Raw genomic sequence first — 72,089 nt, forward strand, 5'->3', positions numbered from 1 at the left:
GCCATTACAATTGTAATGGGGTCCTATATTATTACTACTTATCGCAATTACTATTCGCGATTATATTTCCGTACTTTACTAATGCAACAAAACGACTTTAATTGAATATGAACACGGTTATATAGCGAAAATTTGAATACATTGAGGAAAAAAACAATCAAAATAGGTAGCGCGGTTTTCTTCCCACCCGAAATTGCGACCTTTTTAAAAATATCAAATTAGAATATAACAAATTAATTCGACTGAATCTTAATCTTTTAAATACTGAAAATGGGTCATTAACATACTTGTAAATTGACTTTATAAATATACTAAAAATTTAAAACAAATACGCTATGCCTCGCTTGGGATCCGGTGTCTGATTAGCTGTTGTTTTCATTCCCACAATTAAGTCTTTCTCCAAGCTCTCAATTAGAGATTTATGGTTTTCAATGCCAGCATTGAAGCTTATGGAGCCTGTGTATATGTCGTGTCTAGGGGACAATGTCACAGCAGCCACTTACGTTGTTCAAAGTCTCGAGTGGCCCTTTGAAAACCCTAACCGTGCCAAAGCTTGCGCGTTGCGGAGCTGAACTTCTAGCTCGGCTTATAGCTGAAATCTGTAAATTGAACGTATTCAAACGGAAATTCTACTGCTGGTGCGAGTCAACTGTGGTACTTTCTTGGATCCGGGAGGATCCCTCAAGATTCAACGTGTTTGTAGCAAGCCGAGTGACTGCAATTCAGGAGTTGACTGGTACAATGAAATGGCGCTACATTCCCACTGCTTTAAATCCGGCAGATATTCTTTCGCGAGGAGCTCTTCCTAGCGAGCTTAACGAGTCCCCTTTGTGGGCCCATGGACCGCTCTTTCTGAGTAGCCCCATAACTGATTGGCCACAAAACGTAGTAACGGAGAAGCCAATACTGGAACTTCGTCGATGGGTCTGGCTTCTAAAATCTTTGTACTCGGATATTGTTGCATGCTCCAAATACGCGAATTCATCTCATGCTCTGCAGCGTACGTTTGGACAGATCCATAAGTTTTGCAAGCGTATACGACATCCTGGGCGTACTGTCACCGACGAGCAAAGTGGGACTTCTCTGTTGCTGCGTCTGGTAATGGATTGATCCTACCAAAGGATCACCCAGTTACTGTGGTTATTATAAATCATGCTCATGCTCATGCTCAACCTACGTACTGGTGCTCTTCTCAGCATAATTTGATCCCAATATTGGCCTATTGGGAGGAGGAAAACCGTAAGCAAGGCAGTATACAAGTGCGTCAGGTGTTTTCGAACGAAACCTCGCCTAATTAAGCACATAATGGCGGTGTGTTTTTATTTGCTTTGCAACCAAGGCGATACATTTGGAGCTATTTAAGGATCTAAAGAGGCCACGACAAATTTGGTCCGACATCGCAACTAATTTTGTTGGCGCAAAGAACGAGTTGCTTGAACTGAGGCGTTTTTTTCCGCCTCGATCCCCTCACTTTGATGGGGATGCGAGCCAAGGAGAAAGAGAGTTTGGAGACTCTGAGAGAAGAGAGTTTGGAGACTCTGAGAGAAGAGAGTTTGGAGACTCTGGAGCTGGAGAAAGAGAGTGTGGAGACTCTGAACCTATAGAAAAGAGAGTTTGGAGAGACAGAAGGTTTAAAGGTGAATAACGGTACAAGTTCAACCTTGGACCGGGCCAACGGAAAAATCGTGGACTTTGGATCCGGAGACTGGAGATTAGAGGGATGAACCGTTAAATGAGGCCTATATAAGCAGACCGAACGCTGGAAGCTGGACAGTCAAGGAGAACAAATATACCAGTCAACACCGTGAAGAACGAAGTCAGCAGAGGAGCTACAGCCGTGGTAGTCAATAAGGAGTAAGATCGCTACATCAAGACGTTCGGGAAAAGGAAAGTCTCCGAATTGAGACGCAGGTAGCTAAGGTCCAATACGACGAAGCACGGGTAGCCCAGAGGCATTCAGCAGGCAAGGCCGAACCGAAGAGGGTCCCAAATAGGCGACAGGAATTGTGGTGTAGACCAGGTCGACTGTGTTGGAGACTGCGTACGTGAACCCGGCGATAGCCTGGTGTGTCCGTGCGATCCGAGCAGGCGTGGTACCGGCGCCACCAGTCCGAGCAGACGTGTGGTTGGCGTGTTGCTGTTCCACCAGGCGTTTGCCTTGGGGATCACAGCCGTTAGCTGCCGTGAGTCCGCGTACGACGACAAATCCTAAGCCCAAGTGACGGGCCCCAGCGTCACGGTCCGCGCCACCCAGGACGACGAGAGCGGCGAGATTTTTGACACAGGGCCGCGAGCCAAGGATACCGAACGCGCTATATGACAGAGAAACGCTAGGTACAGGAAGGCAACCAGAGTCGCCGGAAGGAAACGCTGAGAAGATGAAAGAGATCTTCGAGATTGTACGGAGAAACCTGGAGAGAGTGTCACAGGACCAAGCAAGGCATTACAACCTACTGAGAAAGCAGTGGCAGTGGCAGTGGCCAAGGATTGGTGAAGTGGTATGGGCCAAAGAGCACCATTTATCAAAAGCGCCTGAAGGGTTTGCGGCCAAACTAGCTCCGAGGTTCAATTGGCCGTACCAAATTGTGGATTTCATATAGACAGTGATATGTAAGATTCGCTACCGGAAGAACAAAAAGAAACGCACGGTACACGTCAGCGACCTTAAACAGCATGATCTGGCAAAGGATGGTGTTGAGAACGAGGATGCGGATCCGGTGGGAGAAAACAGTGATCCGATCAGGCTTTAAGGACGCAAAAAAAAAATAATAGTAAAAAAAAAAAGGAAGGAAGAAGCTCGTCAGAAAAGACAAGGAGGCTGCGCAACCGGTCAATAAGAAGGCCGTTTAATTTTTCCCGAGGAAAGAGGAGAGACGGTACAAATCAAGGGAACAGTACCGTAAAAACAAGCGTCTGGAGTCAGACTAAAGCCCGGGCCCGGAGCGCCAACACAAGAAGGCATAACGGGACGGAGAAAGAGAGGGATCGACGCCGACGTAAAACACCGAGGGACATAACGGTAAAGGTCCAAAGAGGAGAGGCGAAACCGAATTGTAATGGAGAGGTGAACAGAGGGTTCGAGTCACAAAAAGTTCGACAGCCAAAATGAGCACACGGGTATCGATGCAACAAACGAGGTGGCTGGCCGCTCTGGGTCAGAGTCCGGAAGGGCCCGCCGAAGGGTAAGGGCGGTCGTGGGATCAGGGGGTAGGCGGTTGCCTAACCCTCGGCCCACCCGAGCTCCAAGGCGTGGTGTCGAGGACGATCGGGGAGAAGAGTGGGAGGAGGACCGTCCAAGGAGAGGAGGCCGCTAACCGGATCCTTCCGGGGACCGCGCCGGTGTTCGAGGAGGCAAGGCGGAACCCTAGAGGGAGCGTGGAAACCTGGGCGGCCATGGCAAACGCCACTGTCAAGATGCGGTGGCTGGAGGCCGACCGAGTGGTGGCAGAAGCAGCCCCGCAACCCGAACGGATGGCAGCCCGGGAGGAGTAGAAGGCCGCCAACGCGCGTCCGCATGCAGCAGCGGGCAGCCTTGGCGGCCATGTACGAAGTGCTGCAGCGGTCAAGGAGTAAGGAGGAGAAAGAGAGGAGGTGGCGCCAGGAGCTCGAGAAGGCGGAGGAGGAGGAGCCGTCCCCACCTCGACGGCGGGGATCCCGCCCTCACCCCGGCCACGGTACTGGCCACCCAACCCAGTGATGGTGCCGGCCGCCCCTCCACCCACCCCATTGGGAAAAGGGATCCCCCGATCCCACACGCCAGGATGTCGCACCAGGTGCGGGAGTTCGACGAAGGAGGCACGCGATGGCGGCAACAGGTGGTAACCTGGACGTGGCCGGTTAGCGTCGAGGCACCAAAGGAGGAAGCGCCGGTCCATGGCGGTTGGGCTCCGTTAACACCCGACACTGCAGCTGCGGCGGAGCTGGGGAAGGGGGCGGGGGCTCCAGAGACAGGCATTCGCTCCAGCGGGGGGGGGCCCGTCATCCCGGCCGTCCTGGGTACGGACGGCATCAACATCGGAGGTCCTGCGGTGGGCTCCGATTCCGGAGGCGGACTGGCCCGCAGGAATCGAGGAAGAGCCGTTGATCCTGGAGGCCAAGCGCCGAGGTAGCCGCCGGTCCATGGCGAAAGATTCCGGGTGAGAGTGGCGGAGACAGGGGTCCGCGTGTTTGGTTTGGTGCGGGATGGTGGGCCAACTAATGCCGCAAAATATTAAAAATAAAAAAAGGAAAACGCAAACACAAAACACGTAGCTCACTCTTTCACGAGACGAGTCACAGAAACGCGCACAAAACCTGGAATAAATTCGCATATACATATATATTGTCTATTTTGCATCATAACAAGGAAAATTTCATGTGGGTAAAATCTGGAAAAGAAGAGGTGGAAATGTTAGTGTGCACAAGAGGGAAAAGAATAACAGGGGCAGGCACTCACGTGTGGGTCGAATAGTGGCTGAAGAGAGAAAAGAGAGAAAATGCTAAAGGTCAGCCCGCGCAAGCGGGAAAACCAAAGGGGGGCTGGCACTCACGTGTGTGTCGAAGAAACCGAAGAGAAAGCATCCATCCTCAATATCTAGGCCCATCAAGGGAGGTGGGTGGTCCGAAGAGAGCCCTACGCTGCCAAGAGAAAGTAGAGTAAATGAAGGGAAAAGGGAGCGAGGAATATACTGAAAGGAGATCGGCGCTGTGTCGAGACGGGGCTGTGAGCGTCGACGGGATCTCAGCAAGGCCGGATTTTGAATTTTCCCGAAGAAAGGCGGAGATGTGAGGAGTTAAAACTCTGCACAAATGCAGATGGTGATTGCATGGGAGTGCCTGCCGTTGCCAGTTACGCAACAAGTCAACGCGTAGTAACGTGTAGCGAACTACGAGTATAACATCCCCGAGCAGATGGTAAATTGCAGTTGGGCGATCGTGCACGCGCTGGTTCCGGCTACTAATTCTCGGTGGAGTAAAGGGGGGGAATATTTGACATCGCGACTACTTGCTCGTCTCGTATCACACTCTTATTTATATCGCGTGATCTCCACAAGAAACACTAAGGGACTATTGGACGACAGGACTAAGGACAAACAAGGACATAGCACACTCGTACGACAGCAGCTGTTAAGCTGTCGACGCCCACCCTACCTTAACCACCACTAACCATTTGACATAAGCGGTGATCCCTAAATGTATGCTACATTTTACACGACATACACATTCCGACGACGCATGGCACCCCTAGAGAGATTTACTCGGATTTAAACATTATAAAATTTAATTTTTAACATAGGATAAAGTTAAAAACTGACTTTGTTTTACTTGGAACAGGTTTAGACAACATATCCTAAATGATTACCCTAACTTACAAATTTTAAACATCTAGAAAGTTAAAAGAATTTTCGGACTGTGGCGTTCATGTAGATATTATCGCAACAGATATGTATGTATAAATGTAAAGTTTTTTGTTTGCTTAGAAAAAATTAAGGGGATGTGTTTTTTAATTTTTAAATTTTGTTGTTTTTACTCTTTTAAGATTTTAAAAAAGCGAAGATTGGGGCAAGGGTAATTTTTAAATATGAGCAATTTTCGTTTCAATTTTAAATTTCTTTTTTTTTTAATTTATTATTGATAAACAATGGACTTGGAAAAAAGTAGCGCCGCAGTAGCTAATTATTTGATTTTCTTTTGCGGCAGCTGCTTTCTCACCTTATATTACTCACTTTGGATTTCCCACGATGAAGCGCTTCAAGTGGTTGCCTGTGAAAGAGAAATCAGCTTACACCGCCTTTTAATCCTAAGAGAGCTATTTATTTTCGATCTGCTCTTTTGAGCCGCTCTCCTACTGCGGTACTCTCTCTCTTCTTTTTTTACTTCACTCTTGTACTCACGCCAGGAAGGAAAATGGGATAAAGGGAGAGGGAAAGAAAAGAAAGGAATTGCCCTAAATGAATACTATTTCTCTTACAAAATAACTTAAATTAGTTTCCTAACATAAGGCGGAATTTATTTTTCCGATCGGAATAACTTTTGCTGATCTGATTGTCTGGTTGCCGATCTGCTTAACAAGCAGTCGGTAAGGTGTAAAGCGATGTAAGGTAGAATATGTATAGATGTAGATAATGTAAAGATGGTAAATTCAATTAAATAATGTTTTGCGTTTAACGGTGGCGCTGCTGACTGATGAAATCCAGAAATAGACCTCCTGGTCGGCAATGTATGCTTCCCTCACTGGTCTCACTGGCCTCACTGGTTAATTTTGGAAATATATTATTCTCCTAGGTGCCACCTGTAATTTTATGCCCTTAACAAAAAAATTCTAAACCACAACACACGCACAAAACTTAAATTTTCCGATTCACTGGGTATTCTGCGTCTCGATTGAAATTTGCGAGTTTTGGTTGAATTGTCAATTTCTCTTTTTTTGTAATTTTGAGAGATCACTATATTTTCTTTTTGGACAGCTCGGACGCACTTTCTTGCTCGATGGCTTAAACTCAATTAATGCCCAGTGACTACCGCTTCGGGTCGGGACCCCGAGTCTGAACTCCAAAAATGCAGTTGGAGAAATGTTCTACATGACAGCCTAATTAACATTTTCCCGACCTTAAGAACGGCCTAATTAAGTGCCGAAGGGCCCGCCGAAGGGTAAGGGCGGTCGTGGGATCAGGGGGTAGGCGGTTGCCTAACCCTCGGCCCACCCGAGCTCCAAGGCGTGGTGTCGAGGACGATCGGGAAGAAAAGTGGGAGGAGGACCGGCCAAGGAGAGGAGGCCGCTAACCGGATCCTTCCGGGGACCGCGCCGGTGTTCGAGGAGGCAAGGCGGAACCCTAGAGGGAGCGTGGAAACCTGGGCGGCCATGGCAAACGCCACCGTCAAGATGCGGTGGCTGGAGGCCGACCGAGTGGTGGCAGAAGCAGCCCCGCAACCCGAACGGATGGCAGCCCGGGAGGAGTAGAAGGCCGCCAAGGCAACGCGCGTCCGCATGCAGCAGCGGGCAGCCATGGCGGCCATGTACGAAGTGCTGCAGCGGTCAAGGAGTAAGGAGGAGAAAGAGAGGAGGTGGCGCCAGGAGCTCGAGAAGGCGGAGGAGGAGGAGCCGTCCCCACCTCGACGGCGGGGATCCCGCCCTCACCCCGGCCACGGTACTGGCCACCCAACCCAGTGATGGTGCCGGCCGCCCCTCCACCCACCCCATTGGGAAAAGAGATCCCCCGATCCCACACGCCAGGATGTCGCACCAGGTGCAGGAGTTCGACGAAGGAGGCACGCGATGGCGGCAACAGGTGGTAACCTGGACGTGGCCGGTTAGCGTCGAGGCACCAAAGGAGGAAGCGCCGGTCCATGGCGGTTGGGCTCCGTTAACACCCGACACTGCAGCTGCGGCGGAGCTGGAGAAGGGGCCGTGGACTCCAGAGACAGGCATTCGCTCCAGCGGAGGGTGTCCCGTCATCCCGGCCGTCCTGGGTACGGACGGCATCAACATCGGAGGTCCTGCGGTGGGCTCCGATTCCGGAGGCGGACTGGCCCGCAGGAATCGAGGAAGAGCCGTTGATCCTGGAGGCCAAGCGCCGAGGTAGCCGCCGGTCCATGGCGAAAGATTCCGGGTGAGAGTGGCGGCGACAGGGGTCCGCGTGTTTGGTTTGGTGCGGGATGGTGGGCCAACTAATGCCGCAAAATATTAAAAATAAAAAACGGAAAACGCAAACACAAAACACGTAGCTCATTTTTTCACGAGACGAGTCACAGAAACGCGCACAAAACCTGGAATAAATTCGCATATACATATATATTGTCTATTTTGCAGCATAACAAGGAAAATTTCATGTGGGTAAAATCTGGAAAAGAAAAGGAGGAAATGTTAGTGTGCACAAGAGGGAAAAGAATAACAGGGTCAGGCACTCACGTGTGGGTCGAATAGTGGCTGAAGAGAGAAAAGAGAGAAAAAGCTAAAGGTCAGCCCGCGCAAGCGGGAAAACCAAAGGGGGGCTGGCACTCACGTGTGTGTCGAAGAAACCGAAGAGAAAGCATCCATCCTCAATATCTAGGCCCATCAAGGGAGGTGGGTGGTCCGAAGAGAGCCCTACGCTGCCAAGAGAAAGTAGAGTAAATGAAGGGAAAAGGGAGCGAGGAATATACTGAAAGGAGATCGGCGCTGTGTCGAGACGGGGCTGTGAGCGTCGACGGGATCTCAGCAAGGCCGGATTTTGAATTTTCCCGAAGAAAGGCGGAGATGTGAGGAGTTAAAACTCTGCACAAATGCAGATGGTGATTGCATGGGAGTGCCTGCCGTTGCCAGTTACGCAACAAGTCAACGCGTAGTAACGTGTAGCGAACTACGAGTATAACATCCCCGAGCAGATGGTAAATTGCAGTTGGGCGATCGTGCACGCGCTGGTTCCGGCTACTAATTCTCGGTGGAGTAAAGGGGGGGAATATTTGACATCGCGACTACTTGCTCGTATCACACTCTTATTTATATCGCGTGATCTCCACAAGAAACACTAAGGGACTATTGGACGACAGGACTAAGGACAAACAAGGACATAGCACACTCGTACGATAGCAGCTGTTAAGCTGTCGACGCCCACCCTACCTTAACCACCACTAACCATTTGACATAACCGGTGATCCCTAAAAGTATGCTACATTTTACACGACATACACATTCCGACGACGCTTGGCACCCCTAGAGAGATTTACTCGGATTTAAACATTATAAAATTTAATTTTTAACATAGGATAAAGTTAAAAACTGACTTTGTTTTACTTGGAACAGGTTTAGACAACATATCCTAAATGATTACCCTAACTTACAAATTTTAAACATCTAGAAAGTTAAAAGAATTTTCGGACTGTGGCGTTCATGTAGATATTATCGCAACAGATATGTATGTGTCGGGAAGTTAACTGTTTCGGGGTCCTCTGTTGCCGCGTTCCGCCCGCGAGTCGTACACTTCCTCGGTTGCGACATATTCACGCGTCTGCTTTCTCAGAGTTTTCAAACATAAGTGCCCCGTGTACATTTCAACATCGCTCCATCTCGCTTGATACATGCTGGTCCGAACTCACCACAGGACAAGCATTTGTCTCACTCTAACGCATCGTCGAACCGAGGCTATGTAGAACAGAGCAAAATCCGTTAAACTCGCATAACGGAACTCAGCGAACCGCGATCAAAAAGAAACGAAGACAAGAACAGCTCGATACGAATTTTATTTATTAGAGGTGACATGTTTATTAGAGATGGAACATAGAAAATAAAAATAAGACTAATAATGATGCGACACGGCCTTCCTGACCAGCACACGTCCTCGTGTGTAACATAAGTTTCAAAATTAAACAAGCTTAATCTAGAAAGATAACATTAAACGTAATTCAGAGTATTAGTAAAGGTTCTCTTTTTTTTTTTTTTTTTTCATGTTATCGACCAACTCGAGTGACAGAAGTACCAAGAAGATCGTTTGTTATTATTAGCAACACACTAGGACAATTCAACCTGCCACGCCGCCAGTCACCAGACATCAAATAAGTCAACACAGTAACACGTGTACCTACTAGCACTGGCAACTTGGCGACGTTGCATGTGTCCCCAATCTCGCATTGAAATCCATCAATGCCTCTCATTCACTTGAGTCTTCAAACAACTCAGTAACTTTCCGCTCACATTGGCATCCATTTCTAACGTCTCTTTCAACGTTTTCATCCACATTGGAATCCACCAAGGGATTTCTAACGTCTCTTTCAACGTTTTCATGATCGTCACATAGATCTAACTCTTTGGGGATCTCCTCTGTTGGCATACTGCGCAAAGCTTCATGTGGGTACTTATAAGTCCGCTTATTAGTTAAAGATTTTAAAATATAACGATCTCCCTCAAGTACCTCTGTCACAAGGAAAGGTCCTTTATACTTTTGGTCTAATTTTGTTTGGTGCCTTTCTTCGTTCTTAAGTAAAACATAATCGCCAACACTAAAGTTATCAAATTTGGCTTTGTGCTTATCGAATCTAGTTTTTTCATACAAGGCGTTCTTTTTAATATTTTCTCTCGCGATATTTCTTATAATATTTACATCGACTTTATTAACTTGTTCACATATTGGTAACATATTAAATGGTCTACATTCTTTTCCGATTAGTAATTCAAGAGGACTGGCTTTCGTTATGCGATTTGTAGTACAATTTATAGCTAGTTGTATCTCTCCTAAGGCATCTTGCCAAGAACGATGGCTGCTCTCTACCGCCGTAAGCATGCGTTTAAGCACACTCATAACGCGTTCTACCTGTCCATTGGCACGACTAGCCCCTGTTGCAATTAAGTGTAGTTGAATTTTTTGCATGGAACAAAATTCACTGAAACAAGAGCCTGTAAAGCATTTACCCTGATCTGCAATGATTCGTGTTGGTACACCGAATACGGAAATTGAAGCCTTCAAGGCGTCTATACAACTTTCACTATTAATGGTTAACGTGTGGTGCAAAGAAACAAACTTTGTAAACGCGTCAATCAGAACGATAATATATTCCTTTTGATCCCTCTTGCCGCTTAATTTTCCCGTAATATCTATATGGATCGTGTGCCATGGAATTTCTACTTTTGGTATGGGGTGGAGTTCGATTGGCAATTTTCCTGACGGAGGCTTAGTTAACTTACACGTAATGCAATTATCAACGAACTTACGAACATATTTGGCCATGTTCTCAAACCAGTAAAATTCGTACATTTTGTCTAAAGTCTTTTCCCACCCAAGATGTACAACTGCTTCATGGACATGGTTCACTACTGACCATCTGAATGATCTGGGGACAACTGGCAGGCAACGAGTTTTACCGTTCCTTTGAATTTTGCGAAAAAGCATTTTCGAGCGTATTTCATAACTTTTTGCCAAGCTCTCACCCAATTCATTGTTCTGTATTTTAACAACAATCGTGGAAATCTCTGAATCCTTTTGTTGTTCTGCAAGTAACCAGTTGTCCGTTATTTTGGCCAATAGAACATGTTTTTCTTCCTCACCAGTAATAACCCGAGCAGTTGGCAGTGGATTGCGTGACAAGAAATCAACATGTGCCATTTTGGCACCAGGTCTATATTCTATGTCAAAGTCGAAGGACTGCATATATGCCCACCAACGGTGTACTCTCGGCGTTAGTTCAGTCTTGTTGCGAGTAGCTTTTAGGGAATTACAGTCTGTAAAAACAACAAATCGTCGCCCATGTAAATAGTGACGAAAGTGTCTCATGGAGTTATACACAGCTAAAGTTTCAAGCTCGTACGAATGATATCGAGATTCCGTCAAGGATGTTTGTTTGCTGTAATACTCAACTACACGACGTTTATTATCTATTTTGTGGAGTAGAATTGCTCCGTAGCCATCCATACTGGCATCTGTATGCAGTTCAATGGGGTGCCGAGGATCGAAGATAACAAGGACGGGCTCATTTGTAAGCAATTTAGTGACTTTTTGACGAATTTGTTCGTGTTCAAGTTTCCATTCAAATATTTTGTTTTTGCAGGTCAGTCTATATAAGGGTTTCATGATTTCTGAAAACTTTGGCACAAACTGCCTAAAATAAGAGGCTAGGCCAATAAATTGTCTTACTTGGGTAACAGACTGCGGAGGCGGTAAAGCGACTAATGCTTTTATCTTAGATGGATTTGGTCTTATTTCGCCCTCTTTTACCACAAACCCCAGATATTCAACGCAAGATTTCAGGAATGAACATTTTCCGATATTAAAAGAAAACCCAGCCTGCGATAGTATTTTCAAAACTGTCCTTAACCTTACAAAAGCTTCTTCTTTTGTTTCTGCGATAATCATTATATCGTCCATATAAACGATAACGTAAGAATGGGCAAGCTCACCCAAAGCTTTCATAACTGCACGCTGGAACACGGATGGGGCATTCTTTAACCCGAAGGGCATAGTTAGAAATTCGAATTGGCCGTCAGGTGTCACAAAAGCCGTGCGTTCAATTGAATTTGCGTGAATAGGTATCTGATGAAACCCGCTGGCCATATCCAAGCAACTAAAGAAACTTGCTCCACGCAACCTAGATATTTGGTCACTAATTAGTGGTAAGGGATATTTTTCTGCAACTGTGTTTGTATTTAGTTCGCGGTAATCCACGCAAAGACGATCAGAACCATTTTTCTTTTTAACGAGTAAAACTGGACTGGCGAACGGTGAGCTGCTAGGACGGATGATGTTAGCTAACAGCAGCTCATTAACCTTGTTTCGGACAATTTGTTTTTCCTCTATACTAAGTCGGTACGGTCGTCTGTGTACAGTTTTTATTGGATCAATTAAGCGTACTTCTAATTCGCCAGTTGTAACACGATTTTTGGGAAAACCGTCTATAAATGAGTCACAGAATTCATTCAAAAGATTTACCAAGATTTTCCTATCCTCGCCACACAATTCGGTATTAACATTTTCAAGATTAAAACTACTACTCAAAGCAGATAGGGTTTGCACAGACCTTGTTTTACATAACTCTATTTTATCTATTGTTATAGTAGCACTAAATCCCTGACTTAAAATTTCGCGTCCAATTATAATATTATAATTAATGCAATCATTAAGAATTACGTGAAAAAGCACTTCGAGACAGTAACCACTTATTGTTACGTTTGACAAAATTTGTAATGTACTAGTAACAGTATTATTTCCGATACCCTTTAAAACTACAATGTTGTTAATTCGTGTGCCCGAGAGTTGGGTGGACACAGATTCTCTTACAAGTGAGCATTCGGCTCCAGAGTCGAAATAAAATGGATACGACTCACCCGATGATATCAATGTCCCAATTGGCTCGACTACGTGACACACGTTGACACGCTTCTCGTCGGCTTTAGTTTGGTTTGACAACGATTGTCTTGCAGGGCAAGCTGACGCTATATGCCCCTGGTTTCCACATCTATAGCAAGTAATTGACCCAGGTTTAGAGTCAGATAAGCGCCCAATACTCGAACTAGATCCTTGTTGATTCTTTAAGTTGTTTTTCACGGAGCGGCAGTCAGCTATCTTGTGGCCAATTTTTCCACAAAAGTGGCACTTAACATTTGGGTGTAGGCGAGCTCTTTTGCTGGTAGAATTTTCTGGAACGGGATGGTCCTTCCTCTTGCCATACGAAAACGCTCTTAGCTCGTTCTGCAACTCGTTGCGTGTTTTGACAGTAGTTGTGAACACAGTGCGTTGCAGCCTACCATCTATATTTGCAGCATGTGCCAGGGCAACAGACACTGCAATTTCTTCTGCGGTCATAGACTTCCATTTTGCCATAAGTGTTGTTATTAATCGGCTACCATACAGCGCAAGACATTCGCCGTCGTTTGGCCGCCCGTTTAATACATTAAAGACTGTTGCTGCTGGCGTCTCATTGCCTTCATACTGCTGAAGGAACATTTCTTGGAATTGGCTCCAAGTCATTCCGGCGAAACAAATTTGTGACAGCCAATTAGAAGCACTGCCCTCCAATGATTTGGTTAAGGCCATGAGCAAAGCACTGCCATCCAGAGGATTTTCTCCTACAATAAGGTCCACTGTAGAGCACCAAGTGGCTGCACTTGAACCGGCGGACTCAGGGTTGAACTTCTGCGAGCCCCTCACGGCATTCACAATTTCCAATAGATTACGATGCTGCATTTCCAAAATTGTGGACAGGCGATCATCAGTGATGGCTTGGGGCTGAGGCGATCCCACTTCTGATGTCGGGAAGTTAACTGTTTCGGGGTCCTCTGTTGCCGCGTTCCGCCCGCGAGTCGTACACTTCCTCGGTTGCGACATATTCACGCGTCTGCTTTCTCAGAGTTTTCAAACATAAGTGCCCCGTGTACATTTCAACATCGCTCCATCTCGCTTGATACATGCTGGTCCGAACTCACCACAGGACAAGCATTTGTCTCACTCTAACGCATCGTCGAACCGAGGCTATGTAGAACAGAGCAAAATCCGTTAAACTCGCATAACGGAACTCAGCGAACCGCGATCAAAAAGAAACGAAGACAAGAACAGCTCGATACGAATTTTATTTATTAGAGGTGACATGTTTATTAGAGATGGAACATAGAAAATAAAAATAAGACTAATAATGATGCGACATATGTAAAAATGTAAAGTTTTTTGTTTGCTTAGAAAAAATTAAGGGGATGTGTTTTTTAATTTTTAAATTTTGTTGTTTTTATTCTTTTAAGATTTTAAAAAAGCGAAGATTGGGGCAAGGGTAATTTTTAAATATGAGCAATTTTCGTTTCAATTTTAAATTTCTTTTTTTTTTAATTTATTATTGATAAACAATGGACTTGGAAAAAAGTAGCGCCGCAGTAGCTAATTATTTGATTTTCTTTTGCGGCAGCTGCTTTCTCACCTTATATTACTCACTTTGGATTTCCCACGATGAAGCGCTTCAAGTGGTTGCCTGTGAAAGAGAAATCAGCTTACACCGCCTTTTAATCCTAAGAGAGCTATTTATTTTCGATCTGCTCTTTTGAGCCGCTCTCCTACTGCGGTACTCTCTCTCTTCTTTTTTTACTTCACTCTTGTACTCACGCCAGGAAGGAAAATGGGATAAAGGGAGAGGGAAAGAAAAGAAAGGAATTGCCCTAAATGAATACTATTTCTCTTACAAAATAACTTAAATTAGTTTCCTAACATAAGGCGGAATTTATTTTTCCGATCGGAATAACTTTTGCTGATCTGATTGTCTGGTTGCCGATCTGCTTAACAAGCAGTCGGTAAGGTGTAAAGCGATGTAAGGTAGAATATGTATAGATGTAGATAATGTAAAGATGGTAAATTCAATTAAATAATGTTTTGCGTTTAACGGTGGCGCTGCTGACTGATGAAATCCAGAAATAGACCTCCTGGTCGGCAATGTATGCTTCCCTCACTGGTCTCACTGGCCTCACTGGTTAATTTTGGAAATATATTATTCTCCTAGGTGCCACCTGTAATTTTATGCCCTTAACAAAAAAATTCTAAACCACAACACACGCACAAAACTTAAATTTTCCGATTCACTGGGTATTCTGCGTCTCGATTGAAATTTGCGAGTTTTGGTTGAATTGTCAATTTCTCTTTTTTTGTAATTTTGAGAGATCACTATATTTTCTTTTTGGACAGCTCGGACGCACTTTCTTGCTCGATGGCTTAAACTCAATTAATGCCCAGTGACTACCGCTTCGGGTCGGGACCCCGAGTCTGAACTCCAAAAATGCAGTTGGAGAAATGTTCTACATGACAGCCTAATTAACATTTTCCCGACCTTAAGAACGGCCTAATTAAGTGCCTACTTGTAGGCTGAGATCAACGACAAGCTACCTTACAAACGGCAGTGCGAAACCAAGGAAAAAGAGAGTTTGGAGACTCTGAACTGGAGAAAGAGAGTTTGGAGACTCTGAGAGAAGAGAGTTTGGAGACTCTGGAGCTGGAGAAAAAGAGTGTGAAGACTCTGAACCTAAAGAAAAGAGAGTTTGGAGAGACAGAAGGTGAATAACGGTACAAGTTCAACCTTGGACCGGGCCAACGGTAAAATCGTGGACTTTGGATCCGGAGACTGGAGATCAGAGGGATGAACCGTTAAATGAGGCCTATATAAGCAGACCGAACGCTGGAAGCTGGACAGTCAAGGATAACAAATATACCAGTCAACAACGTAAAGAACAAAGTCAGCAGAGGAGCTACAGCCGTGGTAGTCAATAAGGAGCAAGATCGCTACGTCAAGACGTTCGGGACAAGGAATCGGATGCCGCCGATTTTGAAATGTAAAAAATGTCCAAATCCCGATTAATAGAGTCAAATAATAGGTAATAGGCAGGTAGTCATTAATACACAAACTCAGAACAAAATTAACGAATTAACAGAAGCAGTTAACAAGATCATTAGAGGTAAACAAAATAATATGGTTGGCACTTTTCTCTAGTACGAGGTAATATTGGCCAGAAATATAATATTCATAACCGAAATTCAAAATTTAATGCTTACAGGCACACTGGCTAAGGCCAATATCGTAAACCCGGCCATTTTAAACCACGATGATTTGAAGTCTGTACTAGTTGATCACTCCACAGGGAAAACCCTGTATCACACCAAAACATCATTTTGCAACTGACGGAGAACATAGTAGCAGAATGCAACAACGACGTCCTTACAGTCAATGATTGCGTACCAACAACTTACGTATCGTACTGTAAGCCGGCTGCCCAAGATACTTGCGCATAATAATCAACGAGTGCCCAGCTAAAGTCAGCACTGACGACGGCCCCGAAATAGCTACCAACGGCTCACATCTAATTATGTTCGAGCAAGGGGATTTCATCAACGACACCAAACACGACAAGCAACGTGAAGCCATAAGGAAGACACCGGTCATGGCTGCATCCCAAACATTATCGGCCACGATCCCAGGCTAAGGATTCTCCAAAGGATTAACAATGAAAATGGCTGGACTTACTGACATCTGGTTTTCGGTCGTCGTGGAAACCAGCGTCTTCATTAGCTGCTCCATCCTGCTCATCTTGGTGTTGAGGAGGAGGCGAGATGCGAGGGGAAATATAACAAGTCGTGGACAAGTTCCAAATGACCGAGGACGGTCATACTTCTAAGAAGACAGTATTTAACATCGTTAGTGAGTAAACTGAAGTCGATATAAGTGTGGGGTTGTTACTCTAGTATTTTTATATGTAGATTCAGCATAAACGCCATTGGTTTCCCGGTAAGGGCATATATGCTCTTTTTGTTAGTGTCAGTACTTTGCTGAACGAGCGGTCGTCTTGCCGGCCGCGATTAGCTTGAGTAAAGTAGAATTATTTTTCAGTTTGATTTCAATTTTAATAAAGAGAAACTTACTCCAAGAAAGGCTGTATTTTTTTATTGGTTGTCTAGCCTTAAGGAAGACAGTAGCGAAAAAATTTCTCCCGACATACACTGAACTTATTCAGAACCCGCGCTGCGCAACGAAGCGTATGCGCACCACCAGCAGAGAAGATTTCAGCTCACCTCCCTGACCGAGAGGCCGGCCTCGTCTGCACTGACGTCATCACCCCTTCCCATCGCACTGCGGGAAACAACCCAGGGAAATACTTAAAACATAATTTAAATTCTTGATCAGAATCAATAGACGAGTCGATCTGGCCAAAGACAATAGAATAAGATGCGTAACGGCCCTACATTGTATTTGCACTTTGCAGCTACATTTTTGGTGACGACTAGAATTGCCCATTCTCCGTTCGCGTAAAGTTGAGAGCGTAAAAATCTATAAATAGAATTTTCTTGCTTGTGTAAGTAAAAACAATAAAGGAGATAGTGCGTATGTGTGCGTGCTTGTGCTAGAGTACGATTTTCGGGCCAAAATCTATTTTGATCATTGAAACGAATTTGATTATGGTTTTGGTCAATTTCGATATGATCTAATAATATAATTTTTAAAAATTGATGACTATTGACTATTATTTTTTGAAAGGTTTTTTTTTAAAAATTTGTTTGTTAAAATCGCCGTTTGAATTAGATACCGTTTACATATTTATATTTATGTTGATAATTAAAAATATGTTTTATGTGTAATAACCCAGGGAACACCACGGGGAGGCCATTACAATTGTAATGGGGTCCTATATTATTACTACTTATCGCAATTACTATTCGCGATTATATTTCCGTACTTTACTAATGCAACAAAACGACTTTAATTGAATATGAACACGGTTATATAGCGAAAATTTGAATAAATTGAGGAAAAAAAACAATCAAAATAGGTAGCGCGGTTTTCTTCCCACCCGAAATTGCGACCTTTTTAAAAATATCAAATTAGAATATAACAAATTAATTCGACTGAATCTTAATCTTTTAAATACTGAAAATGGGTCATTAACATACTTGTAAATTGACTTTATAAATATACTAAAAATTTAAAACAAATACGCTATGCCTCGCTTGGGATTAGCTGTTGTTTTCATTCCCACAATTAAGTCTTTCTCCAAGCTCTCAATTAGAGATTTATGGTTTTCAATGCCAGCATTGAAGCTTATGGAGCCTGTGTATATGTCGTGTCTAGGGGACAATGTCACAGCAGCCACTTACGTTGTTCAAAGTCTCGAGTGGCCCTTTGAAAACCCTAACCGTGCCAAAGCTTGCGCGTTGCGGAGCTGAACTTCTAGCTCGGCTTATAGCTGAAATCTGTAAATTGAACGTATTCAAACGGAAATTCTACTGCTGGTGCGAGTCAACTGTGGTACTTTCTTGGATCCGGGAGGATCCCTCAAGATTCAACGTGTTTGTAGCAAGCCGAGTGACTGCAATTCAGGAGTTGACTGGTACAATGAAATGGCGCTACATTCCCACTGCTTTAAATCCGGCAGATATTCTTTCGCGAGGAGCTCTTCCTAGCGAGCTTAACGAGTCCCCTTTGTGGGCCCATGGACCGCTCTTTCTGAGTAGCCCCATAACTGATTGGCCACAAAACGTAGTAACGGAGAAGCCAATACTGGAACTTCGTCGAAGGGTCTGGCTTCGTACTCGGATATTGTTGCATGCTCCAAATACGCGAATTCATTTCATGCTCTGCAGCGTACGTTTGGATAGATCCATAAGTTTTGCAAGCACATACGACATCCTGGGCGTACTGTCACCGACGTTCAAAGTGGGACTTCTCTGTTGCTGCGTCTGGTAATGGAATGATCCTACCAAAGGATCACCCAGTTGCTGTGGTTACTAGAAATCATGCTCATGAGCGCAACCTACGTACTGGTGCTCTTCTCAGCATAATTTGATCCCAATATTGGCCTATTGGGAGGAGGAAAACCGTAAGCAAGGCAGTATACAAGTGCGTCAGGTGTTTTCGAACGAAACCTCGCCTAATTAAGCACATAATGGCGGTGTGTTTTTATTTGCTTTGCAACCAAGGCGATACATTTGGAGCTAATTAAGGATCTAAGGAGGCCACGACAAATTTGGTCTGACAACGCAACTAACTTTGTTAGCGCAAAGAACGAGTTGCTAGAACTGAGGCGTTTCATTCCGCCTCGATCTCCTCACTTTGATGGTCTTTGGGAAGCAGCAGTGAAGACAGCTAAACATCACTTTTATCGAACCTAAGCTCTTCCATTTTCACCTTCGATAAGCTGAGAACTCTTCTTTGCCACATATCTGCGGTAGTTAATTATCGACCTTTAGTATTAAATTCAGAAAACCCTGCCGATCGTGATGTTTTACCTCCAACACGTTTTTTTGAATGGTGGCCCGCCTTCATCATTTATCGAGCCAGTAGTGACAAATTTAAACTTTAATCCCTTGGATAGCTGGCAGCGCATCGCCTACCTGCAGCCGGTTTTCTGGACCCGATGGAAAAAAGAGTATTTAATCTTACTTAAGCAGCGATCGAAGTGGCGCACTCCCAAGCCTGGGTTGCTTGTGGATGACGTGGTCCTCGTTAACGATGAATGTTTGCCCCTCCTGAAGTTACCTTTAGCGAGATTCGTTGAGCGGCTGCCTGGAAGAGAAGGAGTCGCCCGAGTTGCTGTGCTGAGGACACCAACAGGATTGACGATGCGTGCAGTGAATAAGCTGTGCCTGCTTCCTCTTAAGGATGCGGTTGAAAGCCACGCTTCCAACGGGGGAGTATGAAAGTATGAGTATGAAAGAATAAAGTATTTATAGTTATTAGCTATTAATAACTACTACTAGCTATTATAACTACTACCACCTAAATTAATTTATTATTCAGTATATTTTCGTGAATATGAATGAAAACTGTTACTAAATCTAATTTAAGATCTGTGTCCTCTTTAATCTTATATATATTAAAATTGAGAACAAGTTTCACCAATGATTATAGCTCCAGAACGCATAAGCCGATTTTAACGGTTTTGCATTCGTTGGAAAGGTTTCGGGCTCCGTTAGGAAAAAGTCAAAAGAAAAGCGGGAAAACCGTTTTTTACATGCAGCGCCATTTCTAAAACATAGGATGTCATTCTTCTCTGCTCATTTCGTTTTATTTAATTCATGAGACAAACTTTATTTGGTTCATAAATAAATTGTAGCAGCAGGCAGTTCTTTTTGAGGTGGTAAGTTGAACTGTGTTAATTATGTGTATCGTGCATTTGAGGTTTAACTCACCACTTCCACCTTCTTCGACTTCCTCATCCTCCTTCTTCTTCATCAATTAGAAGATACACGAGCCGAACGCTATAAAGCAAGAAGACTAAAGCATCAAAAATCACGCAGGTTTTCAGAAGAAGGAGGAGAAGGAAGACGATGAAGGAAGAAGAAAAAAGTAGGGAAGGAAGAGGATGAAGAAGAAAAAAAGGATGAAGAAGAAGGAAGAGGAGGAAGACGAAGAAGGACGAAAAAAAAGAAGGAAGAAGAAGGAGGAGGATTAAAAAGATGGAGGAGGAAGAAGAAGGAGGAGGAAGAAGAAGGTGAAGGATTAAGAAGATGGAGAAGGAAGAAGGAGGGTGAAGAAGAAGAAGGAAGAAGGAATAAGGAGCATGAAGAAGTCAGAAGAAGGAGGAGGAAGAAGAAGGAAGAGGTGAAAGACGAAGGAGGAGGAGGAAGACGAAGAGGGATAAAATGGTGAATTTAACCTCAAATGCACGATCCACATCATTTACAAAGTTCATCTTACCACTTTATTGAATCTAAAATTTCCTTGATTTAAGCTGCAGCGCCATTTCTGAAATATAGGATGTCATTTTTCTCTGCTCAGTTAGTTCTAGAGTGCTATTCTCTTTCATTCAATTTTGTGCTTTTGGAAATCAAATTGAATGGTGGACGAACGCACACTCAGCATTAAAATTGCCGTTAAATGTGCAGGTTTGTTTGGATTCATTGATTGATCTATTTAAAATACATTAGTGCCAATTACTATATTTTTGAACGTACAGGTGATTGACAATCCCACATGCAACATATCAAGAAATTCTGCAATGGCAAAAGTTTTGCAGCAAGCAGCAATTATTATATTGGATGACCCATAAAAAATCTCTGGAAGCATTAAACAGAACAATGCAAGATCTACGTCGCAATCAACAAATTTTTGGTGGTGCACTAATATTTTTGTCAGGAGATTTCCGACAAACATTGCCCGTCATTCCACGTGCAACGTTAGCGGATCAGGTCAATGCGAGCTTGAAGTATTATTTCCTGTGGCGATAAGTCCAAAAAATTAACATTGAACATAAACATGCGTCGTGTTCAATTGCACAAGGATCAATCTGCAAAACGGTTTTCGAAGCAATTATTAGAACTTGGAAGTGGCAAAGTTCCAAATACAATTTTTGTACAATTCTACAATCTAAAGGGGAATTTATAGAAAGCGTTTTTCCAAATATAATTCAAAATCACAGAAATCACGATTGGTTGACAGAACGAGCAATATTGTCACCAAAAAATGTACATGTCAATGAAATCAATTTCTACATTCAAGAAAAATTGCCAGGCGCACTGACATCATATAAATCTTTTGATAGCGCAATAAAAGAAGATAATGCAGTGAATTATCCAATTGAATTTTTAAATTCCCCAGAACCGCCTGGCATGCCCAACTATATTTTTCGTTTGTCCATTTGGAGCGAATACAAATAAAGAGTTTGGAATGCCAACTCTTGAATAGCTGCCCATGAGAAAAACACGGCTCTTCCAAATTCAACCCGCATACTTGAAGCGTTTGTCCTTGTGCCTTATTGATGGACATGACAAATGATAGACGCACTGGGAATTGCAGTCGCTTAAATTCAAACGGCATGTCTGTTGGTATCAACGGAATACGCGGTATGAGCACCATTTCTCCTTTCGCTTTTCCAGTCAATATCGTGGCTTCAATTAAATTCGGCATCAATTTTTTTACAACCAGTCTTGTGCCATTGCACAATTTTGGTGCATTTAAATTCCGTAGTAAAATAATTGATGAGCCGATTTTTAAGTTCAAAAAATGCGGTGGCTTACCAGATTTACCAGATACCAGATTTCAAAAGACTTATATGATGTCAGTGCGCCTGGCAATTGAATGTGACAATTGATTTCATTGACATGTAAATTTTTTGGTGACAATATTGCTCGTTCTGTCAACCAATCGTGATTTCTGTGATTTTGAATTATATTTGAAAAAACGCTTTCTATTAATTCCCCTTTAGATTGTAGAATTGTACAAAAATTGTTTGGCAAGGTGATCAAGCCATTTGTATTTGGAACTTTGCCACTTCCGATTTCTAATAATTGCTTCGAAAACCGTTCTGCAGATTGATCATAGTGCTATTGAACACGCATGTTTATTTTCAATGTCAATTTTTGGACATATCGCCACAGAAAATAATACTTCAAGCAAGCATTGACCTGATCCGCTAGCGTTGCACGTGGAATGACGGGCAATGTTTGTCGGAAATCTCCTGACAAAAATATTAGTGCACCACCCAAAATTTGTTGATTGCGACGTAGATCTTGCATTGTTCTGTTTAATGCTTCCAGAGATTTTTTATGGGTCATTCTTCTTCTTCTTCCTCCTCCTTCTTCTGACTTCTTCATGCTCCTTATTCCTTCTTCTTCTTCATCCTCCTTCTTCCTCCTCCATATTCTTAATCCTTCTCCTCCTTCTTCCTCCTCCATCTTCTTAATCCTCCTCCTTCTTCTTCCTCTTTCTTCTTCCTTCTTCGTCTTCTTCCTCCCCCTTCTTCTGAAAACCTGCGTGATTGTTGATGCTTTAGTGTTCTTGCTTTATTGCGTTCGGCTCGTGTATCTTCTAATTGATGAAGAAGAAGGAGGATGAGGAAGTCGAAGAAGGTGGAAGTGGTGAGTTTAACCTCAAATGCACGATACACATAATTAACACAGTTCAACTTACCACCTCAAAAACAAATGCCTGCTGTTACAATTTATTTATGAACCAAATAAAGTTTGTCTCATGAATTAAATAAAACAAAATGAGCAGAGAAGAATGACATCCTATGTTTTAGAAATGGCGCTGCATGTAAAAAACGGTTTTCCCGCTTTTCTTTTGACTTTTTCCAGAATTTATCTATCTCTCAAGTTGGATCGAACTGCACATGGTGTGCGAATTTTATTGTAATCGGTTGAGTGGTTTAGGAGTCCATTGAGGACAAACATTGTGACACGAGATTTATATATATTAAGATATATATAATATTGAGATTTATTTATATATATATATATATATATATAATATTGAGATTTATATATATATATATATATAGTATAATGTTTAACGTAACAGTGAGCCGAATTAATGTCTCGTCCCGCTGACTAAAGACAACGCTAAGAATATTAAATAAAAAGATCGAAGAAAAGTATTTTTAAAGACTTTATTTATTAAATCTCAGCTTAAGACTGATTCAGGTGATAAAAAATATTTCTTATGAGGCCCTTAGTTTACATTTATTCGGGATGGGAGCGAGCTCTCCCGCTTGTGGTAGTATGTGTTTGTATACAGTAACAAATGAGTGTATGTAGGGAGAGCGGCAACGCTTACTCCGGGTGCAAGTGTTTATATCGTGGGATCTGCATATTCAGCATATTCACATGTACTGGCTATGTGAATATGTCACTATATTAAATTTGGAATTCGTGGGATCTGATATTCAGCATATTCTTAAATGCTGACTATGTGAATATGTCACTTCCCTCCCCCCCTATGCTTGGGCTACCATTTCAGGGTACAATGCGGGCAACTGTATTTGTGGCGGTTCTATTTCTTGTTGTGGTTCTTGATTATTATACCCGTTACTCGTAGAGTAAAAGGGTATACTAGATTCGTTGAAAAGTATGTAACAGGCAGAAGGAAGCGTGTCCGACCATATAAAGTATATATATTCTTGATCAGAATCAATAGCCGAGTCGATCTGACCATGTCCGTCTGTCCGTCCGTCTGTCCGTCCGTCTGTCTATCCGTCCGTATGAACGTCGAGATTTCAGGAACTATAAAAGCTAGAAAGTTGAGAATAAGCATACAGACTCCAGAGACATAGACGCAGCGCAAGTTTGTCGATTCATGTTGCCACGCCCACTCCAACGCCCACGCCAACGCCCACAAACCGCCCAAAACTGCCACGCCCACACTTTTTAAAAATGTTTTGATATTTTTTCATTTTCTTATTAGTATTGTAAATTTCTATTGATCTGCAGAAAAACTTTTTGCCACGCCCACCCTAACGCCCGCAAACCGCCCAAAACTGCCACGCCCATACCTTTGAAAAATGTTGTGAAATTTTTTCACATTTTTGTTCGTCTTGTAAATTTAACTCTCTATACCAAAAAACTTTTTGCCACGCCCACTCTAACGCCAACAAACCGCCAAAAACGGTCAGTGTTGTCATTTCTCTTCGCACTTTTACCAGCTGAGTAACGGGTATCAGATAGTCGGGGAACATGACTATAGCGTATTATCTTGTTTTTTACTTGTTTTCTGAATTTTGTATATAAAACAGTTAGTGGATTTAGTCTAAAAATTTTTGATAGGACAAGAAAAATTATAAGAACAATAACTAAAATTATTATAGTTGCATAAAATGTGGTATTATTTTCTGAAATTAATTTTAAAATGTCATTATGTTCTACTATCTTAATTTTAGTCACATTAATTGGTAAATACAATGGAGTTAAATCAAATTCTGGACTTAACGAATTTTCGCTTAAAATAACATTTCCAATATTGACTTTACATTGTTTTATTATTATAATTTTGTTTCCATTTATTTTAATATCGCCATTTAGTTCTTGACAATTTTGTGCGATTTTAGTTTCCGTTAGTTTCCATGTAAGTATAATATTTGGTTCAACGTATTGAATTATTTCTTTCGAGAGAGTTGGTATAAAATTACAAATGGGATTCTTGCGCTTAATTATGTTTTTAATGCATTCATTATTAACTTCTATTTTATCTTGATTATAAAGTTTATTCTCATTATACCCGTTACTCGTAGAGAAAAAGGGTATACTAGATTCGTTGAAAAGTATGTAACAGGCAGAAGGAAGCGTTTCCGACCATATAAAGTATATATATTCTTGATCAGGATCAATAGCCGAGACGATCTGGCCATGTCCGTCTGTCCACACTTTTAAAAAAGGTTTTGATATTTTTTCATTTTTGTATTAGTCTTGTAAATTTCTATCGATTTGCAAAAAAACTTTTTGCCACGCCCACTCTAACGCCCACAAACCGCCCAAAACTGTCACGCCCACACTTTTAAAAAATGTTTTGATATGTTTTCATTTTTGTATTAGACTTGTAAATTTCTATCGATTTCCTAAAAATCTTTTTGCCACGCCCACTCTAACGCCTACAAGCCGCCAAAAACTGTCAGAGTTAGAGACTATCCTTCGCACTTCCACTAGCTGAGTAAAGGGTATCAGATAGTCGGGGAATTCGACTATAGCGTTCTTTCTTGTTTTCAAAATATGATTGTTGATCTGAATGGTCTAACTGATACCCATTATGGTCGGGATAGGGAATTATTTTAATGGTGTTTAAGATTTTGTGGTTAATAGGAATATGTGAAATGAGTAATAGTTCGTTATTTGTTTTGTCAATCCAAGTTGATGTTTTGATTAAAAGTATATTCTGGCTGTTAATGCTTTCTAACTTGTCGTAATTGAGTAATTTTGGGTTAAAAAGACCAAGACGTGAAAGTTGCATGCCCATTTCTATGTCTTCTATGTATTCAATAAATTGCGTGAGCTCATAGACGAGTGTGTCAATATCATTGCGATTATTTTCGTAGTTGGTGAGTTTCTGCAGTCCTTCATTCACAAATTTTACGACATCATTTAATTTATGAACTTGAATTAAATTTTCGCAATTAGATCTATTTTTTTGTTAATTTTTACTCTATCATTTTCATCAAGTGTGCCAAAAAGAAATTTAAAAGATGAACCTATTATGTCGAATAGTCCACGTTTTCGACTAATTTGTTGATGAATAGTTAAACCATTTAATTCTTTCAATAGTTTGTTGTACAAATATTTCATTCTAGGTGAGTCTGAGATTTTGTTACCAGAAGATTTTGTGATTGCATTGATTTCCGTTAAATTAATTCTTAGACAGTGATGTTCATATGCTAGCGGTATTTGAATTGGATTACTTGAAAAGAGTAAAAAGCCAAGGACGGAATCTGGGTTGGTTATTTGAAATTGTTAAGTATGGCCCGTGGTGAAGAATAGAAGCAAGGTTCCTGTGGAAGTTTGACGGTATTAGTTTTTTTTTGTTTCTTAAATTGTGTTTTGTAGTATTTGATTTCTCTATTTCGATTAGTAATTTTGTAATGGTCATCATCTATTTTTTCTACATTTTTATTTTCTTTAAATGGATTTTCAAATTTACCCTTTTGAATTGGACTTTTTCTGCGTTTTCCCAAAAGAAGTGTTCTTTAAAACGGTCGTCAAGATTTCTTCGAAACTATAGAAGATATCCTAAATCTGTAAAGCGTCACTTATACACAAAACATCTGGCTATGGCATCACACAAGCTTTTTTTGAAAAATTTTTTTGTCGATTTTTTATAGACTTTTTTAGATGGGAAAACATGGTCAAAAAGTTCAACTTTTTTTCAAATCGCTGCCTATTTGTGAAATTTTAAAATTTTTAAAAAAGCTCGTGTCATGCCATAGTCAACGTTCTTAAAATTAAGTAAAAAAAATTTTTTTTTGTTCCAAGGTTCAGAAGCTGAAATATCATTACAACCGTTTGACCTCAGCGCACCGGCATTGGTGCATTCAACGACGCGCAAAAGGAAAATCTCACGACAATTTTATCCGGTTTTTTTTTAATTCTTTAAGTTTAAGCATTAAATAATCAGATAAAAAAAATTATGTTCAAATGTGTGTAGTTTTTTTGCAATCCATCCTTGAATAAGAGGCCCGAAATTTGAGCGCGAGGGTAGACGACCCCCTTAATGTCTTATTCATAATTTGTGTATTCATATATGAAATATACTGTGTTTGTTTGTATGGTAGTTGGTGTGTTACTCCCAATGTTGAATTTGGCCTGTTCTTCAGCTGTAGTATTGTTTGGCAGATCGTTTAGGTGTATCTTTATTTAATTTAACAGATTTCACAATAATATTTCAAAACTTGAAGATAAAGAACAATAATATGCTTATCATAGCATTATTTGAAAAATTATATTTTTATTATTTTATTTAACAGATTTTACCATAATATATTAAAATTTAAAGATTAAGAAACTATAACAGCATATTGTTGTCATTATTTAAAAAATGTTATAATATTTGGTGTGGGATTCAAATATTTTTTTCTTTGTATATACTTTAAAGGTTCTAGTTTTGTTACATTATTGTTAATATAGATACTGTGTATGCTCTCTATGTATCATAAACAAACAATTTTTTTAATACATTAATTTATTTCTAATTATTAAAAGTTTATAGAATTAATTTCTTTAACTAATATCTTAAACAAAATTTACGCATCTTTGATTTTTAAAAGAATTTTAAACCAAAATGCTTTAATTAAATATAAACCATAGCCAAAGCAGAAAGCAAAAAAAAAGGAACATAGCGACTGAAGCTGATTTTTCATTTTCGTCGCTTCTTGATTTTTGCTTTTACTTTGACTGCGACTTTATAACTTTCAAAATTGTAACTAAGCATTTGATAATTATATGTACATATATGCATATTTAGAAGGTAAACATGAGTGTAGGTTCCGTTTGGAGAAGATGGGGCTTGCGCACTGGAATCCATCTAAATGTTCTCCTCCTCGAGACCGCGCTTGAAGAACATGATCACGGACACCATGCCGTCGCAGTCCACAGATTGGACGGTGAAGAACTGCAGCTCCCTCCAACGGCCTGAGATTTCTTTCATGGCCTTGTTTATGTTGATAATGTTGGCGAACATCTCGTCTTGTAGATCTTCATGGTGATTGGGTGGTTGTCGGTCTTCGGAAGATAATGTCCGAATCGCTGGTAAAAATGCAATTACAACTGCACAGACCGGACACTGCAAAACGATCCGACACGCGCTCATTTAAACAGGAAAAAAAAAAAAACAGGAGAGAACGCTATAGTCGAGTTCCCCGACTATCTGATACCCGTTACTCAGCTAGTGGAAGTGCGAAGGAGAGTCTTTAACACTGACAGTTTTTGTAGGCTTGTAGGCGTTAAAGTGGGCGTGGCAAAAAGTTTTTTGGCAAATCGATAGAAATTTACAAGTCTAATACAAAAATGAAAAAATATCAAAACATTTTTCAAAAGTGTGGGCGCGGCAGTTTTGGGCGGTTTGTGGGCGTTAGAGTGGGCGTGGCCACATGAATCGACAAACTTGCGCTGCGTCTATGTCTCTGGAATCTGTATGCTTAATCTCAACTTTCTAGCTTTTGTAGTTCCTGAGATCTCGACGTTCATATGGACAGACGGACAGACAGACGGACGGACAGACGGACATGGCCAGATCGACTCGGCTACTGATCCTGATCAAGAATATATATACTTTATATGGTCGGAAACGCTTCCTTCTGCCTGTTACATACCTATCAACGAATCTAGTATACCCTTTTACTCTACGAGTAACGGGTATAATTATATGCAGCAGAAATTTGTACACAAAATTCAACCTGACTACAAAATTAAGTCTCGCGTAAACGGACGTAATACGGGCGGCAATCCATTTAAGGCACTATTATTTTATAGCTACTTCTTTGTTTAATTTTTTTTTGGGCTTCCCTAAGGTTAAAAATAACTTGTGCTTGAAAATTTCAGTATTTTATTTTTAAAATGTCGCGGAATAATGGCTAGAAACGATCATATAAGCCCCCAGCATCCCAAAATGTACTATGTACATATATGTATATTCTGATGTTTCGCCTACTTCTATTAACTGCGGTTTACTGTTTTTTCACTTGCAATGGGACTGAAAGCGAGTGCCGCCGGCACTTGAGTGCATGCACTCATAGCACACTCGAAATTTTTTTACGAGTGTGTCTGCTTTGCTAAGCTTCTGATGAATGACACTAAAACAATAAAGTAATTGAGCTATTACATTTTTCGGTGCTACACTTCTTGAAATGGGATCCGATAGAACTGAATTTTTCCCGGAGCTCCCAAACGCAGATGATAATTTCAATGTGACGACAGCTCGGGCACGTCTATTAAAGGCCAATCTGTTGTAAGCAATAACAAACTTTAATATTTAAATTGAACTTAACACGCATCGATTGTGCCGCACTTCAAGTCTTCCTTGCGCAGTACAATCTAGTTGCTCGCCATTTTTGAAGATATGATCCCTTTAAGCAAAATTTGGTTAATATTTCAGCATGTTGTGCTCAATTCCAAGCGTTTTTTGTCCAGCTTATTTTAATAAGACATAAATATATTAAAGTCTCTTTTACTTTGAATACATGAGGTTAATCTCTCGCTGTCATTTATTACCATATATAGTAACGTTAGAGCATCCGGCGTGCGTTTCCATACATTCCAAAATACACTAACTCCTTTTGGACTTTTTGTATTAGACTAAATGTTTTATTTTATGCTTTTATTTTACTTACTAACTAACTCAAAATGAATTCCATTTAATTTGCTGTTTCGCAGGCATCGACCCAATCGTTGTAAACATCAATAGGTTCTGAAAGAAAGTTAATTCCTGTCTGAAAATCCTCCAAGCACACCCTACATGTTATTTTCGCTGTATTTCTGCCTTTATCCCTGAAATGATAAAAAAGGCCTGTTGTAAGAATTTCACGTTCATATATGTACATAGATCAAAATTAAATCTGTGTCTACATATACGCTTAAATAAAATTTAAGCCAAAACTGTCCAAAATATGTACATTTTAACTTCACACGACTTTTCATGGTTGCAAAATGGGCAATTAAATTGTTGATCAAGGGGTTCAATATTCTTTCTCTTCGGAGGCGGTTTCCTTTTAGACTTTCTTCTCCCCATTTTGTTCAAGTAATGCCTTTACAGTAGGGATGTGACAAATACATTAAAATATAAATATATCGATATTTTTGAAAAAAATTAATATTTATATCGTGATATAATATATATATTTTTTATCATTTAATTGATGTGTATTCAATCTGTAAAATATATATTTAATATTTTGTTCGCCCCACTTATATAGATAGGTGACCACTAAAAGGAAGGCGTAAGGAAAATGGCACGATAATGAGCGCAGTCAATAGTTATGTATTCTTAAACAAAGTGGCAATATTATGTTTCCGTAATTTGGTTTCGATTTAAAAATTAAATTAAAATTTTTTTTGGTAAAATAAGCTGAAGACACTATACATTTTAAAATACATACTACAAATTTTTCGCCCCGCTTATATAGGTAGGTGACCACTAAAAGGAAGGCGTAAGGAAAATGGCACGATAATGGGCGCAGTCAATAGTTATGTATTCTAAAACAAAGTGGCAATATTATGTTTCCGTAAATTGATTTCGATTTAAAAATTAAATTAAAATTGTTTTTGTTAAAATAAGCTGAAGCCACTATAAATTTATAAATACATACTACAAATTTGTTTCATCACAAATTTAAATCAATAAATTTGTTATTTTTAAATATACTTTCAGAAGCTGACTACCGAGAAATTGACGTTCAATAATTTATCCTTTTATATATGAGAACTGATTTCTATGAAATCTCTCAAAATCTAAAAAACGTTGTTAAAATTGGATGTTAAAAATATGCCAATTTAAGATTCGGGCTAAATCACACAAGGCAGCACCCAACATCTTATTGGCTAAATTACATAATCCTACAGAGCACAAGTTTAAAATTCCTCTTTAAATTATGATGGAAATAAGACCAATTATGTGGTATATGTAACAGATAGAAGGAAACGTTTTCAGCCCTTTAAAGTATATATAATCTCAAAAAGAAACACTATCCGAGTCGATCTTGCCAAGTACATACGTTTGTCGGTTCGTCCATATGAACGGTGATTTTTCTGAAACTATTAAAGCTAAATTAGGCATGCGGATTCTAGTGATGCCTCCGCTTCGCAAGTATATTTCAGAACCGCAGCACAGCTAAAAACTGTCTCAAATTTCTTTTATTTCAATTATTTTATGCGAATTTCTATCGATATGCAAAAAAAATATTTTCCTTACTCACCTTAAAGCCCATGAACAGTCACTCCAATTTTTTTGAATAATGTTCGATTTAATTTTATTCTATGTATCTATATATATATATATATACATATATATAAATATCATATATCTACATATATGTATGCCATAAAATTTTGGTCATGCCCTCAAACCGCAACGTCCATTAGTTTACTAGAAAATTTATATCGATAAGCTACACAAATTTATATTTCATTAAGATGCTGTTTTAAAATATTTTTTAAACAAAAAATAGGTGTAATTTATGTGGAACACATCGATCATTATTCATAGATAATTTTGACTCTTTGTCAAAAAACATAAGTTCTGTTTACACTATGACTGCATCTGGCGGTTTGGCCAAGTTCTGAACAAAAGTGGGCATTCTGGGTCTTTTACTGATATTTCAATAATTTTCGGATCACGTCGGTTACGACACAATCGCTCAATATGTGCAGATACAAATGAATACAATTGTATTACATTTCCTGATGATCCTTATTGTGTTATACAACTTTAAGACATTATCTACTCCTTAATAAAATGAAAAACAAGATAGAACGCTATAGTCGAGTTCCCCGACTAAGGAGAAGAAAGAAGGAGAAATTTCAACACTGACAGTTATTGCAGTTTTATGAATTTTAGAGTGGGCGTGGCAACAAGATTTTTATCGTGGCAATTTATTTTAATCGAGAAAAATGTACATAACTAACAAAAATGTGAAAAAATATTAAAAAATTTGTCAGCTGCAGCTTTTGGAGGTCGTGGGCGGGGCAATAAGATTTTATTACAAATCGATAGAAATTTACAATATTAATAAAAAAAGAAAAAATATCAAAACATTTTTAAAAAGTAAGAGTGGGCGTTGCAAAAAGTTTTTCTGCAAATCAAAAAAAATTTCCAAGACTAATAAAAAAATGAAAGAATATCCAAGAAATTGGCAAGACAAATGATAAAATTACATAAACTGACAAGAAACTGAGGAGTCTGCGTGGCAATCATCCAAAGCAAAGGTACATGGAGTGCGTTCATAACTTATATTAGAGGGTCCCAAGATTTTGTTTCTGTCTGTTATATAATTTCAAAGAATCTGATATAATCTATATTGATTCATTTATTTTATTGGTTCACAATTTTTTTAAGAGCGTTCATATTAGGCGACATTTTTTCTAAAGGCTCTTTTTTAGCTGATAACATGCCAAAGGCAGACGATGAAATGGGCGACCAAGACTTATAGTCTCAGCTGATCATCTTAGTAACTTGCTTCAATTTAATATTATTTAAATGTCTATATCAATTATCCAGTGGAACCCTAACGCTTACTTCAATAATTTTCATGAACTCTCACTATTAATAAAGTCAGAAAATCCACATGTAATCTGTTTGCAAGAAACCCATCTCCCCAACGCCTATTTAAATATCAAAACACCAAAGCCGTATATTGGCTATTTTCATAACTCTAAAAACATTTGCACAGGAAAGCAAGGAATTGGTTTTCTTGGTAAACATGACCTACCACATAGGTACATGCAGACCAACTCCAAAATCCTAGCTGACTTACTTTTAATTGAAGTCAAACTACAGTTTACAATTATTAATATGTACATCCCCCTAACTAAAAATTTCTGCTTCACAGGTATTCCAGTAGTGCTGGAGTGCCAATGCAAGGCACCCAAATTGGGGGTCACTAGCCCCCAATGCTCGGAGGAAAAAATTCGATAACGCCCTCAACTAAACCAATTTAATTGTTCTAAATAATAATTCAACCACGCACTTTTCGACACACCGTACCTTTACGCACGTCGACATCACTCCCCAACAACTTTGCCACAGTTATAATTGGTCAATATCACCGGATCTGCTTGTCAGCGATCACTCTCCAATATTCACAAAAATTATAATTGATCAGAATACTGTAAAATGCACCCCCCCTCCTAAATATAAAACTGACTACGCTAATTGGGAAAAATTCCAAATAAGAAGTCAAAATTAACCGCCAACCAGCAACGTCCAATAACATTAACCAAAAAGTTCCCCTGCTGACCCGTGCAATACGTAAAGCAGCCAACTATTCCATCCCTCAAACTAAAAGTATACCGCACAACAGAAAGGTTTTCTGGTGGAACTCAGATCTTAGCAAAGTACGTCAACAAAAGCAAACACACTGGCATAACTACAATCGGATCATGTCCACCGAAAACCGACTAGCATATAAAAAATGCAATGCAAAATGTAAAAAAAGTTCAATGATCAATTTCACTTCCGAAATAAATCCACTCTCTTCAAGTAAGAAAATCTGGTCCGATTTAAAAAACCACACTGGAAACCCAAGTCCCAAAATAAAATACATCACAACAAATAATTCATTCCTCTCCGACGAATACCAAATTTGTCAAGCTTTTGGTGACCAGTGGTCCCAGTATTCTGAAGATCACCATTTCTCAAACGAATATGTAGCAAAGAAAGAACGTTCATCAGCTGAAGAATACGCTCCTACCCGTATAAAACTATCTGCACAATACCTAGAATACCAGATTTCTCCATTCGAACTGGAAACCACACTCCACCATGCCAAGGGAAAGACCCCGGGCTTTGACAGAATCTCGTACCGCATGCTTCGCCAACTGCCACCAGAAGCCAAAATCATATTAATAGATTTATATAACAATATTCTGAGTACAGGTGTTTACCCCCACACCTGGAAAACCGTCGTGACCATACCAATCCCCAAACCAAATAAACGTATTAACTAAATTGGCAGCTATCGCCCTATATCCCTTTTACCTTGCTTTAGCAAAATCTTCGACAGAATAATTGCCAGTCGACTAGTCTGGTACCTTAACCGAATCGCACTGATCTCCCAAAACCTAGTAGCCTTCAAACAAAAGCAAAGCACTATTGATGTATTACTGCAGATCCACGGGTACGCGTCAGATGCTATCTCGTCCAGAAACCACTTAACCATACTGGGAACTGACTTGGAGAAAGCGTTTGACCGCGTTGGTACACATGTAGTACTTAAGCAACTCGAAGACTGGGGGGGCGGTCCGAAGATTTTCCACGTCGTGAAAGCCTTCATGAGTCGGCGCATGTACCGGGTTTGAGTGCATAACTCGATTTCAGAATCCTTTAAACTTCATAACGGTGTCCCCCAAGGATCCCTGCTATCCGTAGTCTTATTTACCATCGCTTTACAAAAATTGAACTAGAAATTATATTAGCACACAAAAAGGTAAACTTATCCGTTTACGCAGCCGACGCCATAATATAAGTTAACACAATCACCAAACTGACGAAATATAGTCGTAAGCCTCAAGTCTTTTTTCTATATATAGATCGAGCTTTACCTATTAGAAACTGCACCTTGTTATTGTAGATTAAGCTTTAGAGATAAGAACTCTTGTTATACTTAAGTCAGTCGATTTTGGGAGTTTGGAAGCGTCGGTCATCGCCACGTACCTACAATTCGCCTCATTAAGTGCAGACCGCACAAGCCCTGTCATATTTGTATAACTACTCAAATAAATATATTCAAATACTTAAAATTATAACTGGCGCCCAAACGGATATAAAAACCTACGACAACTGAATAATTATAAATAAATAACAAAAGGAGCATCCGGAGACAAAACCAGCGGCATCAACTGGCTAATCAACTTTAACCTAAAAAATAAATATTTCCTGATTACATAAAATATAATATTAATTTTACCTTAAAATAGTTTGTTAAGCATTATTATTATATTGTAAGTATAACGCTTATTGAACAAATTAAAAATACCAATACCTTTTTATTACATAACCTATGAACAGAGTGTTGATAAAAATACATGAGTGACAGTGATAACCTTATAGACGACCTCGTGTCAAGTTTAGATAAATGGTCAGCGCTCCAGGCAAATAGGCAAAACAGTGCAGAAAAAAATAATAAGTCTTCAGAAAATTATTGGTGGTCAAAAACAAATACAACTAGCGAAATGGAATTTGAAGCTCAGTTAAAAGCGATCGTAGAGAGTGCTGTTGCCGGTGCGCTCACAGTCCAAAAACAATCATTTGAAAAGCAATTGCAGGAGATGAATGAACGAATCGGGAAATTAACAGTGAACACGCCAGAGGTGGAAACTTATGTAGATGCTGAAATTAGACCAGGTGTTGTCTGTAACGAGCCTCTAGATATAGTTAAATCTCTGCCAGATTTTGAGGGCAAAAGTGAAACATATGTGTCGTGGAGAAAAGCGGCTCATGTCGCTTTTAAAGTTTTTAAAGATTACGAGGGAAGTTCAACATTTTACCAAGCTCTTGGTATTATGCGAAATAAAATAAAAGGTCCAGCAAATACAGTATTGGCTTCTTTTAATACTCCGTTACATTTCAAGGCAATGATCAGCCGTCTTGATTTCACATATTCCGACAAAAGGCCGATCTACCTAATCGAACAAGAACTATCAACTTTGCGACAGGGAGACATGACTCTCACTGAATTCTACGACGAAGTCGAGAAAAAACTGACCCTACTTACTAACAAGACAATAATGACATTTGATAGTGCCTTGGCGATGTCACTGAATGAAAAGTACAGAGCAGACGCGTTACGTGTATTTGTAACCGGAGCTAGGAAATCGTTGAGCGACATTCTTTTTGCAAAAGGTCCAAAAGATTTACCAACTGCTCTCGCTTTAGCGCAAGAGGTCGAGTCGAACCATGAGCGTTACCAATTCGCCCTTATTTATTCTAAAAATATTGGAGACAGGGGTCAGAAAACCGAACAAAAGCATAGCGATAGGGATAGAAATTCAATCATGCCCATGCAAACTAAAAACCCATATTTTAGCAAGCGCCAGGTGCCTACTTTTGATAACCAGGAAAGACAAGATCCAGTCCAGTTAACAAATCCTGATGTATCCATGCGATCTAGAAGAACTGGAAATTTTGGACAAGCTCCATTTCCGACTCAGGGAAATATTTGGCCATCCCAACAACAAAATTCTTGGCCATCTCAACAACAATATTCTTGGCCATCTCAACAACAATATTCTTGGCCATCTCAACAACAATATTCTTGGCCATCCCAACAACAAAAGTCATTTCAAACACAAAATCAATTCGCATCGCAACCCCAACAGCAAAACACAAGTCAGGCTCAGGGACATGTTGGGTATGCGCAAGCATCAAAAAGACCAACAAGTGGCAGTGCAAGGTTTACAGGGCCAAAACAACAGAGGATCAACCACTTACCTCATGAGAAAGGTCAATGTGAGGAAGACACAGACGATTATCAAAAGGAGGCAGAAGCGGAGGTTGATGATTATGAGGACGAACTAGTGAATTACGATCATGTTCATTTTTTAGCCACAAATCCCTGCTACCGTACATAGAAAGAGAGATAGCAGGGAGAACCATAAAACTTTTGATTGACACCGGGGCTTCGAAAAATTATATACAGCCCCTCCCTGAATTAAAAAACTTAATGCCGGTACAAAATAAATTCACGGTAAAATCGCTTCATGGTTGCAACACCGTCAAACAGAAATGTTTTATTAAGCTATTTAACACATCTGTTCAATTCTTTATTCTTCCAAGTCTCTATAGTTTTGACGCAATAATAGGACTTGACCTTTTGAAACAGGGAAATGCAACGTTAGATTTTAAGAACAAAACGTTGAATATCAACAATGAAGTGGAATCTATTCAGTTTTTGAGATGTGACAGCGTAAATTTCACCAACATAGAGAATATTGTGGTTCCAAATCAGATATCTAATAAATTCCATACAATGCTTCGAAACCGATTGGCCGTCTTTGCGGAACCGGAAGAAGCACTGCCGTATAATACCAACATTGTTGCCACAATACGTACTGAGGACGACCAACCCATTTACTCAAAACTCTATCCGTACCCCATGGGCGTATCAGATTTTGTGAATAAGGAAACAAATGCTTTGTTGAAGGACGGAATTATCAGGCCCTCGTCGTCACCTTACAACAATCCGGTTTGGGTAGTCGATAAAAAAGGTACAGATGAAAAGGGAAACACTAAGAAAAGGTTGGTTATAGATTTTAGAAAACTAAATTTAAAAACAATCGACGACAAGTACCCTATACCAAACGTAGTATCCATCTTGTCAAATTTGGGAAAGGCCAGGTTCTTTACAACTCTTGACCTTAAATCGGGGTTTCACCAAATTCTGCTCGCAGAAAAGGATAGGGAGAAAACTGCCTTTTCAGTAGGAAATGGAAAATACGAGTTTTGCCGTTTGCCGTTTGGCTTGAAAAATGCCCCAAGTATTTTTCAACGTGCTATTGATGATGTTCTTAGGGACCGTATAGGAAAGTCATGTTATGTTTACGTTGATGACGTAATAATATTTTCAAACGGAATCGAGGACCACGTAAACGACGTTGCTTGGGTACTAGACAGACTGTCTGAGGCAAACATGAGGGTTTCTAAAGAGAAATCGTTTTTCTTCAAGGAAAGCGTTGAGTATCTCGGATTTATGGTGTCAAGTGGAGGTATCACAACCAGTCCTAGCAAAGTAGAGGCTATTCAGAAATATAATCAACCTACTAATCTGTTTAGTGTTCGATCGTTTTTAGGGCTAGCAAGTTATTACCGCTGCTTTATTAGGGACTTCGCCTCTATTGCTAGACCACTGACTGACATTCTGAAGGGTGAAAACGGAAAAGTTTCCGCAAGCCAGTCTAAAAAGATACCAATTTCTTTCGATGAAAGACAATGTTCTGCTTTTGAGAAACTTAAAAATGTTCTTGTCTCCGAAAATGTAATGTTATTGTATCCCGATTATAGGAAAGCCTTTGACTTAACAACAGACGCTTCGGCTTTTGGCCTGGGTGCAGTCTTATCACAGGATGGCAAGCCTGTTACAATGATTTCGAGAACTTTACAGGATAGAGAACTTAATTTCGCAACAAATGAACGAGAACTTTTGGCCATCGTTTGGGCTTTAAAGTCTCTTAGGAACTATCTATATGGTGTCAAAAACTTAAACATTTTTACAGATCACCAACCGTTAACATACGCCGTGTCAGATAGGAATCCAAATGCAAAAATCAAGAGATGGAAGGCGTTTATAGACGAACATAATGCTAAAATTTTCTATAAACCTGGCAAGGAGAACTATGTTGCCGATGCACTATCCAGGCAGGCTATTCATGTCCTAGAGGACGAACCCCGGTCAGACATTGCAACAATACATAGCGAAATTTCATTGACTTTTACAATCGAATCTATCGACAAGCCGGTTAACTGTTTTAGAAACCAGATAGTAATAGAGGAGGGCACCGCAGACTCAACTCGAACTTTTGTTATTTTCGGAAGCAAGACAAGGCATCTAATACAATTTCTAGACAAAGAGACTTTACTCGGAAGAATTCGTGATGTGGTTAAGCCGGATGTAGTGAATGCGATACACTGCGAATTACCTGTACTAGCTTTCATTCAAAACAGTCTTGTAAATGAGTTTCCAGCAACGACCTTCCGACACACTATGAAAATGGTTAGCGACATTTTTAATCAAACTGAGCAACGGGAAATAGTGTCTTTGGAGCACAACAGAGCGCATAGGGCTGCACAGGAGAATGTAAAACAAATTCTTCAATACTACTTTTTCCCTAAAATGTCCCAAATAGCCGCTACCTTTGTTGCTAACTGCTTGGTTTGTCAAAAAGCCAAATACGACCGCCATCCGCAAAAGCAAATCCTCGGGAAAACACCTATTCCGTCACATGTAGGCGAGACATTGCATATTGATATATTTTCTACGGATAGGAAGTACTTTTTGACATGTATTGATAAACTTTCCAAATTCGCTATTGTGCAACCAATCGGCTCTCGAACGATAACTGATTTAGAACCTGCAATTATGCAATTAATGAACTTTTATCCCCATTCAAAGACAATATTTTGTGACAATGAACCGTCCATAAATTCCGAGTCAATCAAGTCACTTTTGAAAAATCGTTTTAATGTTGACATAGCGAACGCACCTCCACTTCATAGTACCTCAAACGGACAGGTTGAAAGGCTTCACAGCACGCTTTTAGAAATAGCTCGATGCCTGAAACTTGACGGTGGAATGAATGATACTGTCAACCTTATTCTTCAGGCAACAATAGAATACAATAAGACGGTGCACTCAGTCACCAATAGAAGACCGATCGACATTATTCATTCAACTCCTCCCGAATTGGCTAACGAGATAGTAGAAATGGTTAACGAAGCTCAGGAAAAACAGCTAAGAAGAGAAAATGTAACAAGACGAGACAGAACCTTTGAGGTGGGAGAAACCGTCATGGTAAAACAAAACAATCGCTTGGGAAATAAACTAACCCCACGGTATAGGGAAGAACTAATCGAAGCAGACCTCGGGACAACGGTCCTCATAAAAGGGAGGGTCGTTCATAAAGATAATCTACGCTAGGTTTATTATTTCTTTTCCTTTTGTGACCATCGCCAAGTTAGCAAAATACAAACGTGAAGTCTGGACACTAGTAAAAGAGTTTGCAAAAGTTTTTCAATTAAACATTTGTCAAATCTTACTTATTTAATCTTTATTATATCCGCTTCATCCTCTTTAGAAAAGTTTAAAGGTATGTGATGAAATGCTAACCCGTATTATTTGAAAACTTAAAATCCACGCAACCACAAATATTTCCTAAAACTACAATAGAAAATAAATGCATTAACAAAACGACATAATAATAGTATAGCGCACTCATTCTAATTAGATTTCAATTTCCTGATAAAAAAAAAAAAACACTAATGTTATCAATACCCTTTTCTGATTTTGTTCAACTTAATAGGAAAATCAATACTTGCAATCAATAAGCGTTTTACTACATACTTTAATATCAAAAATATCTGAATGAACTTTATTATAAAATTATAATTCTTATACTTAATTATTGTCAAAACTTTAGTATTAAAACTGTAACTACCTCTTAAGTAGATGAGAAGGAATTAAGATCTATCAACGTAGTATCTGCTAAAGATATAAAGATGCGGCAACTATTTCTGCGCCTGGGTACTGAAACGACGAACTGAATAATATCTGCCATCAGACGCCATCCAGAGTGCGTTCAACAAATACGTTTTGATGGTCAACCAGTTCAACCAACATCAGCATCATCGTCGTCAACAAGTCGACGGCTACAATAAAGATGTTTTCCAAGTTCGCTACGATCATCTCCAGAACCTTGTTGCGAACCCATGACATGGAGAATCAACAGCATTTACGAACTTCTTGGATCATCCAGATATGCAGAATTGCCTTTCCTTCAATGGTTTACCGCAGTACCAAGTTGGCAGTATGGGAACTTAGTGGCAATGAGTAAGCTGTAAGCACAACCAATGTTACCCGTAAGATCCGCTTTCAAATAGATTTGCCAATTGTAAAAAGTCTGTGGACAGCCTTCGTCTTAGAAGGGGAGGAGTTAACACAATCACCAAACTGACGAAATATAGTCGTAAGCCTCAAGTCTTTTTTCTATATATAGATCGAGCTTTACCTATTAGAAACTGCACCTTGTTATTGTAGATTAAGCTTTAGAGATAAGAACTCTTGTTATACTTAAGTCAGTCGATTTTGGGAGTTTGGAAGCGTCGGTCATCGCCACGTACCTACAATTCGCCTCATTAAGTGCAGACCGCACAAGCCCTGTCATATTTGTATAACTACTCAAATAAATATATTCAAATACTTAAAATTATAACTTATACACAAAAATAAAAGATCCGAAACTAGTAGTGGAAACATTCCATAAAATATTAACTGATATAAAAAACTGGGGTTCATTTTCGGGTGCAACACTGTCATTAGAAAAATGTTCAATTTTGCACATATGTCGTAAATACAAATGTGCCATTACACAATTAAGCATAGATAATAAAACTATCAACTACGTTGAAAATGTAAAGATCCTAGGAGTGACCTTCGATATATATATACACACTAATACACTAAAATACCTAAATTCAAAAGAACCTACAGAATCGAATCAACAATCCGTCAAGTCGCAGCCTTTGCAAAAGAAATAAATTCCATCGGTACTCCACCGATCACACGAGCAATATGCGCCCTGTCCTAGTTGCTTCACAGTAATTTTTTTAACCAACGTTGCACAGTCATAACTGTGCGTGCCTAGAATTTCGAGCCCAACCTTATTGGTATGCGTTTAAGACTGATCACAGCGGTGATAATCTCACGATAAGGAGCATAAACGGCTTTAATCATCACGACAATGCCCATTCAAAACCATCACTAGTTATAGTTTTTATTGTTGTATAGTTTTACAATAAAATACAAAAAATACTTACTCAAAAAATCATACCAAACGGACTGTAGAAAACTCAAATATATGGCACTGTTTTCATTTGAAATTTCCGGACATGCTCTAAAACATAAATAAGCCTCATCTAAGCGATTCTCCGCATTAAGCTTTACATGAAAGTGATATTTTTATTGCATTTTTTGTCATCTTATGGTAGTCATTGCGTCATCAGATTCCAAATGAATAGGATTTATAAATAATTATTTTGTGAAGGCAATTGGAAATCCGGTCCTGAACCCTGAGCATTTTCACAAATTCAAAACAGCTAACCCAATACGGAATACACCAAAATAAAAATAAAAAAGTATTTGTTTGACTTTGTACTTATTTTCAGAATAAATTATCAATATGAATTAAAACAGACTTTTATTTAACTCCTTAAATTTTTGGGTTTTCGAACGTCGGGCCTCGAGTTATAGTAATATCTGCATAGGGAAAAGATTGATCAATGTGAAGCACCTTGAACTTCTTTAAGACGAGGAGGGAATAAAATTTTTGAGCCGCCTGAAAAGAAGTACGCAAAAATATTAATTAATAAATAATTTTGACATTTTTATATTTATGATATACATTTGCAAACATGATTGTATTTTTCTTGTTATAAACGCGATATATTACGTTACATTAGTTAGATCGGGATACATTAGCTAGATCTCATTTTGTACCTGAAAAAGTTAATATTAATCGCTTTTACGGTTTGAATTCTTATTTAGGCGCCATAACGCAAACAGTAAGAACCAATTCAATGCGGTCCGAGTGAACTCCGTGTGGGGGACTCCAAACAGGTGATCCATCCAAGAATCGGACAGACTAGTGAAATGAATAAGGTTTTGGTCATGTAAGGATCATCAAATTCCTTTGACCGGCTTTTTATAAATTCAAGCACCCCTGGTCTTATTGACAATAGACGAAATATGGTCCAAAAATTTTATTTTTTAGGGTCCAGAAGAACACCAAGATCTTTAATCGGTGTTATTCTGTCCAAAGAGCACCCACTTAGGGTCGCGTGTCTTGGGTTGACACGACAGAAGGTCATAACTTTACACTTGGAGCCATTTAAGTTTGCCGTTATCACGGCAACATATTTGAAAGCTATCTAGATCGGATTGTAAGTGCGCATGGCAAGAAATGTCCTCATACTACTGGCATAATTAAAAATCGTATGCATACATAAATGCACCCAAATGTTTTATCACTAAGGGCAGGTCGGTATTAAATAAGGTAAGAAGGAGCGGACCAAGGTGCCTCGCTTGTGGGACGCCAGATGTGACTCGAAGAGCACAAGATTTTATTTAACTTAAAATCCAATTTAAAAGATTCTACAGAGATAAAATCAGTCACAGTGAAATGCTTTACTAAAGTCAGTGGATATGACTTATGTCAGCTAGGTAAGTGGTTTTTGATCTGCGTTTCAATAAACCGTTCTAAACCGAGGTTTGTTTGTTACAATGGAACACAAGAGTTTAAAAACAAGAGAGTACGCTATAGCCGAGTTCCCCGACTATCAGATACCCGTTACTCAGCTGGTGGAAGTGCAAAGGAGAATTTCCACACTGACAGTTTTTGGCGGTTTGTGGGCGTGGAAAAAAGTTATTTGGCAAATCGATAGAAAATTAAAAAATAGGTGTGGCAAAATGAATAAACAAACTTGCGCTGCGTCTATGTCTCTAGAGTCGGTATGCTTAATCTCAACTTTTTAGCTTTTGTAGTTCCTGAGATCTCGACGTTTATACGGACATGGCCAGATCGCCTCGGCTATTAATCCTGATCAAGAATATATATACTTTATATGGTCGGAAACGCTTCCTTCTGCCTGTTACATACTTTATAACGAATCTAGTATGCCCCTTTACTCTACGAGTAACGGGTTTAATAATTTAATTGCCGTATAAAATATATTTATTTATTTATATTAATCCGCCATAATGTTGCAGGAAATGAGATTGGACCAATTAAAGCCAGATACTAAATAATTTAGCCTCAAAAAGTGTGACTTGCGAAAGCAATGTATTTGAATATCGAATACGATTAACGTGCGACAACGATATGTCCAGCAAGCTGTCAATAAAGTCATGTTGTGCTAATGGGATAAGAATATTTCTAATTTTTATCTGTGGACCACGTGGTACCTAAAACTACCAATTGGTCCCTATCGGACCGCTTATTTCAGACGGTTTGAATAGCGAACAAACGATTTAAATATTCTGGGATTTCAGCTTCGGAAAATAACAGCTTAACTCAGAAAAAAGTACCTACTTTGACGTGCGTATTCTAACACAAATGGAATGGAGTGGATTAAAAAGGTAAATAAGAAATAAAATTTAAATAAATTCAAGCATGATAGGTCCCCAATAAGGATCTTCAGGTGGCCATAGTCGAACTGAACAATGCTGAGGTAACCGCTGTCTTAGACTTCCGCTTCTATGCGGAAAGATTCGGATGATCTGTAGATTCTTCCTGTTTACAATAAGACATCGTTTTGTGAGTTGAGCACAGATCAAGAACAACAATGACGCATTAAACAAACTGTCATGCTTTCTAGTCGCAGATTCCACAAAGTCACGATTGTTTGAAGCACAGGACAACGTGCTACAATCAGTCGACATCATTTTCAGTTCAATTCGAGTCGAGTTCAGGCCTAACAAGAGCGAACGCTTTAGTTACTCAACTGGATTGCGAACGAGAAAGTTTAACAATCATTTTGGTATATCGATAGAAATTTGAGAAAAAATATAAAATGAAAAAGATTTGTAAGTGTGGGCGAGAAAGTTTGGTGCAGTTTGTGGGCATATCGATAGAAATGGGATAGACAAATAAAATTGTAAAATCTTTCTCGACAAATTTAGAGATGACGCCTTGCGGGTTTTCATCTCTGGACTTAAGCGCAGCCTTACAGACGTTCTATTCTCGGAAAAGCCCAAAGACATGCCATCAGCGCTTGCATTAGCGCAGGAAGTGGAATCTAACCACGAAAGGAATCGCTTGCAAGGAGCCAAGAGGATAGATGCCGTAGGCAGCACCCGAAAGTGTAGGATCGCCAACAGGCACCGCTACAGTTAAACTCACTTACTAGGTAGAGCAAGGCGCAAGTCCACCCTGCTCCACGCAGCACTAGGCTTCGGGAAACAAACCGGAGCCAATAAACGCCCGGCTTAACAGAACTAAATGCCGGCCGCGTCTGGTCGCTCTGCCCCTCACAATGGGCAAGGAATTTTCTTGTCAATTTTTTACTTGAAGGGTCATTTGACGCGATCGTTGGTATGGACTTGCTAAAACAGGCCGGCTTTGCCTTAGCTTCCGGTCAGCTCAAATGGGGAACCGAAGTAGAGCAAGTCGACTTTTTACTAACGTAGATTGCTGGGACGCCCCTCCACCGTGTGTCCAATGGACAAGTGGGGCAATTTCATAGCACCTTGGTGGAACTTGCTAGATGCCCAAAAATCTACAAAGTTATAAGTGACTCGTAGAGTCACCTGGCCACCCGCAGGTGGAAACGTTTCCCATTTTATCCATAATCACTTGGCATAAGCTCTTAACATTCATTAGCATAATTAATTATACTTTTTAACTTTACATTAATTGGTGGGGGGGGGCAACCCTATTCCAAACAAATATTAATTGAAAGTATTAATTATTATTATTATTATATTTATATATAATATAATGTCTCAAATATTAATATTATTAATATTATTTTACCTGTTTTCTAGAATTTCCTGATGTAAGCTGAGAAAGTTCCAAACAGTCCTTACTGATAAAATGTGATCTAACGTCAATAAAAAGATGTGCAGCTCTCTTATTTAAAACGCGTTCTTCAAATTGTTCATCGGTTTCATTTTCCATTTGTTCCTCACAGTGATTCTGAAAATATACAAATATGGTTGAATTTTGTTGTTCTTGCTTTTTATTCTGCATAGTTAAGCAATAATGTTCTTAAATTAGTCGACGACCTATCCAGATTCTCTGCAAGTGTCATTACTAGAGCTTAAGGAGGGAACTATCTTTAGACACTTAAAAAATAAATTTTATTATTGTTTTAAACGATGGTATATGGCCTCAGAATATCGTGTCAAAGTTTCAAAGGCTAATTCTCAAAAATTGTGGCAGAGCCAGTCATTCCTTGACCGCCATTATCTTGAAACCATGTTTTTGGTTTCTTTAATTTTGTAAGTGATAATAAAAAAATACTAAAGAATCATCATCTATCTGAATTAATTTTAAATACATTTAAAAAAATAGTTTAATATAGAAATACAAATTTAGAAAGAAACCATTATCAGACCCTATTTGACAGCAATTACAACGAAATTTGATGTGAATACCCCGAATTCGGTTACTCGGAGCATGTTTCACTAATTAATTTTAACGATAAAAACCCTCCCGAGTAGTATCATAATAATCATTGTAAAAGATCTTTTAACCTATAAAACACACATTCACAATTTTTAGAACCTACCTGGCCAGCAAAACCGGGAATTTCGTAGTTGTGCCATCCTTTTAAAATATTATTTGCGCTTTTCGAAAAACCATTGTCACTCAATAAAGGCTGACTTACAGATTCACTTAAAATGGCTTTAATCTTTTCTGTAGGTATGATAGGGTTATGATCCATCTCGCCAATATTTCCGTGCTGCGGTGTGGCGTGACCGTGATCTAATCCAACTGGTGTTGAGTCTCCTTGATTAAAATCATCCCCCATGTCATGATTCGCGTTTCTTGGTGTTAAAGGCATCTCATTTATTGATGATAACTGATCCATTTCGTTTAAGGACAAGAGGTCTGGACTTCGCATATTATCAAAAAATGTTAGTTCATTTTGACATGCCATACTTTCTTGCTCTTTAGACACAATGTCCACAGAAACGGTAGATATCCCTAAAGATTTATGATCCTCTCTCAGGACTTCAGGAGCTTCCAAACTTTGAATAAGTGAATCAGGTGCATGGTCCAAAAACGAATTAGACACAATTTCATTCTTCCGTTTGCGTCCTTTTTTATTAAAAATAATTAAAGCGTTTTCGTTGTCTTTGGCATAAAATTCCAGCGCAAGAATTTCCATTGGTGCAACACTTGAAAAGTCCTCAAAGTACGTTGAATGCGAAAACAACTGTCTATTGTAATTACTAAACAAAGCTCTAGCTGGTATGGATCGCGATGGCAATGAAAAAAGTTTTTCGACACCTCCAGTTTCTTTCCAATACATTAACCTAAAATAAAGATTTTCGTTTACGTTGATATTAATTTTTTTTTAGTATGTATAAAATTATATACATATAATACCTTTTTGTTGGTGGGGCCAGATCAAGTGTGGTTAATATATCAGATGTATCGGCTAACTGAGCCTTCATTTCTTCCCCAGAAATATTTTTAATTTCGTCGATAATAAGTTTTCGTTTGCGTTTGGCTTTTGTTACGCCTTTATGAATCGATGCATCTAAAGGAGCTAACGCAAAACCCTCATCCTCGTTTTGAATAAGCGTTATTTCATTTATTGGCACATTTTCGGACACACTAATATGTTCATTCAAATTATTTTCTAAAATAGTTTATTGATAAAGAGAAATTTATACAGATATCTGAAATATATTACCATCTTTCTCATTTTCAATTGAATTAGCGAGCGAGGTTGCAGGCGACGGAACGTTATGAATATTATCAATGGTGTCTTCATCGGAATCATCTGCGTTGATAACAGCAGTAGATTCTTTGGGAACCTGCTCAACTGGCTGAGAAGAATCACCGAAAAGATCGTCTTCAAAAAGGGCTGGTTCTAAAAAAAATAATAAATATTTAAGAATAATAACAGGAAAAGCAAAATAATATTAAAATTAAAAATTTAAATTTACTCATTAATTATTTTCTTTTCTCCATTTTTATACCCTTGAGATTAAGCATAGCATAAAGGGATGTAACAGAAGGAAGGAATCGTTTTTTTTTCGAGCCTATAAAGTAGTTATTGTATGAATATCAGAATCACTCTAACCGATATGATCTGCAAAATGTTGACACTTCCAATGTGACTTGCCAATTTAAAATTATGTCACAAATATTTTTCTCTGGCCCAGCATAACTAATACTTCAGCCCTAACAGTATTTTGTTAGTTCATGGCCTCTTCGCCAATTCATTATTTTCCGTTTGACACGGATGCCCTAGCCTCTTTTGGCTTATCGCACCTGAATTTCATTGTTGTTTGGGACTTCGGCCTTCTCAAGGTCAACATTTTTTGTTACGCATGTGTGTAAATACAAGCACTTATATTTTTTCCGTCGCATTTGGTATTTTGTCAAAAGTGCAGAAGTTATATTATCAAAACAAGCGAGACGGTATTTGTCGAGTTCTTTTGCTGTTTGATGCCTGATATGCGACTAGTGGCAGAGTCCAGGAAATAAAGGTATGAAATAAATAAAATAAAAAAAGTTGTTTTGTAGATTGCTTAGTTGTCCAATATAGTGGTGGTTACATTTATGTAATAGTAATTTGTTGCCGTGGTCGTGCCAAGAATAACAAAATAATAAAAAAAATACAAAATTGGGCTGACGTGGCAAAGCGATAAAAATAAGAAAGACTTATCATTATATATAATACAAACAAGAGAGAACGCTATAGTCCCTGTCTATCTAATACCCGTTACTCAGCTAGTGGAAGTGCGAAGGAGACTTCAACACTGACAGCTCGCTTTATGTATGTGGACATTCTCAAAAATCAAATGGAACCATTTACGTTTGAGAACATGCCTCTGAAATGGACATTGTCGTTAAAAATTGGTTGAAGGACGAATCCATCCAAGTTCTGGAATGGCCGGCTCAAAGCCCTGACCTAAATCCAATAGAAAATCTATGGAATGATGTCAAGGTTATGATATCCAAAAAAAATATTAGAATCTTGACGATTTGTGGAAAGATGTCCAGGAAGTCTGGAACTCCATTCCAAAGGAGAGATATCAGAAGCTTGTGGAGAGTATGAGTCGAAGATGTAACGCAGTCATCGAAAATTATGGATACTAAACCAAATATTAAATTTGCTTTACATTAATTACTTTTAAACTTAGTTTTTATGATTAATTAAAGATATTTTGAAATTGTGCTATTTCTGTGACCACGCATTTTTCGTTGTTTTTTAGTTTTTAAATTTCCACATCTTTTTTTTTTAAATATTTATTCATTTTGATTAATTAATTTATTAGTTTATAAGCTAAGCTATGAAGAACGAAAGCTGTTTTATTTCCAAGAAATATTTGTTAATTAAAAAAACTATTCAAAAAGATGAACTTCATTTTGTGCTATTTATACGTCCGCGGCTGTAGAAACGAGTACAGAAACGAAGAAATGTATAATTATTAGTAATTTTATTAGGAAGATATATTTATGTGTTAGAAAAGATAGAATTGATTACTTTAAGGGCGGCAGAGATTCAAGATTAGAGATAAGAGAATAAGGTCTATTATAGTCAGAACATAGGGCTCCCCTACAAAGCCACTTATGCAACTCAAAGTTATATCTGGAATGATTTAGGATTCGGGGTATGTAATTTCTAGTGTATCTGTATGGAACAGAGAAGTTTAGTCGACTGACCAAGTCGGGACTATCAACTTTTCCACGAATAAGCTTAAAAAATAAAAAAACGGTTCCAAGCCTCGTTCTACGGTTAGCTGGGAAGGGGAAAATTAATTAACATTAGTCTTTAGTCATTTAGAGCGTAAGTCGCGTGTCATAACCTTACACTTCGAACCATTTAAGTCTAGTACGTTAACACGGCACTATATATGAAAGCTATCTAGATCGGATTGTAAGTCCAAAGGACAAGAAATGATCTTATACTGAAGACATAACTTCACATCGTCTACATGGGTACACAGAATGTTTAATTACTAAAGGAAGGTCGTTAATAAATAAGGTAAAAAGGAGCGGACCAAGGTGGCTCCCTTGTGGGACACCGGATGTGATTATTATAGGGGACCTGTTGCGTCCTGATATTTAGATAACTTAAAATTAAATTTAGAAGATCAACAGGAAACCTAATAAATCAAGTTTCCTTGCTAGAAGAAAATGATTAACAGAGCAAAATGCTTTACTAAAGACAGTGTAGATGACATCTGTTTGAAGATTCTTTTTGAAGCCCTGTATTACCAGGGTAGTAAGCAAAAGGTTAGTGGTTGTTCATCTGCGTTTTATAAAACCATGCTGACATGGTAATATAATTTACCTACAAAGGTGCTGCAAATGAGGAGTGATAACGTTTTCAAAATGCTTAGGAAAAGCCGACCATTTAGAGATTCCTCTGTCATTGCTTGCATTCAATTTGTTACCTTTTTATTGGAGAGGGATTACAAAGGACTCCTTCCATATATTGGAAAACTGCAAAGCTTCCAGAGATAAGATAATTTCATTAGAGGTTTGCACAATGCTTCCTCACAGACTCTAAGCACACAGCCGTGGATTTCATCGGGGTCTGGCGAATAGACTGGCTTAACATGCTGAAGATCGTAAAGCAGCGAGCTTTCGTATAGAGGGGGCCAAATATTAAATTCGACTTTCATACCGCGTAAGAGTAAGGCTGTTCGGAATGAGGAAACGGCAATACCGTAGTATTTTCAAAAAATAGCGAGGAAGGATAGGAAATTATTTTGCGACTATACTGGAACTTATAATGGTTTAAATAGTTATTTTAACTATGGGAATTAAGCACGGTAAAATTTAACCGAGCACTTAAATATTTAAAAAGGATAGACTGAGAACTGGTATTTATACCCGTTACGCTTAGAGTAAAAGGGTATACTAGATTTGTTAAAAAGTATGTAACAGGCAGAAGAAAGTGTAAGTGGAAGAGTATATATATGCTTGATCAGGTTCAATAGCCGAGTCGATCTGGCCATGTCCGTCTATCCGTCCGTATGAACGTCGAGATCTCAGGAACTACAAAAGCTAGAATGTTCAGATTCAGCATGCAGACTCCAGAAACATAGGGACAAGTTTGTCGATTCATGTTGCCACTCCCACTACAACGCCCACAAACTGCCACACCCACACTTTTAATAAATGTTTTGATTTTTTTTTCATTTTTGTATTAGTCTTGTAAATTTTTATCGATTTTCCAAAAAAAAATTTTGCCACGCTCACACTTTTGAAAATTTTGATATTTTTCACATTTTTGTAAGTCTTGTTAATTTCTCTCGATTTGCCAAAAATCTTTTTGGATAATCATTGGATAAAATGTAAGAATTTTATTGGTTTGAAAATATGGCTAAGGACCTCCGAAAGTTTGTGTAAAATTGTAAATCTTGCAAATTGACTAAACCACCATCCGTAAAGTTGCCAATTGAACTTCATCCCATACCCAAAGTAGATAATCCATGGCATACGATACATATTTATATTAAGAGGGATCAAAAGGAGCGGATAGATGCGTTTACTAAGTTTGTTTATTTGTACCACACAGTAAATATGAACAGCGAAAGTTGTATAGACGCTTGAAAATCGGCAATATCCATATTTCGTGTACCATCGCGAGTCATTGCAGATCAAGGTAGATCTTTTACTATATCATGTTTTAATGAAGTCTGTTCAAATGGCCAGGTAGAACGCTTTATGAGTGTTTTAAAACGTATGTTAACTGCAGTCGAAAGTAGTCAGCGTTCTTGGCAAGATGCCATAGGTGAAATTCAACTAGCTATAAATTGTACTGTAAATTGAATAACGAAATCTAGTCCTCTGGAATTGTCAATTGGGAAAGAGGCAAGACCTTTAACCAAGCTACCGTTTTGTGAAGAAAATAGTAAAGTTGATATACATTTTGTACGAAAAATGGCCAAAGAAGATATGCAAAACAACGCATTGTATGATAAAGATAGGTTTGATAAAAATAAAGCTAAAATCAATCATTTTAAAGTTGGCGATTATGTTTTGACCCGAAACGAGGAGAGACATCAGACCATATTAGACAATAAATTTAATGGCCCATTCCTTGTGGCAGAGGTTATGACCACCGTTATGAGACCGTTATGTCTTGAAATCTTTAGTTAATAAGCGAATATATAATTATTTGCATGAAGACTTGAGAAGTACAAAAATGCAAGAACATAGTCGCGTAGATTTGAGGCGCCAGGGCTCGTTGTGCTGATCTGACACAAGCCTATAAATACTGAGTTTGGTGTCGAAATGAGGCAGTCTTCATTTAAATGTTCAGCATGTCATTCCCTGGGAAACGCGCTGCCCGTGGCGTCGACGGTATCGATGTAGTGAACGGTAATTATAATCATGATCTGACAAAGGGTCGTTTGATAAGTCCGTGACTTTTTGAATAAAATATATTTTTTTCGTCAAAGAAGCGTTTTATTTCTCAACATAATCTCCTTTTAGCTCTATACATTTAGTCCAGCGTTTTTCCAATTTTTTTATTCCTTCCAAATAATAGGTTTTCTCAAGGCCCTCAAAATAGTCGTTTGTTTCTGTGATGACCTCTTCATTTGACCCGAATCTCTTACCGCCGAGCCATTTCTTCATGTTTGGAAACAAAAAATAGTCACAGGGGGCTAAATCTGGAGAATATGCTGGATGGGGTAGCAGTTCGTAGCCCAATTTATGAAATTTTGCCATGCTGACTACACACGTGTGCACCCGTGCATTGTCCTGATGGAACAAAAAATTCACGAGATCGTCTGCTTTCAATGCCTATAAAACGCAAACCAAAAAACGCAGCTTTCTCAAAATTTTACAGTCAGCTGTTAATCGATAACTGCTGACAGGAGCAGTGTTGTATTTAGAACAGGTGCGCGGCAAATACAAAAAGTCACGGACTTATCAAACGACCCTCGTATACTTTTCAACGAATCTACGAGTAACGGGTATAAAAATGTGTTAACAGTTTTTTTATTTTATTATTTGTCTTTCCAATGTCTATCGATGTTAAAATATGTTGATCAGGCTTACTCTAACGCCCACAAGCTGCACATAACCCATACGCCCACAATTTTGAATTTTTTTTAAAATTGTATTATTTTTTTTTTTGCCAATTTCTCTCGATATGCCAACAAGAAAGTTGAACTTTCTCGTTTGCACTCCCACAAGCGTATCGAATATCAGATAGTGAAGGAACTCGACTGTTATTAAATTTTGGCCACTCTTATTAATTTATTTATTTCGAATGACAAAAGCTCAAAATACAATTCATGAGAATACATCTCTTAGAGTTATTTGGTTAGCTCGGTTCTCCATAGTGTTTCGGAATTTAAAAATATTTTTATACAGGTTTTCATTGCTTTTTGCTTCTACTTTATGCATTGAACTGTAAACAAGTAAACCACATTCGCTAAAAACAAGAACGGGTCGAGAATGTGTTTATAAAAGTTATAAAAAATACATTTTTATACCCGTTACTCGTAAAGTAAAAGAGTATACTAGATTCGTTGAAAAGTATGTAACAGGCAGAAGGCAGCGTTTCCGACCATATAAAGTATATATATTCTTGATCAGGATCAATAGCCGAGTCGATCCTGCCATGTCCGTCTGTCCGTCCGTCTGTCCATACGTATGATTGTCGAGATCTCAGGAACTATAAAAGCTAGAAAGTTGAGATTCAGCATGCAGACTCCAGAGACATAGAAGCAGCGCAAATTTGTCGATTCATGTTGCCACGCCCACTCTAACGCCCACAAACCGCCTAAAACTGCCACGCCCACACTTTTGAAACCTGTTTTGATATTTTTTCATTGTTGTATTAGTCTTGTAAAGTTCTATCGATTTGCCAAAAAACTTTTTTCCACGCCCACAAACCGCCAAAAACTGTTAGTGTTGAAGACTCTCCTGCGCACTTCCACTAGCTGAGTAATGGGTATCAGATATTCGGGGTACTCGACTATACTGTAGACAATTTTTGCGGAACAAAAACAAATTATGTTGTGGTCAGCGAATGGATTTAATGCTTTTATTCGTAACTGCCTAAAAAATTAGATTCACGAAATACGTAGTTAAACAATTAAGTCATTAAGCAAGTATTGCTTATTCAAAAGCATTTGCATAACAAAAAATCGACAATAAATTAATAAAAAACAAACATTTGTAAGATCACTAAAGGTTGTAGAAAACTTCCTTTTAGGTTGTCCCCTTCTACAGATTAAATAATACGATTTTTTCCGATAACTTATACTTACGTCCAAAAGAATCTCCAAACCCATCACCGTCCAATCGAGAACCAGGTATATCCGCATGTGCGTCCGTTGAATGTGGATCCAAGGACTCAATATTTTCCAACACATCATTATCAAATAGTTTATCCTAAGCAGAAAGGTAAAAATAAATTAGGTTGTAAAAGCGTATTCAACGTATTTAATCGAGGACTTCATTAAGGATATATTATCATAACACAGTGTTGTTATTATATCCTTGGAGAGGGAATTATGGTTTTTATGAATTATGGATTTCAAGTTAGAAATTGCTTTTTAACACATACAAGAATATTTTAGGGCATAAATAAACATCTATATATATTTTTTTGACCCTATAAAGTATGTGCCATATGTGTACATAAGTTGATACAGTTGATGCAAAACCTTGGCTTCTTAATGAATTTCTGGACACTGCCCCTAGAATATCAACCATAAAGGATTGGTATGCTAAGTTTAGACGTGATGAAATGAGCACCGAAGACGGTGAACGCAGTGTACGCTCGAAAATATTAAAGAAATCCACAAAAATTACCGTAAACTGAAATTAAATTAAATAGCTGGGACTCTAAAGATATTAACTGAACGTGTATATGATTCACGAATTTATGGTTAGGTTAAAGTCCTGTGAAAAGTGACCACTTTTGACCAAAAAGATGTTCAAACGTAATAAAGCCAAGTTTTTTCGTCGATACGCGACATGAACCCACTCCAAAGCGAAAACGCAACAGTCGGCCTGCAAGGCTATGGCGTCTGTATTTTGGGATGAGCGTGGAATAGTTTTCATTAATTACCTTGAAAAAGAAAGGACCATCAACAGCGACCATTACATAAACAACTATTACATTGGACAAAATCGCCAAACCGAAAAAAAAAGAAAAAGATGGCGAATTGCTGCTAATCCACCGTATTCTCCAGATCTGGCCCCCTGCGACTAATTCCTGTTCACAGATCTCAAATCAAGAATCGATAGGAAAGAATTTTCGTCGAATGAAGTGATTATCGCCGAAACTGAGGTCTATTTTGAAGCAAAGGATAAATCGTTTTACAAAAATCTTGTAGTGATGTTGGCGACCATATTCTCAGTGTATTACTCTTGAAAGAAACTATGTTGAATATAAAAAAACAATTTTGTCGTATAAATACTTTTTACTATGGTAGGCCGGGGACTTTTCAATTGACCTCTTAGCAGTGACCTATGATTAACAATTTGAATGGAAAAAATTTCTTTAGAACAGCATTAGGTATTTAATTTCAAACAATTTATCAAATGTTTTACTTTTAATTCTTCAATACTTTCGAAAATATGGGTAAAACAACATAAAGGCATACATTCTGATGTTCATTAAAATAGCAGAGTTATGAAAAAATACTAACAGAATTTAACTTAGACCTAACTTGATTTTATTTTTCAACATTTTGATTGAAGTCTAAAACTTTGTTGCATAGTCTTTTTTGCCTATCACAGCCTTACTCCTTGGCGGCATGGTGTCCACTAAGTCCTGCCAACGTTTGTGGGGAATATGCATTCCCCACAATTTTCCGTTGAAGTCGGGGAGTTCTTTGACATATTTTTTAATTTCTATCGGATTTAGATCGGATTGTGCTGGTCACGGGCGTTTTAGTTTAGAGGTCGACGGAAATACTGTCTAACAAAATTTTTGACTCATCCAGAAGATATTACACCATTTGTGAAGTCCAACCTTGCCTTAATATGCCTTTGACTAAGTAGTGGCAATTCGTGGTCTTCTCGCTCCTTAATTTTGATTCAGTAGTCGTCTTCGAAAATAATGTCGCTTATTCCAGAGTTCAGTTCAGACTTTATGTCTGAGTCGATCCTCTTTATATGTTTATGTATTCCTCTCCTTTCTAAGCTTAAAAATCATCTTTCTTCCTGGGGAAGATGAAAAGTAATGTCGCTTATTCCAGAGTTCAGTTCAGACTTTATGTCTAAGTCGATCCTCTGTATATGTTTATGTATTCCCCTCCTTTCTAAGCTTAAAAATCATCTTTCTTCCTGGGAGCAGGGCTGTTCTCTACCTTTATGCAGAAAACCTCTAACCCTCAGGGTAGTGCTTTGCTTATCGCCTAACAGCATCTAACTGACTGTCACAAGTTTGTTTACTGGAATCACGTGGGACGTCTTTAAGGAATTGTTTTTGCAATAATGCGGAGGCAACGAAACACCTGCAGCTACTGTTTCTTTTCCCAGAGAACGGCGAGATCCTTTCCGGTTAGATTAGCCGGTTAATTAACAATGGCAAAGTGGAAGTCGATGACTACGGAACGAATCGCCGTGTCGGTGGTTCTGGCGCACGCGGCCCATATCGACACAGGACTACAACGTACTGTTTATACAACATACGTAAAAAATTACAAAATGAGTTGCGGGCATTTGCTCTTGCTAAGAAAAAGAGCATTCCTTTAAGAATAACGTGCTCACGCACCCATTAAATGCCATTTCTGCAAAGGTGCCAGGTGGTCGACCCAATTGGTATTTTTACTTTGTCCGGTGAGTTGTATCCATTTTGCTTCGACTCTGGAGCCGAATGCTCGATGATAAAAGAATTTGGGTCTGATAGACTTTCGAATAAATAATATCATGGATAAGTCAACTTTATTAGAAATTTTAAACGAATTTTCAACAGCATTTATAGATGGTTTTTCAAAAAGCCAAGTCATAACTGGAGAGTTAGAAAGGCGCTTTATTGATCCTATCAAGTCGGTTCAATGGCGGCCATTTTGGCTTATTTTCAAGGAAAAAGGAATTGTAAGAGACAAAATGGGGTAATTGTTGGCATCGAATATTATCCGATTTAGCTGTTCCCCTTTTGCAAGCCGAATGCTTTTAGTTAAAAAGAAAAATGTAGGCTTCGCATAGATCAGCGTGAGTTATATGCCAATACTGTGTCTGAAAAATATCCCTTATCACTAATTAACGACAAAGTCCCTAGGTCACGTAGGCAAGGTTATTTTCGTATCTAGACACGGCTAACGGTTTTCACCGATTTCCTATACACCCAAATTCAATCGAACGAACGGCATTTTTAACTCCTGAGGGCCAATTAAAATTTTTAACTATGCCTTTGGGCTTGAAGAATGAACCCTATTTGTTCCTATGCTATCGTTTACATGGATGATATTTTGATTACTACTCAAACAAAAGAAGATCAATTCGTGAGACAGAGAGCAGTATAGCAATCCATCCAATCGAACTGCATACTGATGCCTGTATGGATGGTTATGGAGCTATTCTCCTTCACAAAATTGATACCAAGCCCCGTGTCATCGAGTATTTTAGTAAACAAACATCGTCTTCTGAGACTTGCTACCATTTTTACGAGCTCGAAACGTTAGCCATATTTAATTCAATTAACATTTCAGACATTAGCATTGCAAACATTTTGCAGTTTTTACCGATTGTAACTCCTTAAAGGCTACAAGAATTCATGTTGACCTTACACCAAGAGCTCATCGGTGGTGGGCGTACATGCAGTCGTTCGATTACGATATTCAATATAGACCGGTGACCCAAATGGCTCATGTTGATTTTCTCTCTCGTAATCCGGCACTAACTGAAACGTCTGATCTTGTTCATGTAAATTTAGAAAATAAGCGTGATCTAAAATAACAGAACACTGTCTCCTTTCAGAACAACAAAGAGATTCAGAAACACCTACGAATTAAGCTCAAAAATGTTTTTTCTAAAACATAGGCGCAAGTTGCCCAAATGGGCAAGGTAGAACAGGTAATGTTTTTAAAAACGCATGTTAGCTGCTGTTGAAAGTATTTAGAGATCTTGGCTAAACGTTTTAGGCGAAATACAAATAGATATTAATTGTACCATTAATCGAATAACCAAATCTAGCCCTTTCGAATTTTTAATTGGAAAAGAATCAAGGCCTCTTAATATGTTACCTATAGTTAAAGAGAATAATAAAGTTGATATAAGTTTTGTAAGAAAAATGGCGAAAGAAAATATAACAACGAATGCTTTATATGAAAAAGAAGGATGAGAATACCGAAGCTAAATTTGGTCGATTTAAAGTTGGAGATTATGAAACGAGAAAAGATATCAAAAAAGGTTGGATCAAAAGTTTAAGGGTCCATTCTGGTGACACAAATACTAGAAGGAGATTGACATGTTTTGAAATCCTTAGCAAATAAACGAGCAAATAAGTACTTGCATGAGTCTTTAAAAAGTATGCCAAAAGAGATTCCCAGAAAATTATACATGTATGATGAATGTGGTTGAAAGAGACGCTAGAGATTTATTGGTGGATTCCAATGAGAATGAATGAAAGAGACGCTTATTCCAAATTAACATTCCTTTTTATAAATTAAATTAAAAAACACAACCGACTTAGGAAATTTCCATCGTTAGAATACCAATTTTAAACACTTTTTTCGTTCTGTAGTATAAAGAGATAGTGGAGTTTGCAATTTTGCAGCGGGTGAACTTCGCAGTTTTATTTAGATTTAGGTGAAATTAAGATACAACAATCTGTAAAGTACTGTAATTCATAAATTTAGACTAAAAGTAGAATGGCATCAACCGAACGTGACAAAAAATACTTAATTAAAACGTATTACTGAAAAAATTCATGTTGTTTATTCCCTATTATTTTAAAAAATTATCAGTGGAACCACTTCTTAAAACTTTTTGGATCGTAACCGGTAAGTTTTCATACATACTTTTTAAGGAATGAGTAAGGTTTATAAAAAAATCATATAAACAAAAAATGCACAAACACAAAATACTTACATTGATATTTGAAGGTATAGAACATCGCATAATTTCAGGCGTTTCTGCTTCAAAGCCTATATCGCCAAATCCGTCATCTTGTAAAGAGAGAGACAAGCTGCCGTAATCTTCTCTCATTGTTATCTCGTCAGCTCTAGACTGATTTATAGAAAATTGAGCCTCAATATCAATATCGTTTAATTCAGGCAACGCTGTATCAAAGTCATGAAAAACTTCTGGGAGTGTTATCGCATTAACATTAGCTTCTCTGTGACCTTCTGGTAAGTCGACCATGCCTGGTCGAAAAGCCATCTATAAATAATTTTGTATGCATTATTTGATTTATACTTTAATACAAGAATGGTTTACAAATTAATTTACCTTAATCTTAACGAAGGCTTCATTGCAATCAGCTAATAAATACTTCGCTTTTCTTGAATAAATGCGAACAACTCCTAGCAATAAATGTCCAGACGTTCTCAGCGCCAATTTAACTTTCGGTTGCAAAATGCCTTCCACTGATTTTTCAATATTAGTTTCAAATACATGGGCCTTTGTAATTTTCTTGTCCCAATGTGCTGCCAACCAGATCCTAGCTAAGGGACCCTTTTTGGCCAAAATAATGTGCTCATAGAACATTTTGATCTAGTGAATATTTAAAACTATTTGAAATGTGTTCAACTTCATCTCCTAAAAATGTTTGCTTTTATATCTAATTATCGATATCATCGGGTTAATTAAAAGTGTCAAGATAACAAAATTAATCGTATCTGCACAACTTGATGGCCTGTTTACACTGTCACTTGTATTCTTTAGAACCAGAATTAAATACTTAATTTTTTTGGTGTCATTTGGCGAAAATGCATGTCAAGTGGAAAAGAATAAAGCGTAAGCACGTTATTGAAATTTTTTGTTTGCCAGTAACAACTGGATATTATGGGAGTCGTCTGATTAAGGATACATATGACAGCAGTTCGAGGTTTAATTTTAAGAATATTTTTTAATGATGGGTGAGAAAATAGTAATCACAAATAAAATATTAAGAAATCCAAAAATGTGACTCAAATACCTGAAGTCAAGATCATTTGTTTTCAATGCTTACAGCAGTCCTTAACGTAATAGCGACAAAAAGCGTTTTTGCATTCAATACATGTCGGTAATTGGAATGATAAATATGAACGTGAAAGAGTATTGTGACATACAATGCGAACAAATTTCAATCTCGAACTAGTTTAGACTGTTTTTTTTTGTGCGAGTTGTATAATGTAGCTGCAACGTAAAAAAAAAACTTTAATTAAAAACTTTTTTAAATTTTGTTTATCCGACAATAAAATCAAAATTATTGGATAATTATTACATTTTTTTGCACATATTTTAAAAATTTGTAAACCAATAATAAGCCGTCAGTCGGGTGATGGACAAGGGGACTAACGTGTAGTTTCAAGCTTGCTAGAAGAACGCGCCGTAATTGTCCATACACACGGAAGTGCGACTATACTCTCCACGCGAGGGCGGCTGGTAACAGGTTCCTGCCAGAGGATCCCTGCCAGAGGATTCTGGCAAATGGTAGTCGGGCGTGGCACCATTGCCAAGAGTCAGCCTGACTGAGGGCCCGGGTCACAAAATAGATCAGTCTCAAACGGAGAGCTCAGGGTACCTGGCGACCCCCTGTTCTAAGAAACCTTACCCGGGCGTCGCGGATCTCCGCCCGGGTGGACCCTCCTTTCTCCGCAACTCGTGGGAATCACATGTAGTCTCTAAACAAAAAGGAGTCAGGATCTCCCAAAAAAACCTACCCAAACGGCAGTGACGACTGAGTCTGGCCGAACACCCTTTAAGGCAGCGAAGTTGGCGAGTGAGCCCACCAGCCTGGCCTCCACCACAGGATCGGGTTCGGGTGAACCCCGCCTCAAGTCTAAGGCGACTGAGTGCAAGCCGCCCAAAGCCGTCGCCATGGGAACATCTCCCGGCCCTAGTGCCACGATGCCCCCTTCAGGCGCAGCCAAGGACGGCAAGCACTCAGTGGCACCCGGTAACGGCAAATTTACAAACGCAGAAAAATGATCTACGGGGCAAATCCTACGCAGGCAGAAGAAATCGAAGACAGCGGGTCCTTCTGCTGAATGGATGAAGAAGGTGGAGTGGGCAAGATCCGTATTACCAAACTTCGGCAAGGAAGCCCCAAAGCCATCAAAGCGGACAGAGGTCAGAAAGCGACCTCCACCTAAGAGGGAGCGCTCCCAGAACGTTCCCTCCGACCCCTCGGCAAAGCGGCAACGCGTACAGCCACGGCGATCTTTCGCGGAGATCGCGAAAGACCGCATTCTCCTGGGCGTGGTCGACAGAAACGACCCGAGTGGCAGGATTCAACGTAATAAGTGGAAGTGGGTGGAGGCAGCCCTAGCCACAAAATTCTTCGAGATTCTAGCCAAAGAACCTGGCCCCCCTCCTATCTGCAAAGACGTGGGATGGTTCCAAGGCAGCGTCAAGGTGATCGCATGTGACGACGAGCGCTCTGCGGAGCTATATAAAGCCTCAGTAAAGGAGCTGGGGGAGGTGTATGAGGGCGCCGGACTTGTTGCGTTGAGCTGGTCCGACGTACCTTGTCGACCCCGTGAAAGGATCTGGATCCCGGCATCCATCAAGGCGCCGGACCAGATCCTCATCATGTTGCAGCGATGCAATTCACCTCGGACTGGCGAGTAGTGAAGGTCGACGAGATAGAAGGGCCAAGAAATCATGCCATCCTCATCCTAAACAAGGAATCCCTAGCTCCCATTGAGGCCGCTCATGGGGAGCTAAACTTCGGGTTCAGCTCAGTGACTGTAAAGGTCTTCAAATCGGACTCCGCTAAGGAGGATCCGGAAGGCGGTGGCGGAGAGATCGCGGAGATTGCCTCTGAGATCGAGGAATCGGAAACCGAGGACGGCTACTCGACCGATGCCTCAATTCTCCGCAGCCTCGCAAAAATGGGTCCAATCACGGACCTAGACACATCGGACGAGGATGGAGCCGGTACTACCGTGGTGGAGATGCCCACAGCAGATGTCCGTGAGGCTTCTGCAAATAAACCTCCACCACAGTAAGGCAGCTTCTGCTCCTCTTCAACTCCATCTGGCTGAGGATGGAGTCGACATAGTCCTGATCCAGGAACCTTGGATACTGAGAGGAAAGGTTCCAGGGACTAAGGAATATAAGCTTCTAACAGCTCCGAGCGAAGGTAAAGTAAGGGCCTGCATTTAAGCCAAAAAGCACCTTAAGCAGCCATTTTCGTTCCGAGTGCTGTTATCGTACATGGCCTACGAAAGGCAAGAACCGCCGGATGAGCTGGTAAGAAGACTGGTACAAGACAGCGAAAAACAAAACATAGGCCTCCTAGTAGGCTGTGACGCAAACGGCCACCACACACAATGGGAAAGTACAAACACAAACGACCGCGGTGAGTCTCTTTTTAACTTCATCTTTAGTTCAAATCTTTTCACATGTAATAAAGGTTATGACCCCACCTTTAACATTAAGAGCCGAAAAGAGGTAATAGACATAACTCTCGTCTCTAAACCACTATTAGAGACAGTAACTCACTGGAGGGTGCTAGATAAGCACTCTTTTTCGGACCACAGGTATATAGAAACGACCCTCACAACCAACCCCACAAAACCAGCAGTTTTCTCAAACCCAAGAAAAACAGACTGGCAAGAATACAACAATATTTTAAGTGAAAAAGCCCAACGGATCTTCCTTCATATCCTCAAACAATTTCTAATCTAAACTAGTATCAATTCTCACAGAAACCTGCAACTATGCACTAAAAAAAGCCTGCCCCAATAGCAAGCACAAAAGAAAAAGAAAACCTCCCTGGTGGTCAGCAGAACTATCTCCCCTCCGAATAATCTGCAGAACCCTTTTTAACAGAGCCAAGGCAGAAAATGAGGAGGCCCTGTGGACCGCCTACAAGATAGCCCTTGCGAACTACAAAAAAGCTATAAGGAAAGCAAAGCGATCATCGTGGCATTCCTTCTGCTCAGAATTGAAAATACAGCTGAAGCAGCCAGACTTAGAAAAATCCTCTCCCAATTGACCACAACCTTAGCCTACCTTAAAAGAGCAGACGGTTCCTGGACCAGCACGAGTGAGGAATCTCTAGAGATACTTCTAGACACTCACTTTCCAGGAAACAGGCAAAATGCTCTCACCTCTTCACAAACAAACGCCACACTGGCAAGTATCAAACTGTGCATAGACCCAAAGGTCCTCCATTGGGCCATACACAGTTTTAAACCACACACATCTGCAGGTACAGACAAAATCATACCCGCACAAATCCAACATGCGGGAAATATATATATATAGTAAAATGTTTAACGTTACACTGAGCCGAATTAATGTCTCGTCCCGCTGACTAAAGACAACGCTAAGAATATTAAATAAAAAGATCGAAGAAAAGTATTTTTCAAGACTTTATTTATTAACTTTCAGCTTAAGACTGATTCAGGTGATAAAAAATATTTCTTATGAGGCCCTTAGTTTACATTTATTCGGGATGGGAGCAAGCTCTCCCGCTTGTGGTAGTATGTGTTTGTATACAGTAACAAATGAGTGTATGTAGGGAGAGCGGCATCGCTTACTCCGGGTGCAAGTGCTTATATCGTGGGATCTGCATATTCAGCATATTCACATGTACTGGCTATGTGAATATGTCACTATATTAAATTTGGAATTCGTGGGATCTGATATTCAGCATATTCTTAAATGCTGGCTATGTGAATATGTCACTTCCCTCCCCTTAAAAGGGTTGCCTAAGCTTGGGCTGCCATTTCAGGGTACAATGCGGGCAACTGTATTTGTGGCGGTTCTATTTCTTGTTGTGGTTCTTGATCATTTTTTGATTGTTTTCTGAATTTTGTATATAAAACAGTTAGTGGATTTAGTGTAAAAATTTTTGATAGGACAAGAAAAATTATAAGAACAATAACTAAAATTATTATAGTTGCATAAAATGTGGTATTATTTTCTGAAATTAATTTTAAAATGTCATTATGTTATGTTATTTGTTTTGTTAATCCAAGTTGATGTTTTGATTAAAAGTATATTCTGGCTGTTAATACTTTCTAACTTGTAGTAATTGAGTACTTTTGGGTTAAAAAGACCAAGACGTGAAAGTTGCATGCCCATTTCTATGTCTTCTATGTATTCAATAAATTGCGTGAGCTCATAGACGAGTGTGTCAATATCATTGCGATTATTTTCGTAGTTGGTGAGTTTCTGCAGTCCTTCATTCACAAATTTTACGACATCATTTAAATTAAGAACTTGAATCGAATTTTCTGCGCCACTTGGAGCGCTGCTGGAGCAACTTCAAGTACTCTTCCTTCTATCGCGACCAAAAGATTTGCTGAAGAAAGGAGATGCGCTGCCAAGAGTCAAGCCGATTATAGTTTAGGCCCGTTATATCTGGCTCGTCAAACGACGAAGGCGGAGCACCATTGAGAAAATGCGCCGGAGTGAGGACGTCCAGATCGGCAGGGTTCTCTGAAATGGGAACTAAAGGTCGGGAGTTAATAACTGCCGAGATGTGGCACACCAGCGTCCTCAGCTCGTCGAAGGTCAGAACCGCCTTACCCACAGCGCGGTAGAAATGATGTTTGCCCGTTTTCACCGCCGCTTCCCAAAGTCCACCGAAATGGGGCGACCGTGGAGGGATGAACCGCCAGTCTATCGTCTCCGAAAGGCAAAAATTCTGAACGGAGCCTTGATGCTCGCTGCTGAGAAATAACCTTCGAAGATCCAGAAGTTCATTCTTGGCGCCGACAAAGTTGGTGGCGTTGTCTGACAAAATTTGCTTCGGCTTCCGCCGGGTGCATATGAACCTCTTGAGTCCGCACAGAAACGCAACTGTCGAGAGATCCTTGATCAGATCCAGGTGCACTGCCTTGGTTGCAAAGCATATAAATACGCAGACGTAGCATTTAACCGCGGGCTTGTTGCGAGTATCCGACTTGTGAAAGAAGGGTCCACAGAAGTCTATGCCAGCAACCTCAAAAGCGTGAGATCCTTCCAAGCGCTCCTTGGGAAGGTCCGCCATTATGTGCTCTATCAGCCGCGGCTTCATCCGAAAACATCTAACGCATCTGTTCACGGCCTTGGTCACCGTCTTCCTCCCCCTAATAGGCCAATATTGGGATCGAATTGCACCCAGAAGAGCTCGAGGTCCGGCATGAAGATTGCTTTCATGGTATTGCGAAATAATTGCCAGAGTCACCGGATGGGACCTTGGAAGGATTTTCGGGTGGCGGCCATCAAAGTCCAATGACGAATTCCGGAGGCGACCGCCTACTCTAAGAAGTCCAAACTGATCCAGGAACGGCGACAGCGAGGATATGGGACTAGACGAGGAAACTCTTCCCAGCGTTTTTAGGGACTGCATGTCCTCCCATAACTGCGCGCGCTGCACCAACCGCAGCTTCATCTGAGTACCCTCTTGAATGTGTGCGACGGTGAGCCCAGGATGACGAATTCCATTACAAAATTTGTAAATGTATGCAAACACTCGTTGCAGTGAGGGGTACGAATTTGCAAATTTGGAGCTAGCAATTACATCCACGTACGGCGACTTTACGATGAACACACTTCGACGAAGCTCAAGCACCGGTTTGTCAGGACAAACAGCTGTTGGCCAATCTCTTTCAGGCTCCGTAAGATAGGCGGGTCCATGCGCCCAGAGTGACGATTTGCTAAGCTTAGACGGCAGGGATCCTCTGGATAAGATGTCAGCCGGACTTAACGCTGTTGGAACATAACGCCAAGCCGTGACATCTGTCAGCTCCTGAATGGCAGCAACCCTATTTGCCACAAATATGTTGAACCTGGCGGGCTCATCTCGGATCCAGGAAAGTGCCACCGTCGAGTCGCACCAACAATAGTAGCGTCCTTTAAATACTTTCAAGCCAACTATTTCCCTCATGATTTTAGCCAGAAGATCCGCACCACAAAGCTCCAGCTTTGGTACTGTTATGGTCTTCAACGGAGCTATGCGCGACTTCGAACAAAGCAAATGGCTAAAACTTTGATTCCCTTTAGAAACCACATAAACGCAGGCTCCATAGGCATCAATGCTTGCATCACAAAAATCATGCACCTTAAGACCAGACTCTGCGCTAAACACGAACCGAGGGAAACTAACATGACTTATTATTTCAAAACTGCGACATATATCAAGCCATTTCGTGTTATGAGTTTCCGGGAGGCTTTCATCCCAGGACAGCTTTTCCTTGTAGAGCGCCTGCAGGGTCTCAATGGCGACTGAAAGGCAGAGAACGAAAACAATAGCTGGTCGGAGGCGGGATCCCAAGCGAGATCTAAAGTTTTGGTGAAATCGCTACCATCTTCAAACTTCATGAACGACTCCTTGTCCTCGGCGGGCACACCCTCCAGTACAAGCGGAATGTTAGAGCACCATTTCCTTAGCTTGAGCTTGCCATTCGTAAGAATGCCAGCCTTCTGCCGCATTATGCTGATAGCATCCTTTACCGTGCCGGAGCCGGAGATAAGATCATCCACGTAAAAATCGCGCCGAAGGATTTCTGATCCAATGGGAAAAGATGCCTGCTCATCGATTGACAACTGCTGCATAGCCCTTACGGACAAGAAGGAGGCTGGTTTGGTGCCGTACGTAACTGTGTCGAGTTTGTATACTTGAAGGTCATCTATAGGGGAGTCCCTTCATACAATGCACTGCAAATAGCTATCTTCTTGCGAGACTCTTACACATCGGTACGTTTTACGAAATCGAATTAGGATGTGAAATAGCTTGGGCTGGATGACCGGGCCAGCCATTAACACATCGTTAAGCGAGTAACCAGTGGAAGTGGCAGCTGATCCGTCAAAGACAACGCGAAGCTTGGTGGTAGTGCTATCCTCCTTTATGACGCAGTGATGTGGTAAAAAATATCGGCACGAGCTGACCTCAGAGGCAGGCACAGGCGACATATGTCTCAGATCACGATATTCCTTCATGAACGCCGCATATTTAACCCTAAAGCCGGGGTGCTTTGTAAGCTTCCTTTCCAGCGACAAAAATCTCCGCAAAGCCTGAGGATAGGAATCTCCTAAAGAATCCAAATGGAGTTTTAGCGGCAACCGTACCGAGTAATCGCCAGCTGGCAATCGGGTGTAATTTTTAACAAAGTGGGCCTCGCAATCTAGCTCCTCCTTAGTGGCTTGAACTATTGGGCCGGGACAATTTTCTACCTCCCAAAAGCGCTGCTGAAGTGCATCAAGTTCAACATCAATGCTGTTTTCCTTGCTGGCTGAAGAAGGAACGCGTGAAGCAATTAAGGCGCTACCACAAGGGCGCGCGCAGCCTCCAGACACAACCCAGCCCAGACGATTTTTTTGAAGCAATGGCAGTCCTGGCAACAACTTTATCTGACCTACGCACAGCAGCTCATAAAACAGGCTAGCTCCTATTAACAGGTCAACACGCTGAGCTTTATGAAATTCCGGGTCGGCAAGCTGCAGGTTTTCTGGAATCTTCCAGTCCCCAATGTCCACATTAAAACTTGGCTGGCGATCCGTGATATTGGGAGCGACAACTGCTGTTATGCTCGTTGAGAAATCCGAAGTGACAGACCGCATCGCAATTCCTACCGAGAATCCATCAGTCGCGAAATTGGAATCCCCGATTCCAGTGACGGAGCCGGACGACCTCGACCACTTAAGTTGCAGTTGATTTGCAAAACGAGAGGTGACCAAGTGCAGTTGAGAGCCAGAATCTAACAAGGCCCTGCAGGGAACGAACAGTCCCGACCGATTCTGCACTAGAACGGTTGCAGTGGCTAGCAGCACAAGGTCACTACCGAGATCCTGGGCAATTAGAGTAGAAGAAGTCGAAAGCGGGGCAGAAGCTCAGTGTGGGAGCTTGAAGACACTGGAACATGTGGCTGCGAGGAAGGCGGACCATCTAGATGGAGCAGCGTATGATGCCTGATTCCACAGGTGCGGCAGCGGCTCGAGCTGCACTGGCGTAGCTGATGACCTGCCTTTAGGCAATTTAGGCAAAGTGCTAGTCTCTTTGCCTCGGGCAGACGATCTACTGGCGCTAAGTCTCTAAATTGCGGGCAATAATATATGGCATGCTCTGCACTATGGCAAAGCATGCAACCAACAGAATTTTGGGTGGTAGCAACTAGCGTCGAACGATTTCTGCCCACCTGAACGCCATGGCGCAATCCACGGCCTCCAAAGTCCTACATCGCTGCTCCAGGAATGCAGCCATCGATTCCCACGACGGAATAAGGTTGACAAAGACCGGATCCTCCAAGCGCTCCTCCCACATAGCTTGGCTCGCCGCATCCAGCTTTTGCAGCAGCACTTGCACTATGATACAGCCAGCGATTTGCTCAGTGGTGCCCAAACCCTTCAATGCACGAATGTGAGCGTTAAACTTGTCCGACAATTCCCGAAGCGATGCCACTGAACCATTCCGTACTACCTTTAAACCCAGAATCTCGGTGATGTGCGCCTGAAAAACGAGACGCCGATTATCAAACCTTTTTTGAAGCAACTCTAAAGCCGCTTCGTAATTGCCGTTTGAGATCTCCAAAGATCGGATAGTTTCCAGCGCTGAATCCCTCAAACATGACCGCAGATGTTAAAATTTCTCAATGTTGGAGAGGTCCGGATGGCTGTCGATTATGCTCGTGAACACGGAGTAAAAATCCGCCCAGTTTGCGTAGCCTCCGCCAAACGTTGGCAGCTGCACAGGCGGCAACGGCATCGGCCTCGGCCGCGGCTGCGTCTGATGACCACTACACTGGTGGGGCACAACACCTTCCGCAAGCGTTGAGTGCGGCGCGAAATGCACATTGCGTTTGGCTATTTCCGCGCGCACACTAGCCTTGAATTCAACGATGAATTCATCGAAACTCTCGCTCATTTCACTGCCAATTTCGTCGAAATCCAATTCCTCCAGTTCTGTATGCAGAACATTGAAGGCACTTTGCAGCTCATCAATTTGCTCCAGCCTCACCGTAAGAGTGGGTTCGTCGTATCCGCTCAGCGTCTCATTAGACAGCGACGTTTGTAGCCTCTGCAACCTGCTGAACAGCGCATTGGCTTTGCGCTTTAAAAAGGTCACCCTGTTTTTGTCACTTTCAGCGGGCATAGCAACAAATCGCTTTTAATTCGGTTCAGCGGGAAGATGAGCACAAAACAAATGCCGAAAATGCAAGCGGAGTCAATGCACGTAACGATATATGTAGCAATGTATGTATGTATATATGTAATGCTAGCTCGCCTAAACACAGCCACTATCACCGAAATCACCACTCACTTGTCCAACCGATTGCGATTTAATGTATTTATATTTATTTATAAACGGGATAAGTGCATTAATTAATGCATGCAAATTAACACTATCACGTCGGGGTCACCAATGTTTAGCTATAGAGCTTTTTCAATAGCTGTTGCGAATAATAAATAGCCGAAGAAAGTTTGTTTATTTTCCGATACTGTTTATTTTGCGAATTGTTTACGGCAGCTAGGGCCGACAAGGAGCTATATCGAATACACAAGTTGAGTCTTTGCCGAAAAACGAAGAAGTGACAATTGGCGGGACAGACAGCCGAAATGCAGCGCCCAAGCTTAACGTAGGTAGATAACAAAGAGAACAAGGAATGAGCGCCGTACAGATAAATGCGTGCGAGAACAGCGGTTTGCACTATGGGCATCGCAACTGCTACCACTGACTATTTCGGCTTACAATATTAAGAGTATGAGATTAGTCTACTGCACAGTTTTGGCGGCTGCATGACCCAACATCCTCCCCCCGTTGGAAGCTTGGCTTCGAACAGAGTCCTCAAGGGGAAGCAGACACAGCTTGTTCACTGCCCGCCTTATTACTCCAGACGCGGTCCTCAATTCTGCAACTCGAGCGACGCCGTCTCTGCCAGGAATCAACTGCATGACTCTCGCCAAAGGCCATCTCATTGGGGGTAGATTCTCGTCCTTAACAAGAACGACGTTGTCCACGGCTACGCCAGGCTTTGGGGTGCGCCACTTGGAGCGCTGCTGGAGCAACGTCAAGTATTCTTTCTTCCATCGCGACTAAAAGATTTGCTGAAGAAAGGAGATGCGCTGCAAAGAGTCAAGTCGATTATAGTTAAGGCCCGTTACATCTGGCTCGTCAAACGACGAAGGCGGAGCACCATTGAGAAAATGCGCCGGAGTGAGGACAGTCCAGATCGGCAGGGTTCTCTGAAATGGGAACTAAAGGTCGGGAGTTAATAACTGCCGAGATGTGGCACACCAGCGTCCTCAGCTCGTCGAAGGTCAGAACCGCCTTACCCACAGCGCGGTAGAAATGATGTTTGCCCGTTTTCACCGCCGCTTCCCAAAGTCCACCGAAATGGGGCGACCGTGGAGGGATGAACCGCCAGTCTATCGTCTCCGAAAGGCAAAAATTCTGAACGGAGCCTTGATGCTCGCTGCTGAGAAATAACCTTCGAAGTTCCAGAAGTTCATTCTTGGCGCCGACAAAGTTGGTGGTGTTGTCTGACCAAATTTGCTTCGGCTTCCGCCGGGTGCATATGAACCTCTTGAGTCCGCACAGAAACGCAACTGTCGAGAGATCCTTGATCAGCTCCAGGTGCACTGCCTTGGTTTCAAAGCATATAAATACGCAGACGTAGCATTTAACCGCGGGCTTGTTGTGAGTATCCGACTTGTGAAAGAAGGGTCCACAGAAGTCTATGCCAGCAACCTCAAAAGCGTGAGATCCTTCCAAGCGCTCCTTGGGAAGGTCCGCCATTATGTGCTCTATCAGCCGCGGCTTCATCCGAAAACATCTAAAGCATCTGTTCATGGCCTTGGTTACCGTCTTCCTCCCCCCAATAGGCCAATATTGGTTCAACGTATTGAATTATTTCTTTCGAGAGAGTTGGTATAAAATTACTAATGGGATTCTTGCGCTTAATTATACCCGTTACTCGTAGAGTAAAAGGGTATACTAGATTCGTTGAAAAGTATGTAACAGGCAGAAGGAAGCGATTCCGACCATATAAAGTATATATATTCTTGATCAGGATCAATAGCCGAGTCGATCTGACCATGTCCGTCTGTCCGTCCGTCTGTCTGTCCGTCTGTCTGTCCGTCTGTCTGTCCGTCTGTCTGTCCGTCTGTCTGTCCGTCTGTCCGTCTGTCTGTCCGTCTGTCTGTCCGTCCGTATGAACGTCGAGATCTCAGGAACTATTAAAGCTAGAAAGTTGAGAATAAGCATACAGAGATATAGACGCAGCGCAAGTTTGTCGATTCATGTTGCCACGCCCCCTCTAACGCCCACAAACCGCCCAAAACTGCCACGCCCACACTTTTGAAAAATGTTTTAATATTTTTTCATTTTTGTATTAGTCTTGTAAATTTCTATCGATTTGCCAAAAAACTTTTTGCCACGCCCACTCTAACGCCCACAAACCGCATAAAACTGCAACGCCCACACTTTAAAAAAATGTTTTAATATTTTTTCATTTTTGTATTAGTCTTGTAAATTTTTATCGATGTGCTAAAATACTTTTTGCCACGCCCACTCTAACGCCCACAAACCGTCAAAAACTGTCAGTGATGAAGACTCTTCTTCACACTTCCACTAGCTGAGTAACGGGTATCAGATAGTCGGGGAACTCGACTATAGCGTTCTCTCTTGTTATGTTTTTAATGCATTCATTATTAACTTCTATTTTATCTTGATTATAAATTTTATTCTCATTTTCAAAATATGATTGTTGATCTGAATGGTCTAACTGATACCCATTATGGTCGGGATAGGGAATTATTTTAATGGTGTTTAAGATTTTGTGGTTAATAGGAATATGTGAAATGAGTAATAGTTCGTTATTTGTTTTGTCAATCCAAGTTGATGTTTTGATTAAAAGTATATTCTGGCTGTTAATACTTTCTAACTTGTCGTAATTGAGTAATTTTGGGTTAAAAAGACCAAGACGTGAAAGTTGCATGCCCATTTCTATGTCTTCTATGTATTCAATAAATTGCGTGAGCTCATAGACGAGTGTGTCAATATCATTGCGATTATTTTCGTAGTTGGTGAGTTTCTGCAGTCCTTCATTCACAAATTTTACGACATCATTTAATTTATGAACTTGAATTGAATTTTCTGCAATTAGATCTATTTTTTTTGTTAATCTTTACTCTTTTCATCATTTTCATCAAGTGTGCCAAAAAGAAATTTAAAAGATGAACCTATTATGTCGAATAGTCCACGTTTTTGCCTAATTTGTTGATGAATAGTTAAACCATTTAATTCTTTCAATAGTTTGTTGTACAAATATTTCATTTTAGGTGAGTCTGAGATTTTGTTACCAAAAGATTTTGTGATTGCATTGATTTCCGTTAAATTAATTCTTAGACAGTGATGTTCATATGCTAGCGGTATTTGAATTGGATTACTTGAAAAGAGTAAATAGCCAAGGTCGGAATCTGGGTTGGTTATTTGAATTTGTTGAGAATGGCCCGGGGTGAATAATAGAAGCAACATCATTATACACAAGGTTCCTGTGGAAGTTTGACGGTATTAGTTTTTTTTTGTTTCTTAAATTGTGTTTTGTAGTATTTGATTTCTCTATTTCGATTAGTATCTATTTTTTCTACATTTTTATTTTCTTTAAAGGGATTTTCTAATTTACCCTTTTGAATTGGACCTTTTCTGTATTTAGTGTCAATATTAAATTCCTGTCGATCGTTATTTATTTTATTTATTTTTATTTT

The 72,089-nt window shown here is 40.1% G+C and overlaps 3 protein-coding genes across 5 annotated transcripts; all 3 read right to left on the bottom strand.

Moving 5' to 3' along the window:
• Positions 1 to 8,929: 8,929 nt before the first annotated feature.
• Positions 8,930 to 14,018, bottom strand: LOC122620656. Its single transcript, XM_043798234.1, has 2 exons — positions 12,770 to 14,018; positions 8,930 to 9,335 (listed from the first exon to the last, which is right to left on the bottom strand). The coding sequence occupies exons 1-2, from the start codon at positions 13,767 to 13,769 to the stop codon at positions 9,331 to 9,333; spliced, it is 1,005 nt and encodes a 334-aa protein (XP_043654169.1). The 5' UTR covers positions 13,770 to 14,018; the 3' UTR covers positions 8,930 to 9,330.
• Positions 14,019 to 27,433: 13,415 nt separating this feature from the next.
• On the bottom strand, positions 27,434 to 29,914 carry LOC122620764 (transcription elongation factor 1 homolog). 3 transcript variants are annotated; one of them, XR_006326151.1, is made up of 4 exons: positions 29,771 to 29,914; positions 29,489 to 29,645; positions 29,167 to 29,431; positions 28,688 to 29,101 (listed from the first exon to the last, which is right to left on the bottom strand). XR_006326151.1 is itself a non-coding variant. In XM_043798375.1 (3 exons), the coding sequence occupies exons 1-2, from the start codon at positions 29,884 to 29,886 to the stop codon at positions 29,513 to 29,515; spliced, it is 249 nt and encodes an 82-aa protein (XP_043654310.1). In that variant the 5' UTR covers positions 29,887 to 29,914; the 3' UTR covers positions 27,434 to 27,942; positions 29,489 to 29,512. The 3 variants fall into 3 exon arrangements, 2 of the variants coding, with proteins under 2 accessions (XP_043654310.1, XP_043654309.1); XM_043798375.1 differs by lacking the exons at positions 28,688 to 29,101; positions 29,167 to 29,431 and adding an exon at positions 27,434 to 27,942; XM_043798374.1 differs by having other exon boundaries at positions 28,688 to 29,431.
• Positions 29,915 to 41,718: 11,804 nt separating this feature from the next.
• On the bottom strand, positions 41,719 to 59,030 carry LOC122619017 (double-strand-break repair protein rad21 homolog). The gene is made up of 8 exons (XM_043795685.1): positions 58,695 to 59,030; positions 58,335 to 58,625; positions 53,558 to 53,681; positions 47,002 to 47,181; positions 46,692 to 46,947; positions 45,868 to 46,618; positions 45,111 to 45,272; positions 41,719 to 41,915 (listed from the first exon to the last, which is right to left on the bottom strand). Exons 1-8 carry the CDS (start codon positions 58,950 to 58,952, stop codon positions 41,790 to 41,792), a joined length of 2,148 nt encoding a protein of 715 aa, XP_043651620.1. The 5' UTR covers positions 58,953 to 59,030; the 3' UTR covers positions 41,719 to 41,789.
• Between the last annotated feature and the right edge of the window lie 13,059 nt (positions 59,031 to 72,089).

This window comes from Drosophila teissieri, chromosome 3R (genome assembly GCF_016746235.2).
Source record: "Drosophila teissieri strain GT53w chromosome 3R, Prin_Dtei_1.1, whole genome shotgun sequence".
Taxonomy (NCBI): Eukaryota; Metazoa; Arthropoda; class Insecta; order Diptera; family Drosophilidae; genus Drosophila; species Drosophila teissieri.

What these genes read in the sequence shown, in the direction of transcription:
- LOC122620656 (XM_043798234.1), bottom strand. Translation starts at nt 13,769, where the DNA reads ATGTCGCAACCGAGGAAGTGTACGACTCGCGGGCGGAACGCGGCAACA.
- LOC122620764 (XM_043798375.1), bottom strand. Translation starts at nt 29,886, where the DNA reads ATGGGGAGAAGAAAGTCTAAAAGGAAACCGCCTCCGAAGAGAAAGAAT. An exon ending in AAGTCGTGTGAAGTTAAAAT is followed by an intron (nt 29,646 to 29,770) that starts GTACATATTTTG and finishes TTATCATTTCAG; the next exon opens with GGATAAAGGCAGAAATACAG.
- LOC122619017 (XM_043795685.1), bottom strand. Translation starts at nt 58,952, where the DNA reads ATGTTCTATGAGCACATTATTTTGGCCAAAAAGGGTCCCTTAGCTAGG. An exon ending in CTATACCTTCAAATATCAAT is followed by an intron (nt 53,682 to 58,334) that starts GTAAGTATTTTG and finishes CTTTCTGCTTAG; the next exon opens with GATAAACTATTTGATAATGA. An exon ending in TTCCCGGTTTTGCTGGCCAG is followed by an intron (nt 45,273 to 45,867) that starts GTAGGTTCTAAA and finishes GTATATTTTCAG; the next exon opens with AATCACTGTGAGGAACAAAT.